Genomic DNA, 72,089 nt, shown 5'->3' with positions numbered 1-72,089 from the left:
TTACAAACTTTCCGGGGGAAATCACAATTGTTTGATTCCTCTCCGAAGAACTCCTACCGCCTAGGAGTCTCCAACCTCCAAGAGTAAATAGATCACCGGGACTGTTCAAATCACAAATAGCTTGGGTTGAGGGGAGGAGAGGGAGACAATCTATCTTTTGATTGGAACAACACTCAAAGGGGATCACAAATGCTCTCGGGATCTAGGATTTGGTGTAAGCAAATGGGAGTGAGAGAGAAAGATATTCTTAGAGTGTTTCAGCTGTGTTCGACCACCCCCACTCGAGGTGGGGAAGACTAAATGTAGTGGTGGTAGAAAACTAACCGTTGGAGACACTTATACTGTCCAGTTGTCGGACGACCGGCAGTTCACCGTCGTCCAGCCACCCACGAAGGGTCAAACATCCGACGGTGGTCGGTCGTCCGAAGATGCAGAGGGCATCTGATTACCATAGTATTTGGTGGAGAGGTAACCACCATATGGTCGTCCGGAGCTCGTCCGTCATCCAAAGACACAGAAGATATTAGGTTAGCATCAGGTTAAAAAGTAAACATCGCACGAACATCCGAAGGGCATCGGTGTCCGGGGCACGGTCGCCCAAATGGTCGGAAGTTCGACATTTTGGATTTGTTGGGTGGCAACGGAATTCCTACGGTACCCGGACGCCAGGTCCTCAGACGACCGGAGGGGTCCGGAAGTCCGACATTTTATGTTTGTTGGCTGGCTCAGGATTTCCGCATGGCGTCAGCCATTCCGGGGTCCGGACGTCCGAGAACCACCAAATGATCGGACGGGAGTAGATCAACCAGGAAGATAGAGAGAGGAATTTCTAATAGTTTTGAGCAAGTTTCTCACGAGACTCACTGATCCCCTCTTAATAGTGCGGGGTCCCTACACTCAAGAAAGACAAATAAAATGATAGACCACTTCGCCTTGTTTCTTCGTTCTTGAGCCTCCTGGACAAATTAGTCATGATCCATATAGAAACTCTCATGGGAACAAAACCTGAGATACACTCGATTAAGATGATTAGTTTCTTATATGTGTGTTGTCAGCAACATCAAAATATGATTAAGGGCATGATTGCACTTTCAATCTCCCCCTTTTTGGTAGTTGATGACAACATACATATGACTCTCAAAAAAGTAAAGTAGACATATGTAGCTTAGGATAGATTTGTTTTAGATCTCCCCCTGATTATATGCATGGTAAAATAATTATGGTCGGGAGCTCCCCCTCACTTGATAATGAGTGCATCGAAGATATCATATGGATCAATAAAATAGCATGACAACACATCATCATATGGATCAATGAAATAGCATGATAACACATCATAATAGTTCAACATAACATGATAACACATCATCCATAAGCAGCATTACATGATAACACATCATAATAGTTCAACATACTCTATCATCCATACATTAAGGTTAACAAGTCGAATGCTAAGATAATGTCCTCCCCCTTTGGCATCAAGTACCGAAAAAGGGAAGGACCAGGTCATGCCACCACACACTTAGATAACACTGTTATCATCATCATCACCATGGGTGCCACTACCACGTGCCTCATCAAGGAAATCAACCCACTCAGGGCCAGAGGGAAAACCGAAGTCGGAAGGAGGAGCAGGGGAAGATCCTCATCGTCATTCACATCAGTTGCTCCCGAGCCTCTCAGACGAGCCTTGATGGCATTCTTAGAGGAGATCATGCGAGTGATCATATCGTGGTTTCGCAAGCACTGAAAGGTGAAAGCCTTCATCATGGCAGAATGTGCTTTCCCAAGAAAACTAGCAAAGCGATCGAAGGAGATAGAGCTAGATGAGAGAGACATAGACCGAGCAGTAGCCCGTCGAGTAGGAGCGGATGAGGATTTCTTGGGAGCCCAATCATCCACCATGTGAGGGGGAATGACCCATTTTTTATGCACATGAGTGCGAGCAATAGAAAAAGGGGTCACGCGTTCAATGAGAGCCTGAATAAATGGGGCATTAGGAAAGGCTCGCTTGTATTGAAAACTAGCGAGGCAAATCTCATGCCATAAAAAGTGAGGGACATTGATCTTCCTTTTAGGATGTTCATTGAGATGGGTCATGATATCAATGCAATATCCGCTACAGGTTCCCCTATCACCCATCTTGGGATAGATGGTGCGGATGACGCACTGATAAATAATGAAGAAGGGAGATCTCCAAATAGAAACTTGATTGAGATCTTTGCCCTTTTCCTCTTCATCAAGCTCATCAAGGCTCTTTAAAAGATAGCCACATGCTTCAATGGCCCTAGGTGCATGATTTGGGTCACTCTTATGGATTTTAAAGCCGGTGTCTACAAAACCAAGAGCAGCAACATACTGAGCATAAGAGGCCGAGAGCTCGGTGTCGGACGTCATCCAAGTGACGGTGTTATCTGGACCAAAAAAGAAAGTTGCATAGAACTGATGAATGGCAGCATGGTTGAAGTCATGCTGAAAAAGCAAAGGGAACAACAAGACCAGATGACTCTATGAGATTAATGGCACCCAAATATTTCGTCGGGTGAGTGCGAATATGCTCTAAGTCAATGTAGTGATGAACCGACAGACCTTTCGGAACAATGACAGTGGAGAAAATGCCTGCCTGAACATTTGTGTGAAAACGTGAGTCCATGGAATCATGCACAACAGAGAATTGATCAGTGTCGTGACAAAACCTAAGATAGGCAGATTTAGGGACCTTGGCGATATCCTTAATTTCGCGACCTAGAGAAGGAGGGGGTTCAAGAGAGATGCGGCGAGCATCACCTTGAGGCTGATTCGGAAGCGGAGAAGGCATGTATGCGGTCTCCAAGTGCCGGGCTTTCGAAGATTTCTGCGAACACCAACAAATTCAGCCCGTTCTTCATACTCGAGCTCTTCTTCATAGTCAGAACCCTCCGAAGATGAGATGGTTCCACGAACCGGACGCTTGGTGACACGTTTGAAGGGACGAGCCCGTTCTTGAGAGTCGCCAGACCCCGCACCATGGGCGGCATGAGAGGACTAACCGACGGGGGTCTTGCATGCGGAGTGTTTGATCTTTGGCATGGCGAAAACTCCTACAACCATGTTTGAGAGAATCTAGGTCACGGACCAGATGCATTGGGATACCCACGGGAAGAGCTGTGGGGAAGGAATCGGTTGAAAGAGAGGAGGAGACTACCTTGGGGCCCAAGGAGAGAGAAGCTCCGGCCGGAGGGAGGCCTGGCGACGGCCTCGCGATGCAGGTCCGGAGGGAGGCCTGGAGGCGTCCCGGCGGCGACTTGGCGATGCAGAGGAGATGAACGAAGTGGAGGAGGCGGCGCGGAGAGTTAGGGCAAATGCCCAGACCCGCGGGCTTCCAGAATTTATATGGGGCCGAATCGTTAGACGACCGGCTGACATCGGACGTCCGGAGGATAGTAAATCATTGGATGACCGACTCTTGTTGGACGTGCGGACATCAGCAGGTCATCGGACGACCGAAACACGTCGGACGGCCGAGAGGGGCAGACAGGAGGCAGAGGCAAACATGAGAGTTTTTCCATTTTCTGTGTCACCCATGATAGTGAGATGATGAAGAGTATCCTAGCACATGTAACACCCAAGATTGTCTCAAATAGTGACCATACTTGCTAAATAGCTCTAATGATGGTGTGGGCGGTGGTTTTACCCACCATGTTTGAGTAACCGCGGGATGACACTGCGAAGATAACTTGATCCCATCACCACAACTCCATCATTTAAAGCATCAAGTCACCAAGGTGAGCAAAGTAACTTTGAGAGTGTTGGGCTGATTTATGCATCAAATAGGGTGAGAGAACTCATGAATTGAATGTCTCCCCCTAAATACATGCCTACACCTAGACAAAACATGAAGTAAGTGTATGTAGATGTACAAGATTTCACATAATGTTATCAAGCTCCAAGATACCAAGTTCACGCCTGAGTTGACAAAACCTTGCTTCATCCAATGGCTTGGTGAAGATGTCTCCTAGTTGCATATCTGTACCCACGTGAGCAATATCAATGTCACCCTTTTGCACATGATCTCTCAAGAAGTGATACCTAATATCAATGTGTTTTGTGTGAGGGTGATCAATGGGGTTCTCAGTAATCTTGATGGCACTTTCATTATCACATAAAAGAGGCACATGTCTATAGGTGATGATGGGGTTATAGCCCTAGGGTAGGGTCATAGGCCTGACCTATAAGTCCTACCCAAGGGCACCTCATTATTAGCTTAAAGGTCACAAGATACCTACCGACTGGATTAAGACATCCTCTTGTCCACTCGGTAGAAAAACACTCGGAGATCATCTTGTACTCGACGACTGGATTCCACTCGATGAAGACCAGAAGCCAGACGACATAGAAGACCAGAAGCCGCGAGGCTAACGGTCAGACGTTGGACTACATTAGTTATTGTCATTTATGGCATACATTACCTGTAACGTATGCATTCAATCCCACTTATTGCACCCTTGAAGGCTGGACACTTATGACGGGAAGCGCACTCTATATAAGACACCCCTCCCCTCTGGCACAAGGGTTCGCATTCTGTAACACCTGTATTCCACTCGATACAAAAGCTCCTGAGCACTGAGACGTAGGACTATTACCTGCACCGTAGAGGGACCTGAACTCATACAACCTTGCCATAGCTAGGACTCTGCCCTCTACTTTCGTACCCTACTCATCTACCGTCAGGATTATACCCATGACAGTTGGCACCCACCATGGGGCATGCGTCTAGGCAACTTCCGGCAGGTTTGTGTTTTTTCTCCTTCACCATGTCTTCCGGTGGTGATTTGTTCTTGGGTCACGAGATTGTTTTCGGCACACTCGTCTTCGTCGCCGACAATTCGGCATGGCTTCCGGAGGCGCCTCTCGACGTCGAGGCGCTTCCAGTTCGCAGAGCAACGTTCTTTCGCGCTAGTTCTTGCGGAGTTCTTCTTCGCCAACTGTCGACTCCGCCATCGACTGTGCTCCCCATCGCGTGTCACAACAAGCGACTCGGTTGCCCGCGGCTCCACGCTGGGTGAGTCATGCACTCGCGTGTCAAGCGTCTTTGCCGCAGGTGGTGGCCATCGAACCTGCTACAGCTCCGTGTGCTGCCTCCCGCTCGGTGTCAGATCCGTCTGGCTCTTCTTCCGAGTGCGAGAGCTGCTGCCCTGTGGCGGAGATATTCATGGCCGGCTCACACAAGAGCCCGCCAAGGACCAATCGGGACAAGCGGGAAACTGGAGAGACTATGGGTGCTCGTCATCATCCGCACCCCCGAGCGTCCGGTCGGTGTTCTCATCATGACAACATCGAGGTATTCCGCACGCCCATCCTCAACCTTGTTGCGGCCGCAAGGATTGTAGATTCCATCCAGCCATCAAATTCAGAAGCACGCAGAGGTGTGCAGTAGATCCGTGCCCTGTTACAGGCGGCGCAGCAATAGAATTCCGTTGTTTCCCAGTCTTACAACAGACTGCACAGCAATTCCGTCCGAGCAGACACAGTTTGGTCAGTTTACAGCCCAGGTTCTCCCCAGCATCGCAGAGGAGGAGATCATCGAGAAGATCGACACGGAGACCAAGGGCGGAATCTGCTTCACCCCGGTTCAATTGCGAGGATCGCCATCGCTCACGCTCTCCTCCGTGGAGTGGTTCGTCTGCGCCCGGGCACAACGACAAAAGGTGATCGGTGGGGATGACCGCGACTAAAGGTCTGATGTAAGGTACTATCTCACTCAGAAGAGAGTTGATAGAGGCCGAGCCCATCGTGACGGATATGATGGAGATCGTCCGAGTGGAAGTGGCTCTATCATCTCCGGCCCGGAGTGTTTCAGCCGAGCAATCCGCTCTGCTGAGATTCCCCCCAACTTCAGGTTGGCGGCCGGAATATGCAAGTTCACTCGAGAATCCAAGCCAGAAACATGGCTAGATGATTACTGAGTGGCAGTTCGGATCAGCGGAGGCAACGACAACGTCGCAATGAAGCACTTGCCCCTGATGTTGGATGGTTCGGCCCGTGCTTGGCTGAATCAACTAGCTGCATCAAGCATATAATGTTGGGCAGACTTGGCCCGAGTGTTCATCAAGACCTTCGAGGGTACCTGCAAGCGCCCTGCTGGTCTCTCCGAGCTACAGCATTGTATCCAGAAGCCGAGTGAGTCTTTGCACAATTTCATCCAGCGTTGGACCACTCTTCACCACATGATGGAGAACAGCACCGAGCATCAAGCAATCTGCGCTTTCAAAGCAGGCGCCAGGTACCGAGAGTTGTACTTGAAGTTCGGTCGGACATGAGGTATGTCTATGAGCAAGATGATGGAGATAGCAACCCGCTATGCCAATGGAGAAGAAGAAGACCGCCTCCGCAACGGCAAAGGCAAAGCAGTCAACGGAGATGCCAATTCCAACCGAAAGCAGAAGCAGAAGGTGGAGCGCGCACCACCGGCACAAGCAGTCGCTCTGGGAGCGGGAAAGTTCAAGGGAAAGGCCAAGAGCCAATTCCCCCCAAGAAATTCAAGAAGCAGTCGGGACCAGATATCCTTGATCAGCCGTGTGCAATCCACACGAAAATAGATGAAGAAGGCAACACCATAGTGCTTAAGCATACCACTCAACAGTGCAGGTTGTTGATCCAGAAATTCGGAGAGGATCAGTCGAGTGAGAAAGATCAAGAGAAGGGGGACGGAGAACAAGAAGACCCCTTTCCAAAGGTCCATGCCACTCTGATGATCTTTGCTGATGTCGAAAGCAAGAGTCGACAGAAAGTGGTCAACCGAGAGGTCAACATGGCAGCTCCTTCCGCCCCAAAGTATCTCAAGTGGTCACAGACTGCCATCACCTTCGACCGGTCAGATCACTCGACCCATGTCCCCACTCCAGGACGTCAGCCTCTTGTTGTTGACCCAGTGGTAGAAGGAGTTCGACTCCGCAAGGTGTTGATGGACGGAGGGAGTGGTTTGAACATCATGTATGCCGACACTCTCAAGGGGATGGGCATTCTGATGTCCAAACTCAGCGAGAGCAATATGCAGTTTCATGGAGTGATCCTAGGGAAGAAGGCCAAGTCACTCCGCCAGATCGCGTTAGACGTCATTTTCGGCTCTGACAAGAACTTCCGCAAGAAGAAACTCACGTTCGAGGTGGTGGACTTCCAGAGTGCCTACCACGCCATACTTGGTCGTCCAGCATATGTATGTTTCATGGCCCGGCCATGTTACGTTTATCTGAAGATGAAGATTCCATGGACGAAGGGAGTCATCACCATCACCGGCGATCGGCAAAGGGCAGAAGAATGTTTGCAGCAGGGCTCCAAGATCGCCGACCAGCAGATGGCAGCGGCGGAGCTCGATGAGTACAGGCAGACAGCAGACCCCGTCGAACTAATGCGCTCGAAGAAGCCAGCTTCCGAGTCTGCATTCCAGTCGGCACGCGAAATCAAGAAAGTTAGCATTCACCCGACGGATCCCACCGCTGCCCCGACCAACATCTCAACAATTCTTGACCCTAAATAGGAAGTCGGGCTCATCCATTTCCTCCGTGAGAACTGGGACATCTTCGCATGGAAGCCCGCTGACATGCCTGGTGTGCCCAGGGAACTGGTTGAGCACCGACTGAGGGTCGACCCCAAAGCTCGACCTATCACGGAACATCTACGTCGGTCCGCCACACAGAAAAGGAAAGCAATCAGTGAGGAAGTGGCTAAGCTCCTAGAGGCCAAGTTCATTCGCAAGGTTTACCACTCCGAGTGGCTCGCGAATGTTGTCATGGTGCCTAAGAAGGACAAGTCACTTCGAATGTGCATCGACTTCAAGCATATCAATCAGGTCTGCCCGAAAGACCACTTCCCACTTCCCCGCATAGATCAGATTGTCAACTCGACTGCGGGATGTGAGCGATTGTCTTTTTTAGATGCTTACTCTGGGTACCAACAGATGCGTCTGTATGGCCCAGATGAAATAAAAACAGCCTTCATCACCCCGTTTGGGTGCTTCTGCTACATCACTATGCCATTCGGTCTCAAAAATGCAGGAGCCACCTTTATGCGCATGATTCAGAAATGCCTCCTCAACCAGATCAGTCGGAACATGGAGGCATACATGGATGATATCGTAGTCAAGTCATGCAAAGGTTCCGACCTACTGATTAACTTGGCTGGAACGTTCGCCAACCTTTGAAGGTACGACATCAAGCTCAGCCCATCCAAGTGCACATTCGGAGTCCCTAGCGGCAAGTTACTCGGTTTTCTTGTTTCCGAATGAGGAATCGATGTTAACCCCGAAAAGATTGGGGAAATCGTCCGAATGAAAAGCCATGTGCGAGTACACGATGTCCAGAAGCTTACACGATGTTTGGCAGCATTAAGCAGATTCATATCTCGACTCGGAGAGAAAGCCTTACCATTATACCGACTCATGAAGAAGTCAGATACCTTCGAGTGGACTCCCGAAGTAGAAGTTGCATTCGTCGAGTTAAAGACTCTGATATCCACCCAGCCGGTTCTTGCTGCTATGTACAGCAAAGAGCCACTCCTCTTATACATCACGGCTACAAACCAAGTTGTCCACACAGTCCTGATAGTCCAGCGAGAGGAGGAAGGCAAGGCTTATAAGATTCAACACCGAGTGTACTATGTTTCTAAGGTATTGACTCCTTCCAACCAGAGATATCCCCACTATCAGAAGCTTCTCTATGGGATTTACATGACTGCAAAGAATGTAGCTCATTATTTTCAAGATCACTCAGTATCTGTTGTTAGCGATGCCCCATTTTCAGAAATCCTTCACAATCGGGGTGCATCGGGCCGAGTGGCAAAATGGGCAATGGAACTATTATATTGTGATATAAAGTTCGAAGCCAAGAAAGCCATCAAATCTCAAGCTCTGGCAGATTTTATGGCTGAATGGGTGGAACAACAACAACCAGCCCCTACTCACTCGGCACATTGGACTATGTTCTTTGACGGCTCAAAGATGCTGAGTGGTTCTGGTGCAGGCGTAGTTCGTATATCCCCGAAGGGTGACAAGCTTAGTTACGTATTGCAGATTCACTTTGGTTCCTCTAACAGTGAGGCAGAGTATGAAGCTCTCCTTTACGGGTTGCCTATGGCCATCTCACTCGGCGTCCGATGCTTGATGGTATACGGTGACTCAGATCTAGTGGTTAATCAAGTAATGAAAGAGTGGGATGTGAGAAACCCTGCCATGACTAGGGTACTGCAACGTAGTAAGAAAGCTTGAGAAAAGGTTTGAAGGTTTGGAACTTCATCACATTCCTCAATTGAAGAATCATGATGCTGACGAGTTGGCAAAAATCGGACCCACTCGGAAAATTGTGCCCAGTGATGTTTGTTTGGAGCACATACACACCCCTTTGGTCCAGGAAGATCCGTTCACTCAAGAACCCACTCAGCCTACAAGTGCATCTGATCCCAATGAAGTTGAAATCCCACCAGTTGTCATCTGATCATGGAGATTCGAGTGGTCACGCCCGAGTGAACAGTATCGTATATTGCATATATCCTAGGGCAAGAACTACCCGAAGATGAAGACGAAGCTAGACAGATCGTCCGCAAGTCAAAGGCCTTCACAGTCATGGGAGATCAGCTCTATAAGGAAAGTGTGATTGGCGTAGCTCAGCGGTGCATTTCCTCTGAGGAAGGCCGACTGATTTTTGAGGAAATTCACTCGGGAACCTGTGGTCATCCTGCATCCTCTAGAGCCATCGTTGCCAAAGCATTACGAGCTGGATTCTTCTGGCCACGCGCGAGTGAAATGACCAAGGAGCTTCTAGATCGCTGCGAAGGTTGTCAATTTTACTCCAACAAATCACACAAGCCGTCGTTGGCTCTAAATACAATCCCCCTCATATGGCCATTTGTCGTGTGGGGCTTGGACATGGTCGGACCCTTCCGCAGAGGGCAGGGCAATTCATTCATTTGCTAGTTGCAGTCGACAAATTCACCAAGTGGATAGAGGCCAAGCCAATCAAAAAGCTAGATGCACGTACTGCAATCAAGTTCATGAGGGAAATCACTTTCAGATTTGGGGTTCCACACGGCATCATCACGGATAATGGACCGAACTTCGACTCGGATGAATTCAAGAGTTTTTGCTCCAACCAAGGAACCCAAGTGGATTACGCATCCGTTGCTCACCCTTAAACAAACGGCCAGGCTCAACGGGCGAATGGACTTATACTTCAAGGATTAAAACCTCGTCTCTTGCGAGAGATTGGACACGCTGCACGCACTTGGATCACCGAGCTACCTTTTGTGCTCTAGGGACTCAGAACGACCCCGAACAGGTCGACTGGGCGGTCTCCATTCTTTCGAGTGTACGGAGCAGAAGTTGTCCTTCCGAGTGATTTGCTTCACAGTCCCCCCCCCCCGAGTTGAACTCTTCTCAGAAGCCGAAGTCGAACAAGCCCGACAAGACGGAGTCGATCTCTTGGAGGAGGAGCACGAGATGGCCCTGATTCGATCGATGATCTACGAACAAGACTTGCGGCGGTTCCATTCAAGACACGTCGGGAGTCGGACGTTCCAAGCATGCGATTTGGTGCTCCAAGTGCGTCAGCAGAGACCACACAAGCTGGGCCCCGTCTGGGAAGGACCCTTCATCATCTCCAAGGTGTTGAACAATGGAGCATACAAACTCTACAATTTGGAGAAGAGTATCGACGAGCCGCGAGCATGGAACGGAGATCTACTTAAGCGTTTTTATGCCTGATTAACGACTGTTTTGATGTAATGAACAAGATTCCCTAAAGAAATTTACTTGCCAGAAGTTTTGATTACTGAAATATATTTGTTGACTCCGGTCTAGAAAACTTCTCCGAGTGAAGAGCTACCCTCTCACTCGGGGGCTTAGCCGCGAACTAGATTCGCCTAAGTTAGAAAACTTCTCTGAGTGAAGAGATACCCTCTCACTCGGAGGCTTAGCCGCGAACCAGATTCGCGTAAGTTAAAAAACTTTTCCGAGTGAAGAGCTACCCTTTCACTCGAAGGCTTAGCCGCGAACCAGATTTGCCTAAGTTAAAAACCTTCTCCGAGTGAAGAGCTACCCTCTCACTCGGGGGCTTAGCCTCGAACCAGATTCGCCTATGTTAGAAACTTCTCCGAGTGAAGAGCTACCCTCTCACTCGGGGGCTTAGGCGCGAACCAGATTCGCCTAAGTTAAATAACTTCTCTGAGTGAAGAGCTACCCTCTCACTCGGGGGCTTAGCCGCGAACCAGATTCGCCTAAGTTAGAAAACTTCTCCAAGTGAAGAGCTACCCTCTCACTTGGGGGCTTAGCCGCGAACCAGATTCGCCTAAGTTAAAAAACTTTTCCGAGTGAAGAGCTACACTCTCACTCGAGGGCTTAGCCACAAACCAAATTCACCTAAGTTAGAAAACTTCTCCGAGTGAAGAGCTATCCTCTCACTCGAGGACTTAGCCGCGAACCAGATTCGTAAGTTAGAAAACTCCTCCGAGTGAAAAGTTGCCCTTTCACTCGGGGGCTTAGCCACGAACCAGATTCTCCTAAGTTAGAAAACTTCTCTGAGTGAAGAGTTATCCTCTCACTCGACGACTTAGTCGCGAACCAGATTCACCTAAGTTAGAAAACTTCTCCAAGTGAAAAGCTACCCTTTCACTCGGGGGCTTAGCCGCGAACCAGATTCGCCTAAGTTAAAAAACTTCTACGAGTGAAGAGCTACCCTCTCACTCGGGGACTTAGTCGCGAACTAGATTCGCCCAAGTGATGAAACCCCGCCCAAATGCCCAGAGCATCCCCAAAAAGAAAAGTTCATTCGACAAAGATAAACTCAAATTCAGTCGAAACGAGCACATCAATGATACCCCGCACAGATCAAGGTTATCCGTGCAGGACAAAAGCACTCGGGTTATTACCCGAACGAAGTTTTAAGTGTTTACAGAACCACTCGGCATACCGAGGCAAATAAATGTTTTTCTCACAAATGATCGACTTTCTCACGGCTCACCTGGACTGGTCGGCTCCACAAAGGTGTCGAGGTCGATGACGTCGGCGATATGGGTTGCAGTATCAATGAAGGTCTCCATGAAGTCTTCAAACCGAAGCTTCTTGGTGTTTGCAACCTGCAGCGCCTTCAGCTTCTCCTCCCGAGTCCCCTTGCAATGAACCCTGACGAGTGACAAAGCTACGTCAGCCCCACACCGAGCAGCAGACGTCTTCCACACGTGAACCCGCTGAGGAATCTGATCCATTCGAGTCATCATTAACTCCAGGTCATGCTGGAGATCATCCTCTGGCCAAGTTCCTTGTCGATCTTGCTCACAGCAGCCCTCAGTCCCGTGACGTACTTCTCCACCTTCGTCATTCAGGAGCTCATACGGAACAGATTTAGAGATGGACCGACACCGAGTGGAGTATTGATTGGGTCAAGCGAAGGCTCAACCTCCTCGGTCTCCATCCCCAAGTCTTGACAGAATTCTGTGGGAAAGAAATTTCAAGGTCATCAAAAAAACACCACACAATCAATTGCACGGTTCACTCGACAATACACTTACCAGTGAGTAACTCCAACATCTTGGTGGCAAAGTCTCCCACGTATTTCCCTTGAGCATTCGCCCTCTTGTTCATATCCCTCAGCTGGTTCATCCACTTCATTCGCTCTTTCTGCATTTTCTCCACCTACACCTGCAAACTCTTACTAGTTGCCTGAGCCTCCACCAATGCTTTGTCCTTCTCCTCCAGTGTTTTCTTCAAAGCAGCTACTTTATTTGTAGCCGTCTCCAGGTTCGCAGTTAGTTGAGTCTTTTCTGCAGCCAAGGTAGCATACGCAGAACCTACTTCACAAGCTTTCTGAAAGAGTCAGAAGACAAACATCAGTTGACATATATAGCACTTCTGAGTGATATATGGTCAAAGTAAAATCACTTCTGAGTGATAAAAACTTCATTCGATTGAAGGACAAGACATGTTTCCGATCAGACCCGTGCTGATGCAAGCACTCGACAGCTGTCTCGGGGACTACACCCAGTAGGTTCACTCGGCGTGACCCCACTTACTTATCACTCGATCAGGTCTGTCCTGACGAGCCAAAAAGTTACACACTCATGTACTTCCGACTATTATCATTCACTACCGACTAATAATAGTCTCGGGGACTACACCCAGTGGGTGCACTTAGCGTGCCCCCACTGGATTCAGAACTCAACTAGATCAGCTCTAGTTGATTGTGATCAACAAAAAAGAAAATTCTCTACTAATTAAGACACCTGCCAATGCAAGCACTCGACAGCGGTCTCGGAGAATACACCCAGTGAGTTCACTTGAAGTGACCCCACTAGAACGCAAATAAAACAAAGACATTTCTACAAAAACACCCACTGGGTGTGAGTCGGAATTCAAACTTATGGTCGAACTTACTCGGACGTTTTCTTGGAGCACCATGTTGTTGTTGTACACCGAGACGATGGCGTCATAGGCTCCTTTTGCTTGCTGCGTCATCAGCTCTGCCTGGATCATAGCCTCCTTGGCGGCACCAGTCTGGTCTTCAGGGACACGATGTGTGGTGTACATAGTCGTGGATGACATCAATCCTGAGGCTGCAGCAGAAACAACTGGAGCGCTCGACTGCAATCCAGTCGGAGTTGTGGTGACAACGACTGAACTGACAAGCGGAGCACTCACTATAGCCATTTCCGCCACGGGCACCTCGGACACAATGGGTTCCACCTCAACAGCTGGTTGCCTTTGATCGTCGTCGCCCAGTTGGATGACCTCTCTTGCAGCAAGCGCGGCTGGCAGACAGAAACATCAGAAGGTGCAGCTAGTAAATCATACACACGGAGGAATAACACAGAATAGGAAATCAGTAATACCTAGCTGCGAAGTGGCTGCGTTCGCGGTGTCAACCTCCATGGGATCTTTGTCCCCTCACGGCGGCGACATGACAGAGGTAGCAGCTCTGTCAAGGCAATCTCTTTCGGTCATCATCAACCAAAAAAGTTCACTCGGATAAGAATACAAGTTCACTCAGATAAGAGTAGAAGACCAAGTACTTACGCAGAGGTGACTGGCACGGCAATCCTCATCCTAGGTAGAGCCTTCCGAGGTTTAGGTCCGCTAGGCTTGGGAACCTTTGCACGATGTTCCACTAGTTCTCCACACGAGACCCTGGCGCGCTTTGCACTCCTACCACTCGACGCCAAAGGTTTTCTTGGAGTGCCCGCGGGATCATGACGCTGCTTGGTCCGAGGCTCATGGCAAGAAGGAGATGAATCTTCCTCCTCGCTTTCCTCTGACTCCTCCTCCTCGGTATCTTCGCTGTCATCGACATAGTCCTCGCTCTCTGCGCTATCCTCCATTATCCCCTCATCAAGATCGAGTGTGCTGCCATTCGAGACCGGAGAATGCAAGTTCGTCCACAGCTGCAAGATACAATCCACAAGCTCAGTCGACAAGGAAATTGCAAGCACTCGGTTCGAATGCAAAAATATACAACAGAGCAGAACTAACCTTGTTTGTCGGCGGGTTTTGAACTGAGAAGGGACGGACCCTTTTCGCCCCCATCATATTATCACAAGGACCAGCTATTCCGCGGATCCACTTCGCTACCGTGTCTTCATCCACTTCTTCGGGATGAGACTGAGTGGAGTCCTCAGGACCGGTGTAATGCCACATAGTGTGGTCCCGAGCCTGGAGAGGCTAGATGCGTCTGCCAAGGAAGGTCTCTAACAGATCCATTCATGTCACTCCGTTGTGGACCAGACCAATCAGCGCTTTGACCAAGGGATCCACCTGGGTTTTCTCCTCCTTCGTCAACACTAACGTCCTCGGAGCACTCGGTCGCTCTAGAGTAAAGGGATGGAGTCCACTCGACATATCTGGACAAGTGACATCATTACAGTAGAACCAAGTGGCTTGCCAGCTGTGAACCGACTCAGGAAAGGTCATGGCAGGATAACTACTTTTGGCTATCTTCTGTAGTCCTAAGCCCCCACACAGCTGGATGACATGAGTCTTGTCATCAGTCGGATTGACTTTCTTCACCGACTGAGAACGCACGGTGAAGATAGATTTAAAGAGTCCCCAGTGAGGAGGACACCCCAAGATACACTCACACAAGGTGATAAAGCAAGAAAGATGTGCAATGGCATTCGGAGGAAAGTGATGCAACTGCGCCCCAAAGAAGTTCAAGAACCCCCGGATGAAAGGATGGGGCGGCAGAGAGAAACCTCTTTCGACGTGGGCCAGGAGGAGAACTCGCTCTCCCTCCCGTGGCTCGGGCTCGATCTCATCTCCAGGAAGCCTCCAAGACTTGTCCGCCAACATGCCATGCTCGACGAGGTCGAGGAGATCCTCCTTCCGCACAGTGGATGGGAGGAAATCCCCCTGGATCCAGCCCGGCGGCAGAGCTTGCTTCTTCGACTTAGCGACGCCCTTCTTCTTCGCCTTCTCCAACTTGCCGGTCTGCCCTTTCGTCATAGTGGTAGCGGTGACATTGGTTGCTTCAGTTTGCGTTGGTGGCTAAGGAGAATAAGAACAGAGGAGAGGAAGAAGACGATGTTGTTCCAAACCCTAGCGTTGGAGGCTTTTATAACCAGTCGACTGAATCACTAGCAAGTGGGCCCTCAACTTATCCCTTCGCAGGCCACCGAGAGATACGTGGCGGAGGTAGAGGCACAGGAATCGAGGCGACGGGATCCACTTGATGGTGATGACGTCACCGCCGCGTAACGCGTGGCAACCGAAATTTTCAAATCCCAGAAAATCCGGAACTGACAGGGTGACTAGTCACATCAAAAGATCCAGTCAGACGCGCCGGTTCGCTTGCTCACTCAGATCTTCAAATCAACTCAGACATTTTGTACCAAGCAGAATTGATCAAGGCGAATGGCGAAGATTACAATCGACATCCAATTCGGCAAAAATTTGAAGAGCATTCAAACTCAGTCTGTTATATCAAGATTTACAAATACACCTTCACCACTCGAACCTCGATCCATTCGGGGGCTAATGATGGGGTTATAGCCCTAGGGTAGGGTCATAGGCCTGACCTATAAGTCCTACCCAAGGGCACCTCATTATTAGCTTAAAGGTCACAAGATACCTACCGACTGGATTAAGACATCCTCTTGTCCACTCGGTAGAAAAACACTCGGAGATCATCTTGTACTCGATGATTGGATTCCACTCGGTGAAGACCAGAAGCCAATCGACATAGAAGACCAGAAGCCACTGCAGCAAGGCTAACGATCATACGTTAGACTACTGTAGTTATTTTCATTTATGGCATACGTTACCTGCATTCAGTCTCACTTATTTCACCCTTGAAGGCTGGACACTTACGAGGGGCAGTGCACTCTATATAAGCCACCCCTCCCCTCCGGCACAAGGGTTCGCATTCTGTAACACATGTATTCCACTGGACACAAAAGCTCCTGAGCACTAAGACGTAGGGATGTTACCTCCACCGTAGAGGGGCCTGAACTCATACAACCTTGTCGTAGCTAGGACTCTGCCCTCTAATTTCGTACCCTACTCATCTACTGTCAGGCTTATACCCACGACAGGTGACACCATAATCCTTTAAAGTTTGTCTCATCCATAGCAATTGAGTTGCACAGCTTGCAGTTGCAATGTATTCAGCTTCGGCAATGGAGAGGGAAACACAATTCTGCTTCTTCGAGGACCAACTTACCAAGGAGCATCCAAGAAACTGACATGCACCGCAAGTGGATTTTCGTCCTAGTTTGTCACCATCCCAAACCGCATCTGTGTACCCAATGAGGTCAAACTTTGCATCCTTGGGGTACCATAGGCCCAACTTTGGGGTGTGAAAAAGGTATCTAAGGATATGCTTAACCGCCGTATGATGGCTTTCCCTAGGGGAAGCTTGAAAACTTGCACATATGCCTACACTTAAAATGATGTCTAGTCTAGATGCACAAAGATAAAGCAATGAACCAATCATAGAGCGGTAAATAGATGGGTCAAAAGGAATACCGTCGGTGTCTTCAGTAAGAACAAACTTTGTGGACATGGGTGTCTTACATGGTTTAGCATTTGTCACGTCAAACTTCTCTAGAATGTCCTTGAGGTATTTTGTTGAGACAAGAAAATTCCTTCTTGAAATTGTTGTATTTGAAAATCGAGAAAGAACTTCAAGTCCGTATTGAGTGACATTTCAAAGGTCTTGGTCATGGTGGCTGCAAACTTCTTGCACAAATGAATGTTAGCAGAACCAAAGACGATGTCATCCACATATATTTGGCATAAGATCAAATCACCATTATCCCTCTTAGTAAAAAGAGTGGGATCGATCACCCCTCTCACAAAGCCATCATCGAGTATAAACTTCTTGGGATGATCGTACCAAGCATGTGGTGCTTGTTTACAAAGCCTTGTGAAGTTTATTCACATGGTCTTTGTGATCGGGGTCAACAAATCCAGGTGGTTGTGATACATATACTTCTTCTTGTAGAGGAATGTTAAGGAAATCACTCTTCACATCCATTTGATGCAACATAAAACAATTGAAAGAAGCATAAGCCAGTAAAATGCGAATATACTCAAGACGAGCAACATGAGCAAAGGTCTCACCAAAGTCCAAACCTTCAACTTGGGAGTACCCTTGTGCCACTAACCTTGCCTTGTTGCATATGACTATGCCATTCTCATATTGTTTGTTCTTAAAAATCCATATTGTACCATTGATATTGTGTTCCTGAGTTGGTCTTTCGACTAATGACCATACTTTGTTGCGTGTAAAACTGTTCAACTCTTCTTGCATAGCAACGAGCCAATCATTGTCCCACAATGCATCTTTTACCTTGAGTGGCACAACACTAGAGACAAACGAAAAGTGAGCACAAAAGCTTGTTAATTGTTTATGAGTTACTCTACCTTCCGATATGTCGGTAAGAATTTTATAAACATCGACACGACCAGCCACTCGTGGCATGATGGAGGTCAGGGTTTCACGGGGTTCAACTTCATTTCCATTATCTATATCCTCAACATATGGATCATTAATGTGTGGTGGAAGATATTCTTATTCATGTTGCAATTGTTGAGGTTCATCATCAATGATAGCATTTTCTTGGTCTAGCTCTTGACGATGATCTTGTTCTTGAATGTGATCGTGGTGAAGGACGTGTTCTCCTTCTTGATCCTGAACAACTGGCATGGTTTGATCACTAGGATCTTGTGGAGGTATGGGTGTTGAGTCGACTTGAGGATGAGGGAAACTTCCATCTTCTTCATCATCATCATGAGGTTCTTGTTCCATTGGAAGAAGGGCACCAACACCCATGGTCAAAATATCTTGAGAGGGATCTTCTTCACACGCATCACTTAGATCAACTTGCTCCCCATGGGAGCCATTAAATTCATCAAACATCACGCCACAAGTTTCTACAACACATCCATTGGATTTTTTGTAGACTCTATAGGCGTGAGAGTTTGATCCATAACCAACAAATATCCCCTGAGTTGTCTTGGATTGAAATTTTCCTAACCGTTCCCATTTGTTGAGGATGAAACACTTGCACCCGAATACACGAAAGTACTTGACATTTGGCTTGTTCCCGGTTAGGAGCTCATATGGAGTCTTCTCCAATATTGGGTGGAGGAAGAGCCAGTTTGATGCATAGCATGTTGTGTTGACATCCTCAGCCCAAAAACTATGTGGTGACTTGTATTCGTCCAACATGGTCCTTGCCATTTCCACAAGTCTACGGTTCTTCCTCTCGGCAACACCATTTAGTTGAGGAGTGTAGGGTGCGGAATATTGATGTTGAATCCCCTCATCACTAAGAAATTCTTCCAAGGTGTAGTTCTTGAACTCGGAGCCATTGTCACTTCTTATTGCCAACATTGCTTTGTTAAACTTGCGTTGGGCTTGCTTGGCAAAATCAATGAAGGTGATCTTCATCTCGTCCTTGGACTTGAGGAAAAACACCCATGTATATCTTGAGTAATCATCAACAATGACAAGTCGATACTTTTTCCCACCAAGACTATCCCATGATGGAGGCCCAAAAAGATCCACATGAAGGAGCTCCAAAGACCTTGAAGTAGATACAATATTCTTGGGTGGGTGCTTTGATTGATGTTGCTTCCCAGCTATGCATGCACTACACACTACGATCTTTCTCAAAAGAGACATTGGTTAGTCCAAGGATGTGATTACCCTTTAAGAGATTTTGAAGATTTCTCATGCCGACATGGGCTAGCCGGCGATGCCATAGCCATCCCATATCGGCCTTGGCCATTAGACAAGTTGCATGGAATGTGCTCTCTTTCGATAAATCAACCGTGTAAAGGTTGACATCCAACTCTCCAACAAAAGCCACTTCGAGAGTATCTCTCTTAAAGACTTTCACATCCGTTAGTCCAAATAGTGTATCAAAACCAACGGAAGCCAATTGGCAAACAGAAAGCAAATGGTATTTAAGGGATTGGACAAGCATGACATTTTCAAGAGACATGTCATTTGTGATCGCCACCTTGCCCAACCCGAGTACCTATCCTTTTGATCCTCCACAATACTCATAAATGTTTGAATAGCTTCCATGAAATAAAAAAGCAATTTGCTATCTCTGGTCATATGGTTGGTGCATCCACTATCGATCACCCATTTGACTCCACCAGAGAAAGCAACCTACACACAATTTATGACTTGGTTAGAGGTGCCCATTTTACAATGGGACCTCTAAAGTTAGTCACAAGGGTCTTAGGGACTCAAATAGCATAGAACTGGAATGCATTACGAGGACCAGCAAATTTAGCACAAACCTCTCCATACTTTGTTTTATGAAGTACATAGGATGGAGGCGTGAACTCTTTTGGCTTGTTGAGAGTGGGCATGCCCCTACTGGCCTTCCCACTCACAACCTTACCTTTCTCCTTGTGCCCTTCTCGTACAAATGTTTCTTTGAGAGGGGTGGTGCACTTGATAGGAGACATATTTTTCTTGCTTGTGCTTGGGTTAAACCCGAGCCCTTCCTTGGCAAACACCTCATTGTGTTGGCTCAAAATCTCATTAAGATTATTTTGTCCTTGTGCACATGTCATGAGTCCTCTCTCTAGTTGCGCCTTTAGAAAACAGTTTTCCTCAAGAATGGATGATAGGTCACCTCTAGAGTTAGTAGTACAAGTATCAACATTGATAATAGGTGAGGAGTAAACCTTGGCTAGAGTTTCAAGATAAGTAATTATGAGTGTCTCAAAGCTCTTTGTAAGAAGAGTGATCTCCTCTTCCTTAGCCTTGAGGGACACAGATAAGAGCTCACAATCCTTAGAGAGAGAATCATGAGATTTCACAATCTTATTTTTATCATTCATTAACTCCTTACATGAGTTCTCAGCCTTTTCCAAGGAGGCAAGATTGTTAGCATGATTATCAAGGTTTGCACCAATTTTTAAGCATAGATCATCATTTTGTGCTTCCTCACATTGGACTTTCCGCTCAAGGATTTCGTTCTTTTCCTTTTCTTCGATGAAGAGGGTTTCAAGTTCCTTAATGGTATTGGTATGTTTACTCACCATTTCCATAATCATACAAAACATAGTGAGCTTCTTTCCTTTAAGGGAGCACATGAATTTATTTATTTTAGCAAGCATAGGATGATCTATACCGTCATCATCATAGTGATCCTCCGCATCAAGATACTCATCTAAAGGAGTAGATAATAGACAGGGGGAATTTGAGCGTGGAGTTACCTTAACTTGTCACTGGAGTTTTGGTCCTCCCCATCTTCTATGACAACCTTTGCCATCAAGAACTTGTGAGCGTTGCCCTTGTAGTCTTTCATATAGTTGTAGGCCACAACATCACCACTCTTTTTGACTAACCTCAAGGTGTTTTGTGAATCTTGAGCTACTCTGGCAACCCCACCAACATCTCCCGGATCTAATTCTTCATGTGCAACCATTGCTTTCCCATCTCTCCTATTGAGCTTGGAGTTCATAGGGTTTGGCAACTTCTTCTTTGAAAAGGTCTTGGGAAACCTTGGTTTATCTCCTCTCTTCGCATAGGGGAAATCGTTGGAGAAGTGGTTGGTTTCCTCACAGTTGTAGCATTTTCTCACCTTCTTCTTCTGGAATCTTCCCTTGAATTTTCCTACACTAAACTTCTTTACGAAGAGGACAATATCTTCATATGATGGGCTTGTTGGGGAACGTTGCATGGTAAACAAAAAAATTCCTACGCACAAGAAGACCTATCATTGTGATGTCCATCTACGAGAGGAGATTTGGATCTACGTACCCTTGTAGATCGCACAGCAGGAAGCGTTAAGAAACGAGGTTGATGTAGTGGAACGTCTTCACGTCCCTCGAACCGTCCCACAAACCGTCCCTCAATCCGTCCCACGATCCGTTCCGATCTAGTGCCGAACGAACGGCACCTCCGCGTTCAGCACACGTCAGCTCGACGATGATCTCGGGCTTCTTGATCCAGCAAGCAAGACGGAGAAGTAGATGAGTTCTCCGGCAGCGTGACGGCGCTCCGGTGGTGGTGATGATCTACTCCTCAGGGCTCTGCCCGAGCTCCGCAGAAATCCGATCTAGAGGTAGAACTATGTGGTCTAGGGTTGAGTTGCACGTGGCAAAAGTTGTCTCAAATCAGCCCTAAAACACCACTATATGTAGGAGGGAGGGGGCGCTAGGGAGGAGGAGGACTCCTCCTTCAATTCGGTTAGGGGAAGGAGGAGTCCTCCTCTTCCTTCCCACCTCCCTCTTTCCCTTTTCCTTTTTATTTTCTTTTGGTATTTCTTTATGTGGCGCCATGGGCCCCTTGGGCTAACTCCACCAGACCACTAAGGAATTGTGGCACCACCCTACTGCATTGGGCTCACTCCCGGGTGGGTGGGCCCCTCCCAGTGAACTCCCGTAACCCATTCGTCACTCCCGGTACACTATCGGAATTGCCCGAAACTTTCCGGTGACCAAATGAAACCATCCTATATATCAATCTTCATTTCTGAAACATTCCGGAAACCCTCGTGACGTCCGTGATCTAATCCGAGACTCCGAACAACATTCGGTAACCACACATATAACTCAACTATACTAAAACATCATTGAACCTTAAGTGTGCAGACCCTGCAGGTTCGAGAACTATCTAGACATGCCCCGAGGCACTCCTCGGTCAATATCCAATAGCGGGACCTGGATGCCCATATTGGATCCTATATATTCTCCAAAGATCTTATCGGTCGAACCTCAGTGTCAAAGATTCATATAATCACGTATGTTATTCCCTTTGTCCTTCGGTATGTTACTTGCCCGAGATTTGATCGTCGGTATCCGCTTACCTATTTCAATCTCGTTACCGGCAAGTCTCTTTACTCGTTCTGTAATACAAGATCTTGTGACTTACACTTAGTCACGTTGCTTGCAAGGCTTGTGTGTGATGTTGCATTACCGAGTGGGCCCCGAGATACCTCTCCGTCACACGGAGTGACAAATCCCATTCTTGATCCATACTAACTCAACGGACACCTTCGGACATACCTGTAGAGCACCTTTATAGTCACCCAGTTACATTGTGACGTTTGATGCACACAAGGTATTCCTCCGGTGCCAGTGAGTTATATGATCTCATGGTCATAGGAATAAGTACTTGACACGCAGAAAACAATAGCAATAAAACAACACGATAAATATGCTACGTTCATAGTTTGGGTCTAGTCCATCACATGATTCTCCTAATGATGTGGATCCACTTATCAAGTGACAACTCTTGCATATAGCCAGAAAACCTTGACTATCATTGATCAACTGGCTAGCCAACTAGAGGCTTGCTAGGGACATTGTTTTGTCTATGTATCCACACATGTATCTATGTTTTCATTCAATACAATTATAGCATAGATAATAAATGATTATCTTTAAACAGGAAATATAATAATAACTATTTATCATTGCCTCTAGGGCATATTTCCAACAGTCTCCCACTTGCACTACAGTCAATAATCTAGTCCTCACATCGCCATGCGATTTACATTGTAATAAATTGAACACCCATACAGTTCTGGTGTTGATCATGTTTTACCCGTGGAAGAGGTTTAGTCAGCGGGTCTGCTACATTCAGATCCGTGTGCACTTTGCAAATACTCACGTCCTCTCCTTAGACGTAGTCGTAGATGAGGTTGAAGCGTCGTTTGATGTGTCTAGTCTTCTTGTGAAACCTTGGTTCCTTTGCAAAGGCAATGGCACCAGTGTTGCCACATAACAGAGTTATTGGATTTACTGCGCTCGGCACAACTCCAAGATCTATCATGAACTGCTTCATCCAGACACCCTCCTTTGCTGCCTCCGAGGCAGCCATGTACTCCGCTTCACATGTAGAATCTACTACGAGCCTCTGCTTGGAACTGCATCAGCTTACTACACCCCCACTAAGAATAAATACGTATCCGGTTTGTGACTTAGAGTCATCCGGATCGGTGTCAAAACTTGCGTCGACGTAACCTTTTATGACGAGCTCTTTGTCACCTCCATAAACAAGAAACATTTCCTTAGTCCTTTTCAGGTACTTCATAATATTCTTGACAGCCGTCCAGTGATCCACTCCTGGATTACTCTGAAACCTGCCTGCCATACTAATGGCCAAGCTGACGTCTAGTCTAGTGCACAGCATTGCATACATGATAGAACCTACGGCTGAAGCGTAGGGAATGGAACTCATTTGTTCTCTATCTTCCGCAGTTCTGGGCACTGAGTCTTACTCAATTTTATACCTTGTAATACTGGCAAGAACCCTTTCTTGGACTGATCCATTTTGAACTTATTCAAAACTTTATCAAGGTATGTGCTTTGTGATAGTCCTATCAGGCGTCTCGATCTATCCCTATAGATCTTAATGCCTAGAATGTAAGCAGCTTCTCCTAGGTCCTTCGTAGAGAAACTTTTATTCAAGTAATCCTTTATGCTCTCCAAAAGCTTCACGTTGTTTCCAATCAGCAATATGTCATCCACATATAATATTAGAAATGCCACAGAGCTCCCACTCACTTTCTTGTAAATACAAGATTCTCCAACCACTTGTATAAACCCAAATTCTTTGATCACCTCATCAAAGCGCTTATTCCAACTCCGAGATGCTTGCACCAGTCCATAAATGGATCGCTGGAGCTTGCACACTTTGTTAGCATTCTTTGGATAGACAAAACCTTCGGGTTGCATCATATACAACTCTTCCTTAAGAAAACCGTTAAGGAACGCCATTTTGACATCCATCTGCCAGATTTCATAATCGAAAATTGCAGCTATTGCTAACATGATTTGGACGGACTTAAGCATCGCTACCGGTGAGAACGTATCATCGTAGTCAACTCCTTGAACTTGTGAAAAAACCTCTGCCACAAGTAGAGCTTTATAAATGGTCACATTACCATCTGCGTCTGTCTTCTTCTTAAAGATCCATTTGTTCTGAATAGCCTTGCGGCCTTCAGGTACTACTTCCAAAGTCCACACTTTGTTCTCGTACATGGATCCTACTTCGGACTTCATGGCCTCCAGCCATTTTTTGGAATTTGGGCCCACCATTTCTTCTTCATAATTCGCGGGTTCATTGTTGTATAACAACATAATTGATAAGATAGGATTACCTTACCACTCAGGAGCAGTACGTGATCTTGTCGACCTGCGAGGTCCGATAGGAACTTGATCCGAAGTTTCATGATCATCATCTTCAACTTCATCCTCAACCGGCGTCGCAACGACAGGGGTTTCCCCTTGCCCTGCGCCACCATCTAGAGGGATTAGAGGTTCGACAACCTCATCAAATTCTATCTTCCTCCCACTCAATTCCCCTTGCCCTGCCACTGTTGGGGAACGTTGCATGGGAAACAAAAAATTTCCTACGCACACGAAGACCTATCATGGTGATGTCCATCTACTAGAGGAGATTTGGATCTACGTACCCTTGTAGATCGCACAGCAGGAAGCGTTAAGAAACGCGGTTGATGTAGTGGAACGTCTTCACGTCCCTCGAACCGTCCCTCGATCCATCCCACGATCCGTTCCGATCTAGTGCCGAACGGATGGCACCTCCGCGTTCAGCACACGTACAGCTCGACGATGATCTCGGCCTTCTTGATCCAGCAAGCAAGACGGAGAAGTAGATGAGTTCTCCGGCAGCGTGACAATGCTCTGGTGGCGGTGATGATCTACTCCTGCAGGGCTCCGCCCGAGCTCCGCAAAAATCCGATCTAGAGGTAGAACTATGTGGTCTAGGGTTGAGTTGCGCGTGCCAAAAGTTGTCTCAAATCAGCCCTAAAACACCACTATATATAGGAGGGAGGGGGAGGGGCTTGCCTTGAGGTCCAAGGCCTCAAGGGATGCTTCGGCGCTAGGGAGGAGGAGGACTCCTCCTCCAATTCGGTTTGGGGAAGGAGGAGTCCTCCACTTCCTTCCCACCTCCCTCTTTCCCTTTTTCTTTTTCTTATCTTTTGGTATTTCTTTATGTGGCGCCATGGGCCCCTTGGGATGACTCCACCAGCCCACTAAGGACTTGTGGCGCCACCCTAGTGCCTTGGGCTCACTCCCGGGTGGGTGGGCCCCTCCCGCTGAACTCCTAGAACCCATTCGTCACTCCCGGTACATTGCCGGAATTGCCCAAAACTTTCTGGTGACCAAATGAAACCATCCTATATATCAATCTTTGTTTCTGGACCATTTCGGAAACCCTCATGACGTTCGTGATCTCATCAGGTACGCCGAACAACATTCGGTAGCCACACATATAACTCAACTATACTAAAACATCATCGAACCTTAAGTGTGCAGACCATGCGGGTTCGAGAACTATGTAGACATGCCCCGAGGCACTCCTCGGTCAATATCCAATAGCGGGACCTGGATGCCCATATTGGATCCTACATATTCTCCGAAGATCTTGTCGGTTGAACCTCACTGTCAAGGATTCATATAATCCCATATGTTATTCCCTTTGTCCTTCGGTATGTTACTTGCCCGAGATTTGATCGTCGGTATCCGCATACCTATTTCAATCTCGTTACCAGCAAGTCTCTTTAAATGTTCCGTAATACAAGATCCCGTGACTTACACTTAGTTACATTGCTTGCAAGGCTTCTGTGTGATGTTGCATTACCGAGTGGGCCCCGAGATACCTCTCCGTCACACGGAGTGACAAATCCCAGTCTTGAGCCATACTAACTCAACGGACACCTTCGAAGATATCTGTAGAGCACCTTTATAGTCACCTAGTTACGTTGTGACATTTGATGCACACAAGGTATTCCTCCGGTGCCAGTGAGTTATATGATCTCATGGTCATAGGAATAAATACTTGACACGCAGAAAACAATAGCAATAAAACGACACGATCAATATGCTACGTTCATAGTTTGGGTCTATTCCATCACATGATTCTCCTAATGATGTGATCCAGTTATCAAGTGACAACACTTGCATTTAGCGAGAAAACCTTGACTATCATTGATCAACTGGTTAGCCAACTAGAGCCTTTGACTCTTCGAATAGTTGGAAAGTGGATATGATGTCATCCGGAGTCATTTCCTTGAACCCATGATGTTGTCTTATATCCCACACCATTTGGTGATGGTATGGAGTAAGGGCATGAAGTAGCTTGTCCACGAGAAATCTCTTGGTCAGGTTGAATCCATCTTGTGTCTTGTCACAGTCACAGGACTCAATGTCGGCGGTGAGAGTCATGAGCCGTTCTGGAAGTTGCTTGGGGGATTCACCTTTTTCCATACAAAAGTTTTGTAATTGCCCCTTGGCAATTTCATACTGAGCAAGCCAGAGGGTGGAGGTACCGGTCTTGGTCCTTACAATGTTGTCCCATAATTCCTTGGCGCTTGTGATGTGTATGTAAGGTCTCCGTTGCTTATCATTCATTCCTTTTATTATGCACATGATTGCGGTGTCGTTGAGATGCTTGTCATAAGTTTCTCTTGGAGTGAGACCCCTTGGGTCGACAGGATGGTAGCCATGCCCCAGAATGTCCAACATTTCATCATTGGCGTACCTAAGATGATCATGCATACCAACTCTTCACAAAGCAAAATCGGAATTGTCATTAAGCAAAGGAGGTTTTCCTCCAGGATTGTACTTAGGTTTCTCAACTTGAGGTCTAGAATAAATCCATGGAACATTAGTTTGGTCATTGTCAGGAGGTTGTTGGCCAGGTGAAGAACTCGGCACATTTGGCCTCGAGGCCCCACCACTTGGAGGTGATGCCATCATCGTGGATAATGTGGCCAGTATCATTTGGACCAAGGCCTCAAGAGAAGCATCATTCTACTCCTTTTGCTTAGCAAGGGCCCGTTCCAGATCCTCAAAAGTGAAGGACTTGACTTCCGTGGAAGTCACGCTCTTCTCCATTTGATCTGCAACTAGGGGAGTCCCATCGGGATTCATCTCGCTCTAGGGCGGTTAAGCCACAAGAATAGAGCACGAGGCTCTCATACCAATTGAAAGGGATCGAGATGGACCTGGAGGGGGTGAATAGGTATAGTTACAATTTTTATCGGTTACTTAGCAATTTTAGGCAATAATGCAGAATATGAAAATGAGCCTAACAATTGCAGGGTGAAGGGTAAGCTTTGTGAACCAAGCACGGCAACAAGTAGGATATAATAAAGCACAAGTAAGTAATCAACAGACTAGCAACAAGTAGGAAGTTAAGGTTAGGGATAACCGCAACTCCGAGAGACAAGGATGTATCCCGATGTTCACTTCCTTAGAGGGAAGCTACGTCACCGTTTAGATAGGTGGGTGTTACCACGAAGGCACACCAACGCCACGAAGGCTCACCCTATTCTCTCCTTGAGACAACACCACGAAGGCGTTTCTCAACCACTAGTGGTAAGCCTTTGAGGTGGCTTCCAAACCCTCATAAACTTCCCGGGGAAAATCACAAAGGTTTGATTCCTCTCCGAAGAACTCCTACCGCCTAGGAGTCTCCAACCTCCAAGAGTAACAAGATCACCGGGACTGCTCAAAACTTGCTCAAATCACAAATAGCTTGAGTTGAGAGGGGGAGAGGGAGACGATCTACTTTTGATTCGAACAACACTCAAAGGGGCTCACAAATGCTCTTGGGATCTAGGATTTTGTGTAAGCAAATGGGATTGAGAAAGAAAGTTATTCTTAGAGTGTTTCAGCTGTGTTCGACCACCCCCACTCGAGGTGGGGGAAGACTATATATAGTGGTGGTACAAAACTGACCGTTGGAGCCCCTTATGTTGTCCAGTTGCCGGACGTCTAGCAGTTCACGATCGTCCGACCACCCACGAAGGGTCGGACGTCCGACGGTGGACGGTCGTCCGAAGATGTAGAGGGCATCTGATTACCACAATATTTAGTGGAGAGGTAACCAGCATACGGTCGTCCGGAGCTCGTCGGTCGTCCGAAGACATAAAAGATATTAAGTCAGCATCAGGTGAAAAAGTAAACAGCGCACGGACATCCGAAGGGCATTAGCTGTTCGGGGCATGGTTGCCCGGAATGGTCGGAAGTCTGACATTTTGGATCTGTTGGGTAGCAACGGAATTCTTACGGTACCCGGATGCCAGGTCCTCGGACGACCGGAGGGGGGCGGAAGTCTGACATTTTAGATCTGTTGGCTGGCTCAGGATTTCCGCACGGCATCGGCCATCCGGGGTCGTGAAGTCCGAGAACCACCAGACGACCGGACAGGAGCAGATCAACCAGGAAGATAGAAAGAGGAATTTCTAATAGTTTTAAGCAAGTTTCTCACGAGACTCAGTGATCCCCTCTTAATAGTGTGGGGTCCCTGCACTTAAGAAAGACAAAGAAAATGATAGACCACTTCATCTTGTTTCTTCATTCTTGGGCCTCCTGGACAAATTAGTCATGATCCATACAAAAACTCTCATGGGAACAAAACCTGAGATACACTCGATTAAGATGATTAGTTTCCTATAGTGTGTTGTCAACAACATCAATATATGATTAAGGGCATGATTGCACTTTCAGAGAAGTACTAGTCCGGTCGGTACAACCGCTCAAACAAGTGGTACAACCGCCTCAAGAAAACAGGTAAGACCATAACTATCATAACTTTTGCAGACACACAATTCACCAAACTCAAGCTTGTCGGATAGATGACAATAAATACTATTCAACAGCGAACCGGATTATATTAAGAACTAGAAATGGAGAATAAGTGCAATAGGATAAGGAAGATGACCTCCCAAGATATGAACCGGCATAATCTCCAACACCGAAAATGCAAGGATGATGCATACAAAATTCAGTTTTGATCAACTTGATCTAGAAATGATGAAGAAGATAAGCTCCATAACTCATATGGAGAAAAGCCACACAAGAACCAAGAAATATGATGATGCCAAGAATGCAATGGTTTTAGCTCTCAACGAATGATACGATCAAACTACTCACTCAAGAGCCCACATTGTGTTGGGAACGTTGCATGGGAAACAAAAAAATTCCTACGCTCACGAAGACCTATCAAGGTGATGTTCATCTACGAGAGGGAGATTTGATCCACATACCCTTGTAGATCTCTCAGCAGGAAGCGTTAAGAAACGCGGTTGATGTAGTGGTACAGCTTCGTGATTCAAATAACCGTCGTCCCATGATTCATCCCACGAACGGTTCCGATCTAGCGCCGAACGGAGGACACCTCCGCGTTCAGCAGACGTACATATCGATGACGATCTCGGCCTTCTTGATCTAGCAAGAGATATGGAGAAGTACATGAGTTCTCTGGCAGCATGACGGCACGCCGGTGTTGGTGATGATCTATTCCTGCAGGGCTCCGCCCGAGCTCCGTAGAAATCTAATCTAGAGGAAGAACTACGAGGTGTAGGTTAGAGTTGCACGTGGCAAAGTTGTGTCTCAAAAAGCCCTAAACCTCTAGTATATATAGGAGGAGGGGAGAGGCAGCCTTGGGCAGCCTTGGTTCACCAAGGAAACTCTCCTTGGGTCGGCCGAAGTAGGAGGGAGGAGTCCTTCTCCAATCCCACTTGGATTAGGACTCCTTCCTTATTTTCCCACCTCTTTTGGTTTTTCCACTTTTTCCTCATGGGCTTTCCTTGGATGACTTTGTCAGCCCATTATACCTTATTGTACATCCAATAAACCCACGTGGACCCTTGGGGCATGGTGGGCCCACCCAGTGGGCCCCCGGAACCCATTCGTTACTCCCGGTACACTACCGGCAATGCCCGTAAACTTTCCGGAATCCAAACACCAACTTCCTATATATCAATCTTCATTTGCGGACCATTCTGGAAACCCTCGTGACGTCCGTGATCTCATCCGGGACTCCGAACAACCTTCGGTCACCAACACATGTAACTCAACTATATTAAAACATCATCGAACCTTAAGTGTGCAGACCCTCCGGGTTCGAGAACTATGCAGACATGACCCGAGACACTTCTCGGTCAATATCCAATAGCGGGACCTGGATGCCCATATTGGATCCTACATATTATACGAAGATCTTATCGGTTGAACCTCTGTGCCAAGGATTCATATAATCCCGTATAACATTCCCTTTGTCCTTCGGTATGTTACTTGCCCGAGATTTGATCGTCGGTATCCCTATACCTATTTCAATCTCGTTACCGGCAAGTATCTTTACTCGTTCTATAATACAAGATCTCGTGACACACACTTGAGTCACATTGCTTTCAAAGCTTGTGTGTGATGTTGTATTGCCGAGTGGGCCCCGAGATACCTCTCCGTCACACGGAGTGACAAATCCTAGTCTTGATCCATGCTAACTCAAGGACACCTTCGGAGATACCTGTAGAGCACCTTTATAGTCACCCAGTTATGTTGTGACGTTTGATACACACAAGTTATTCCTCCGGTGTTAGTGAGTTACATGATCTCATGGTCATAGGAATTAATACTTGACACGCAGAAAACAATAGCAATAAAATGACATGATCACATGCTACGTTCATAGTTTGGGTCTTGTCAATCACATGATTCTCCTAATGATGTGATCCCGTTATCAAGTGACAACACTTGTCTATGGTCAGGAAACCTTGACCATCTTTGATCAACGAGCTAGTCAACTAGAGGCTTACGAGGGACAGTGTTTTGTCTATGTATCCACACATGTATTTGTGTTTCCAATCAATACAATTATAGCATGGATAATAAACGATTATCATGAACAAAGAAATATAATAATAACTAATTTATTATTGCCTCTAGGGCATATTTCCAACAGTCTCCCACTTGCACTAGAGTCAATAATCTAGTTCACATCACTATGTGATTTTAACGAATCCAACACCCATACAATTCTGGGGTTTGATCATGTCTTGCTCGTGAGAGAGGTTTTAGTCAACGGTTCTGAATCTTTCAGATCCGTGTGTGCTCTACAAATCTTTATGTCATCTTATAGATGATGCTACTGCGTGCTATTCGGAAGTACTCCAAATATCTACTCTACTATACGAATCTGTCTTACTACTCAGAGTTATTAGAATTAGTGTCAAAGCTTGCATCAACGTAACCCTTTATGACGAACTCTTTAATCACCTCCATAATTGAGAAAAATCCCTTAGTCCACTAGTTACTAAGGATAACTGACCGTTGTTTTAGTGATTCAATCCTGAATCACCTTTTGTACCCCTTGACGAACTCATGGTAAGGCACACATCAGGTGCGGTACATAGCTTGGCATACTTTAGAGCCTACGGCTAAGGCATAGGGGACGACCTTCGTCCTTTCTCTTTCTTCTGCCGTGGTCGGGCTTTGAGTCTTACTCAAATTCACACCTGACAACACAGTCAGGAACTCCTTCTTTGCTGATCTATTTTGAACTCCTTCAAAAACTTGTCAAGGCACGCATTTCATTGAAAGTTTTATCAAGCGTTTTGATCTATCTCTATAGATCTTGATGCTCAATGTTCAAGTAGCTCTATCCAGGTTTTCCTTTAAAAAACTCCTTTTAAACAACCCTTTATGCTTCACAGAAATTCTACATTACTTCCGATCTACAATATGTCAACCACATATACTTATCAGAAATTCTATAGTGCTCCCACTCACTTCTTTGGAAATACAAGTTTCTCATAAACCTTGTACAAACCCAAAAGCTTTGATCATCTCATCAAAGCGTATATTCCAACTCCGAGATGCTTGCACCAGTCCATAGAAGGATCACTGGAGCTTGCATACTTGTTAGCATCCTTAGGATCGACAAAATCTTCTGGTTTGTATCACATACAATCTTTCCTCAAGGAAACCGTCGAGGAAACAATGTTTTGACATCATATGTGCAATATTTCATAAATAATGCAACAACTGCTAACATAATTCCAACAGACTTTCAGCATCGCTACGAGTGAGAAAGTCTCATCATAGTCAACTTCTTGAACTTGTCGAAACATCTTTGCGACAAGTCGAGCTTTTCTTAATGGTGACTTTTCACCATCATCGTCTGTCTTTCCTTTAAAAATACATTTTTACTTAATAGTCTTACGACCATCAAGTAGTTCTGCCGAAGTCTACACTATGTTTTCATACATGGATCCTCTCTCGGATTTCATGGCCTCCAGCCATTTGCCGGAATCCGGGCCCACCATCGCTTCTCCATAGCTCGTAGGTTCATTGTTGTTCAACAACATGACCTCCAAGACAGGGTTACCGTACCACTCTGTTAGTAGTACGCGACCTTGTCGACCTACGAGGTTTGTAGTAACTTGATCCGATGCTTAATGATCACCATCATCAGTTTCCACTTCAATTGGTGTAGGCGCCACAGAACAACTTCCTGTGCCCTGCTACACACGGGTTGAAGTGACGGTTCAATAACCTCATCAAGTTCTACCACTCTCCCACTCAATTCTTTCGAGAGAAACTTTTCCTCGAGAAATGACCCATTTCTAGAAACAAACACTTCGCTTCCAGATCTGAGATAGGAGATGTACCCAACTGTTTTGAATATCCTATGAAGATGCATTTATCCGCTTTGGGTTCGAGCTTATCAGACTGAAACATTTTCACATAAGCATCGCAGCCCCAAACTTTTAAGAAATGACAGCTTAGGTTTCTCCAAACCATAATCTATACTGGGTCATCTCAACGGAAATACGCGGTGCCCTATTTAAAGTGAATGTGGTTGTCTCTAATGCATAACCCATAAACGATAGTGGTAATTCGATAAGATACATCATAGTATGCACCATAACAAATAGGGCGCGGCTATGACGTTCGGACACACCATCACACTATGGTGTTCTAGGTGGCATGAACTGTGAAACAATTTCCACATTGTCTTAACTGTGTACCAAAACTCACAACTCAGATATTCATCTCTATGATCATATCATAGACAGTTTATCCTCTTGTCACGATGATCTTTACTCTGAAATAGTTTTGAACTTTTCAATATTTCAGACTTGTGATTCATCAAGTAAATACTCATGTATCTACTCAAATCATGAGTGAAGTAAGAACATAACGATATCCACTACGTGCCTCAGCACTCATTGGACTGCATACATCAAAAATGTATTGCATCCAATAAGTTACTTTCTTGTTCCATGTAGTATGATTTTGCATGTCTCAAGTGATTCAAAATCAAGTGAGTCCAAACGATCCATCTGCATGGAGTTTTTCATGCATTTATACCAACAGGTATGGTTTGCATGTCTCAAACATTACAAAAATGAGTGAGTACAAAGATCCATCAGCATGGAGCTTCTTCATGCATTTTACACCAACATGACTCAAGCGGCAGTGCCACAAGTAAGTGGTACTATCATTATTACTTTGTATCTTTTGGCACCAATATTATGAACATGTGTAACACTACGATCGAGACTCAATAAACCATTGAAGGTAATTATTCAAGAAAATAGAATAATCATTATTCTCTTTAAATGAATAATCGTATTGCAATAAACACGATCCAATCATGTTCATGCTCAATGCAAACCCAAATAACAATTATTTAGGTTTAACACCAATCCCCATGGTAGAGGGAGCGTGCGATGTTTGATCACATCAACCTTGGAAACACTTCCAACACTTATCATCACCTTGCCTTTAGCCAGTCTCCGTTTATTCCGTAGCTTTTATTTCGAGTTACTAATCACTTAGCAATCAAACCGGTATCTAATACCCTCGTGCTACTAGGAGTACTAGTAAAGTACACATCAATATCATGTATATCAAATATACCTCTGTTGACTTCGCCAGCCTTCTCATCTACCAAGTATCTAGGATAGCTCTGCCTCAGTGAATGTCCCCCTCATACAGAAGCACTTAGTCTCGGGTTTGGGTTCAATCTTGGGTTTCTTCATTAGAGCAGCAACTGGATTGTTGTTTCATGAAGTATCCTTTCTAGCCCTTGCCCTTCTTGAAACTAGTGGTTTTACTAACCATCAACAATTGATGCTCCTTATTGATTTCTACTTTCGCAGTGTCAAATATTGTGAATCGCTCAAGGATCATCATATCTATCCTTGATATGTTATAGTTCATCACGAAGCTCTAGCAGCTTAGTGGCAGTGACTTTGGAGAACCATCACTATCTCATCTGGAAGATTAACTCCCACTTGATTCAAGCGATTGTTGTACTCAGAAAATCCAAGAACATGCTCAGCGATTGAGCTTTTCTCCTTTACTTTGTAGACAAAGAGTCTTGTCGGAGGTCTCATACCTCTCAACAAGGGCACGAGCATGAAATCTCAATTTCATCTCTTAGAACATCTCTTATGTTCCGTGCTGTTTCAAAACATCTTCGGCGCCTTGCTTCTAAGCCATTAAGTATTACGCACTGAACTATCACGTAGTCATCAAAAACGTGTATGTCAGATGTTCGCAACATCCACACACTACGCTCGAGGTGCGGCACACCGAGTGGTGCATTAAGGACATAAGCCTTCTGCGCAGCAATGAGGACAATCCTGAGTTTTACGGACTCAGTCCGCAAAGTTGCTACTATCATCTTTCAACTAAATTTTCTCTAGGAACATATAAAAAACAGTAGAGCTATGGCGCAAGCTACATCATAATTCACAAAGACCTTTTGACTATGTTCATGATAATTAGAGTTTAACTAATCAAATTATTTAATAAACTCCCACTCAAAAAGTACATCCCTCTAGTAATTTGAGTGGTACATGATCCAAATCCACTAACTCAAGTCCGATCATCACGTGAGTTGAGTATAGCTTCAGTGGTAAGCATCTCTATGCTAATCATATCAAATATACGATTCATGCTCGACCTTTCGGTCTCTTGTCTTCTCAGGCCATGTCTGCACATGCTAGGCTCGTCAAGTTTAACCCGAGTGTTCCGCGTGTGTAACTGTTTTGCACCCGTTGTATGTGAACGTTGAGTCTATCACACCCGGTCATCACGTGGTGTCTTGAAACGACGAAGTGTCGCAACGGTGCAGAGTCGGGGAGAACACAATTTCTTCTTGAAATTTTAGTGAGAGATCACCTTATAATGCTACCATCGTTCTAAGCAAAATAAGGTGCATAAAAGGATTAAAATCACATGCAATTCATAAGTGACATGATATGGCCATCATCTTGTGCTTCTTGATCTCCATCACCAAAGCACCGGCATGATATTCTTGTCACCGGCGCCACATCATGATCTCCATCATCGTGCCACCATCGAGGTTGTCGTGCTATCTATGCTATTACTACTAAAGCTACGACCTAGCAATATAGTAAACGCATCTGCAAACACAAACGTTAGTTCAAAGACAACCCTATGGCTCCTGGCGGTTGGTGTAGCATCGACGTGCAAGTCGATATTAACTATTACAACATGATCATCTCATACATCCAGTATATCACATCACGTCATTGGCCATATCATATCACAAGCATACCCTGCAAAAATAAGTTAGACGTCCTCTAATTTATAGTTGCATGTTTTACGTGGCTGCTATGGGTATCTAGTATGATCGCATCTTACTTACGCAAAAACCACAACGGAGATGTGCAAATTGCTATTTAACCTGTCTCCAAGGACCGCCTCGGTCAAAACCAATTCAACTAAAGTTGAAGAAACAGGCACCCGCCAGTCATCTTTATGCAATGAGTTGCATGTTAGTCGATGAAACCAGTCTCTCGTAAGCGTACGAGTAATGTCGGTCCGGGCCGCTTCAATCCAACAATACCGCCGAGTCGAGAAAAGACTAAGGAGGAAAGCAAATCGAACATCAGCGCCCACAAAACCTTTTGTGTTCTACTCGAGATAACATCTACGCATGAACCTAGCTCATGATGCCACTGTTGGGAACGTTGCATGGGAAACCAAAAAATTCCTACGCACACGAAGACCTATCAAGGTGATGTTCATCTACGAGAGGGAGATTTGATCCACATACCCTTGTAGATCGCTCGGCGGGAAGCGTTAAGAAACACGGTTGATGTAGTGGTACAACTTCGTGATTCAAATAACCGTCGTTCCACGATCTGTCCCACGAACGGTTCCGATCTAGTGCCGAACGGACGGCACCTCCGCGTTCAGCACACGTACAGCTCGATGACGATCTCGGCCTTCTTGATCCAGCAAGAGAGACGGAGAAGTAGATGATTTCTCCGGAGTGTGACGGCGCGCCGGTGTTGGTGATGATCTATTCCTGCAGGGCTCCGCCCGAGCTCCGCAGAAATCTAATCTAGAGGAAGAACTGCGAGGTGTAGGTTAGAGTTGCACGTGGCAAAGTTGTGTCTCAAAAAGCCCTAAACCTCTAGTATATATAGGAGGAGGGGAGAGGCAGCCTTGGGCAGCCTTGGTGCACCAAGGAAACCCTCCTTTGGTCGGCCGAAGTGGGAGGGAGGAGTCCTTCTCCAATCCCACTTGGATTAGGACTCCTTCCTTATTTTCCCACCTCTTTTGGTTTTTCCACTTTTTCCTCATGGGCTTTCCTTGGATGACTTTGTCAGCCCATTATACCTTATTGTACAGCCAATAAACCCACGTGGATCCCTTGGGGCGTTGTGGATCCACCTAGTGGGCCCCCGGAACCCATTCGTTACTCCAGGTACACTGTCGGCAATGCCCGAAAACTTTCCGGAATCCAAACACCAACTTCCTATATATCAGTCTTCGTTTCCGGACCATTCCGGAAACCCTCTTGACGTCCGTGATCTCATCCGGGACTCAGAACAACCTTCAGTCACCAACACATGTAACTCAACTATACTAAAACATCATCGAACCTTAAGTGTGCAGATCCTGCGGGTTCGAGAACAATGCAGACATGACGCGAGACACTTCTCGGTCAATATCCAATAGCGGGACCTGGATGCCCATATTGGATCCTAGATATTCTACGAAGATCTTATCGGTTGAACCTCTGTGCCAAGGATTCATATAATCCCGTATAACATTCCCTTTGTCCTTTTGTATGTTACTTGCCCGAGATTTGATCGTCGGTATCCCTATACCTATTTCAATCTCGTTACCGGCAAGTCTCTTTACTCGTTCTGTAATACAAGATCTTGTGACTCACACTTGAGTCACATTGCTTGCAAGGCTTGTGTGTGATGTTGTATTACCGAGTGGGCCCCGAGATACCTCTCCGTCACACGGAGTGACAAATCCCAGTCTTGATCCATGCTAACTCAACGGACACCTTCGGAGATACGTGTAGACCACCTTTATAGTCACCCAGTTACGTTATGACGTTTGATACACACAAGGTATTCCTCCGGTGTCAGTGAGATACATGATCTCATGGTCATAGGAATGAATACTTGACACGCAGAAAACAATAGCAATAAAATGACACGATCACATGCTACGTTCATAGTTTGGGTCTTGTCCATCACATGATTCTCCTAATGATGTGATCCCGTTATCAAGTGACAACACTAGTCTATGGTCAGGAATCCTTGACCATCTTTGATCAACGAGCTAGTCAACTAGAGGCTTGCCAGGGACAGTGTTTTGTCATGTATCCACACATGTATTTGTGTTTCCAATCAATACAATTATAGCATGGATAATAAGCGATTATCATGAACAAAGAAATATAATAATAACTAATTTATTATTGCCTCTAGGGCATATTTCCAACACATTGATGGTACGGCTATAGATCCTACAACCCGGTCTCTCAACTAACACCATGAGACCGGTAAAATATAAAACCTATCAAGGACAAAGCTTTGCCGTGCGAATAGTCCACTTTGAGTTAGATGATGACGATCTTGACCTCCTCAAGTTGAGCCACCTTTCTTTATTGAGTTAGCTCGATGAGGACTAGCATATTGCTCCCCCATACTCCACTATGGGTGAGCCTCTCTTCGCCACATCTTCACATTTCCATTGTTACCACAATAAACGAGAAGCTTCACGCATGTGACCTCTTCGTGATGCTCCACTTGAACTTGCACACCGCAACCTTGATGACGATCACCATTTGATGTCATCCTCCATGGATCATATGAGATCTTCCTTTTGATACACGCCCATGGACACATACCTAACCACACAAATAACTCTGACGTAGACCATGAGTTAGTACACAAAGTGTAATCGATAATACTTACCATACCATGGGATCACTTGATCCTAGTTGGTACATCTTCTACACTTTGTGTGTTGATTACCTTCAATAACTCTTTGTACTTAGTCTTGATCAACAAAGCATCATATCTTCTCTATGACCAATCATTGGATAACTCCTTGAATAGCATCCTGGTCAACACATAATCTTCTTTTAATAACTTTGAAACCAACAAATGGCTTCAAGCATGGTCTACAGACAAACCCTTCAAATATATCTCAAGAAGACCGTTAATCCATAGGGACTGTCATCAATTACCAAAATCGAACATGTGGGCACCATGCTCTTTCACCATCACTTACATTAGAGCCTCTTTCCCTTCATAGGACAAAGTTCTTTCTTTCCAACCATTGACGAGCTTTTGTATACTTTCTATAAGATGTTTGAAGCAGTCAACTTGATCAACACCGATCATAGAATGCAGTCCCAAATATTTATCAGAAATAGATTCAGTCATAATGTCCAGAATTTGGCACACATCCACCTTATCATCCACACTTGTATTAGGACTAAAATAAATTTGGCAGGTCTAACCATCTATCCTGAAGCATAACAATAATCATCTACAAATCTCTTCAAGGCAATAGAATTCATAGCATGTGCCGTCATTAGGATCAATGAATCATCGACAAATAATAAGTGGAAAATATAGGGTAATCATGACACACCTGAACCCCTTTAAGCTACCCATTTTCCTCCTCATGAGCGGCGGCCAGCCTAGTAAATTAGGTTATCATGCAATGAATTATGATAATTCTGCTTAGTGAACTAAGTAGTAGTACCAAGTGTGAGAAAAGATGTGAACTGGACGCATATGATTAGATTTCTTGTAGTGAAACCAAATAACCAACCCACTAAGGTTCTAAGTCTTAGGCACTATTTGCTTGGCCTTTTGCTTCTGCTTTTTCAGTTTTTCACTTTGGCAAAAAAAATCACAAAAAACCTAAATATGTGCCTTTCGCTTCGGCTTTAAGTTTTTTGACTTATTTGGTAATATGAAAAAACTACAAAAGTAGAAGAAAAAACCCAAACAAACATGGCCTAGACTTGGCACTCGTGCTTATATTTTTTTTGCATTTATTTCAAGCTTTTCAATGATGTTTATTGTTGACTACGATGCAACTATGATAACTTCGTCAATCTCAGGATGCTATGTCGGCTCAGTATCCTAGAGATGCTCATAAGGATATGGCGGATGCTACAAATCAGCCGGATGATTTCCACGAGAAATCAACCGCCTCGCCAGCCGTCTGATCTGGCGCTGGTGGTCGTCGGATCCGCACCAATGCAACCGTGTCTTCCTCCCCCTCCCGTCTCGCATCAACCCCTCCCTAGCATGTGCACCTGCGTGACGACAGATACGCTCCGCGGCACGATGAGCTTGCGAACTGTGTGGCTACACCACCGACGCCCTGTCGTTGCACCACCGCCGACGAACTCGTGCAACGACGATGTTGAGACACCCTGACGAGCGTAGCGTTGGTGATGCGTGACGCCATCAGCAGGATCAATTGCTGCAAAAAAAGATAGAGGACGACGTCGCGACCACCACCATAGTTGGTACCTCCATGGATGCTGCTTTGGAACTTCGTCGTTGTTGCATTGAAGCATGTGTTGCCGGCGACGTCTTTGGGTTGCAGCGCCGTGCTTGTTGTTTTGCAGCGCCCGCCACCGGCGAGATCTGGTTGGGGCGCAACGCTGTGTTGCACCATCTACTGCCGTCGGGGAGGTCTTCAGGTTGCAACACCATAATAACCACCCCGAGCGATGCTGCGTTGCAGCGCCGACCACCGGTTGGATCCTGCTATTGCAGCACTGGCTGTCGGGCGACGCTACGTTGCAGCATCTGCCCGCCGCCGACGAGAACTGCAGGTTTGCAGCATCACGGCCACCACCATGAGCGAAGCTACACTACATCGTCGATGGCTTGTGTGATCCTACGGTTGCAGCGACGGCTCTTAAACGATGCTTCGTTGTAGTATCTGTTGCCGCCGGTGATGTGCGTGCTTGCAGCAGCATGTGGCAGCAACGCGTGCGAGTGGCAGCTTCAGTGGAAGGGAACTCTCGGTGGGAGCAACCGAGCAAGGTAAAAGACGGAGGGAGATAGAAACGAGTGGAGGAAAAATGAGTGGATGGGATAAGGTGGGAGGAAAAAGCGGTTAGATGACCAAGGAGGCACGTTGCGTGGAGAGGAGACGGTTTACGGGAGAAGAAATCATCCGTTGATTCTGAGTGTTTTCTGAGTGTTTTCCTAAGGATATTGGATGTATTCATAGGGATGAGTTTAGATGCGTGTATGCGGTCATCTATTATTATACTGTGTTTAAAAAATGTGAGGAAAGATCTCTCACAACGTAGGGAAAACAAATACAATTGCAAGTTGACGAACACACTTTCTTTGGAAGAAAAAAATGTACACATGGATGTGCAGCTAACACGGAACACCTCTAGCCGACTTAGGAAAAAACTTGACAATTTATTAAAAAAAATCCTGGAACCATTATTTGAAAGCTCTCGCCTCCGTCCATGGTTCTTCTTGCAAGCATGAACTTTTGGCTGACTCTTCTTGCATGTAGGCAAACGGACAGTATAGTGGACAGTATAACTTAATGTTAACCATAAGCATCAGATTGTTCCTAAATCGAAGTTTTCCTAAAAATTCGCTAAAAACTACTCCATCTGTCCCAAAATAAGTGTCGTTGATCTAGTATAAAATTTATACTAGTTTAGTACTAAATCCGCGACACTTATTTTGAGACGAAGGGAGTACATAAGAAACAAAATGAATAAATCTACACTCTAAATTATGTCTATATACATCTATATATAGTCCGTCAATGAAAACTCTAAAAAAAGTTATATTTAAGAACGGAAGTTCAAACGGCACCATAATTTAGTTGCAAGGAGCTTGAATTCTAGCCAAGGTTACTGCTCAGTACAAGAACAAATGGGAGCGTCCACGTTGAAAATAAACTGTTAACTAAGTCTTACAAGATCAATCGTAAACTCAACTATGAATAGAATACTGCTGTCAAATGGAGAAATATATACAGCTAAGCAAAATAAAGCCAGAATCGATAACCAATACCACACAAGAAAAAGGTGAAAGGCAGCTCACTACACACCACACCCAGTATCATGACTATGTATCTGAACCTGTGATTTTAATTGTCCAATGCGCAAATCAAATAACTGCCAATGTTGTGATGTGAAACAGTCCAAACTCCGAACCCTCTTATTTGACGGTATATCTAATTCGCTAGCCTGTAGCAAAACCAGCAGGCCGGCAACTCAATTATGTGTGTTACATGACTGGAACACTCATCACTCAGCGAGTCCTGCGGCTGTTGGCTGGTTTAGATGGAGAAGACGGATTCTTCTTGGCAAAATCAACAAGATCCTTAAAAAGGGCATCCTCATGTTTGGGCTGGCGGGATGCAGTCGACACCGATGCACTCTTCCCATTCTCAGTGTTCCTTTGATTAAGAGAAAGGCTTCCTGTCTGCGTCAGTATTTCATCATAGCCACCTTCATTGTTCCCACCAGGAAAGCCATGCTGTTGCTCAAAGAACTGTTGTCTTTGGCCATGCCTTGCAGGAGGCGGTGGTAGGGAAACTGGAGCTTGCGCTTCCCATGGAGCTTTTGGAAGATCTTCACTAGTTGAAGACGAAGAAAAGCCAGGAAGTGCAGTGGGGTTTATGAAGTCATCATCAGGAAGGCTCTCAAGCTTATTCACAGATGAATTATTCGGCTCACTCGTAGGGCGAGAGGGCATGGAAAAACTGGGTGCTGCAGTTGGGTTTATGAAGTCATCAGGCACATATTCTGACCTGCTATCATATTTTGGCTCGTGATCCGTCTCTGTTTTTGAATAAGATGGTGCAGATATATTTGCGGGGGCTGTTGGGTTGACAAAATCATCTGGTACTTTTTCCGATTTGTAGGAGTCTCCACTTAGATAGTCGACACTGCTTGCCTCTGTGTAAACAGGCCTTTTTGTCGATGGTGGTGGGGGAAGAAGTGGGCTCGGGTATGGCCTTTCATTTCTCGGAACAGAAGACATGTTGCCCTGTGCTGCTGCGGCGTCCCGTGCAGACCTACAATTTTAGTCATGAGGAGCGCAATTTGAGAAAACGATAATACGAATTGAGGTTGCAGAAACTATCCAAAGCATGGAACACCAATAAGCATGAAAAGATGAGAGTCAAATGTAATGGGAAAAAACAAATATAGCTTACCTGCGAGAAAGCACAGAGAACTCATCTTCTGGTTCATCGTCCTCATGGTGTACATTAAGAAGAGGGGAAAATGACACCCCGGCAGGCCGAGGAGGGGCTGCCCCTTGGTTTACATTACCAGCAACAGGCACTGGTATGTTTGGAGGAACTCCTTTTGCTATGTCATCATGACGCTGAAGAACACGCTGCAACTCATCATTTAGTCCTAGAGCCTGAAACAGAAGGCTCTCATCACTGCAGAGGGAATACATGAAGTCCTGTCACATGACAATGCAAAAAGCACAGAACCGAAAGGCAGAGTGAAAAGATGCATACCCAGTATCGCTAACAAGATCCATCACACGAGCATGGTAAGATCGACACTGCCCAACAAGGTCAACAATGACCTCCTCTCTCACACCCTATAGCATGAAGCACAATCAAATTAATATTTACAGTAAACAGCACCATCACATGAATGACATCAGTTAAACGGAGAAGCAAAAGGGCATACACCAATATAAGTTCTACTACTTTTCTAAGAATATCAGTTTGTTGTCTTTAAAAAACAACAAGGCCAAAACGTCAAGTACAAGTGATTCAAGGCAAGCATAATGTAAATAGAATAACTCAATTTCCAGAAGATTATTATGTCACTATGGTTCTCCTTTCTATCATCAAACTTTGTAACACTTTAAGGGAGGCACCATTACAATCACGAAATAATTCCATTAATGCAAGTCAAATCCTGGTGGGTGAATTAACGCTCATGTGCCTTCATGTGTCTTGGAGATGGTATGATGTTAAGAATGTTTCAATTCCGTCAAAATGGGATACTTTAAATCATCTAAACTTGCAGGAAACAACTGAGTTAGGCTGATCATAGTGGGGAGTAACATATAGTAGCATCATGCATATGATACTATTGTATGATACTACCTTTATAGTGCATAGTATCATAAACTAGTATCATAGGTGATCTCATTTATTGACATGCATGACACATAATAGCATAGCATTTAACATGATACGGTATCTACCTATGTTACTCTAAGGGCATCTCCAATGGTTGTATGATCATCGTTGGTAAAACTGCCACATAGATGATTTTGATGACATGGCACATAATAAAAGAAGAGAGAGAATGAAATCGTATGAACTTGAAGCAACGGTTCACGCACAAGCTCCGAGGCAAGCATGGTTATTTCTTCCATGTTTAGTGGACCCGCTTAGTTATTTTACATACGATTAACATACACTACATTAAAGAGCTTGTATGATGTGCTGTTGGTTGTTGATGTGGACACTTATACCAACGATTGAAGATACGGACTGTTGAAGATGCTCTAACCTCTCTCTCTTCTTTAATTACTTGCCACATCAGCATGTTTGCTAGTCCCAAGACTATGATACTAGCTATGATACCCCCACTATGACCAGCCCTAGCAATCAAAGTTTCCATAATACAATTAAGGATATTTATGTTACAGGCCAATTAAGTTTGAACAGCACGAATAAGCTTCAAATGGATGGAATGTACTCCAGACATGACACGTAAGTTAGGGAGTTGGGTAAACAAGTATTTTATTATCCATTACAGACGAATAGGCCTGATTAACAATGGCACAGTCACAAGATTGACATCTGCCTCTAAGAAATACATGAGAATACATCCTGAAACAGCTCAACTCACTACATGTGGATTTCGTATCCCTCGAATGAGTATTAAGATGTCAAACAACAAATAAATCATATCTCTCGAATGTGGTACTCCCTCCGATCCATATTACTTGTCGCTCAAACAGATGTATCTAGACATATTTCAGTGCTAAATACATCAGTTTGAGTGACAAGTAATATGGATCGGAGGGAGTATTAGGATGTCAAACAACAAACAAATCATATGTTTATGCCTAATTTTTTTAGTGAATCAAGAAAAAAATTAAGTCTGGAAGAGATACCTATCATAATAGAAGAAACCAATGAATGCAAAAAGGAAAATAAAAGGCAAGATCCTGCAATTATAGTACATTAAAACACAAACACAATGCTTTTGTGAAGGTCACCTCGGGGTGTCTGTGGTCAAGTGCATTTAACATCTCATCCAGCACATCCACAATTCCACGAGCGCTCTGAATCTCACTTAGACTGTAATTCACATTGGACAAGAAAAATGAGGGTAGGTCAAAGCTAAAAATGTTCTGCGGGGATGAAAAAATGAACACAATTACAAGAATAGTGTTCGATATGATTATGGAAATGAGACCTTCGAAAGTAAATAATATCTTGCGTGTGCCATAAACTATAAAACCTTGTCTTCTGCCACCAGAAATACCTATCCAATTACCAGAGCCTTTTAAACTTTACATGACCCTAGTTGCATGGCTATGAGCCTTGTTGCACAGGGAGCCAGAAACAAATTAATAGCCGGTGCCATGCTTCATTGCTAGTGCTTGTGTGTTTTTTGAGTTTACCGTGAGAACCAACGAGGATAGTGCAAACCATAAGGAGTGGAGGTCCAGGTATAAGAACAATATGCTTTAACTGCTAAGAAATGTCCAAGTTACGTAATGTAGCTATGGGAGGTGTACTGTGTTTGATGGATCCTATTGGTTTGATGTTCTGTTTTGCAACTTTTTTGGTTATGCTTGTTTCAATGAAAATAATCAAAATAAGGACTACTCTGTTTTTCTTTTATTGGTGCATATGAACTCAAATAAACAAGACATCAAGCTAATCACAAACAAATTTGTGCTCACTAGAAAGGAGGGGGTGTAACTGAGGGAAGCAAAACAAACAGACAAAAGGCACACAAGACAAAAACCAAACACAAAATGGGGTTAAGAGAAGATGAAGGATGCCAGTACTGCATGCAACGCTAATAAGAGATACAAACAAGTGAACAAATAGAAGGAACCAAATCATAATTTATACCTCAGGGGAGGTGCAGCAGGGGTACTAGATTGGAGAGAAGCTTGTATAGCTACATCTTCATAACTTTGACCTGGAGGATATAAATGTGGCTGCCTCAAAGGTTGAGTCTGAGGAGGTGTAAAAAGTGGAACTGTATTCTCCTCACGAGGTGGAAAATCAACACCAGCCGCCTGCAGAAACAAAAGGAGAGGCATCCTGATCATGGTCTGTACTGAAGGAATTGCTGTAACTCAGCATATTATTGTATATCTAAGTTTACAGTGAAAATATGAAATGGAGCAGATCAAAGTCCATGGGAAAAAACTGTTAAGCAAAAAAACTGAGAATAATTTGGTACAACATAAATAACAATGAAAGAGACATAAGTGGAAGGTACCCTGAGTTCTTGGTACGCAGTGTGATACTGGGGATATCTCCCGGAAGGACCTCCAAAAGCTACTTGCCATGTGTCAATCAGACTCAATATTTTCTCCCGCACATTTAAGTCTGGCTGTAAAGACAAATATAGGATCAAAATGGAGGCACTTGAATCTAGGAAAACAACAGTTAGCCATTGAATTAGTATCGCCACCTTTTTCTTTACTATCTTGACCATTTCGCTTAGTATATCACGCTCAATGATCTGTTGGTAAACAATATCCCCGCAATTTTTGCTTAGAGTCTCTAGCACCTGAGATAGAAGGCAAGATAATTAAATCAGCGACCAAAAGAGACATGCACGTAAGCAAAAATATATGCACTGTTTTTCAAAACAAATGGATGCACTAGGAAACATAGAACTAGACGAGACAACATATTTAAACTAAGTGGCAAACAGATAGAAGGCAAGAAATTTCGTAGTACTCACATAAAGGGCCAGAATTTGCACTTTTGAATTCTTATTCCCAAGGCGCTTCTTTAGGAGCTTAAGTGCATCCTTTGCTTGTCTGCATTTTCAGGTCAGCGAACATTTATCAATACGATTTGGAAAAGTAAAACACGTGAAAATGGCAAGTTAAATTGGAGAGTACTGCCAAAAGTACTGCAACGTAAGTCATAACACTATATAAGACTAAACAACAATGACAGCAATCCAATATATTAAACCAAGCAATATGCATCACTCCACCATGAACCGAATTATAAAGTAATGACCATTAATACAAAGCAGAGTGGCTTCCATTAGCCACAGTAACTACTCAGATCTCAATTATATATATTAAAGTTCACAAGTTCGAAATCACCCTTTCATAGACATATTGACCTTCTTGAGAGCCTCAGGTAATTCCAGCTGTCCATAAAACTACGGAAGTTACAACTCACCCCCAGGATGGGGAAGAGTAACAAAGAAGTTCTATTCCATGTGATTTTAAATCCCATTGTAAATACTTCATCGCCAAATATCATGGGACATCAAAACCGCAAGTTAACAACAGATGCCACTGATTCATCACAAATTATCCTCCATGGGACTGGTGATTGGCACAACTAATTATCAACAAACTATTCATCAACTAACAGACACCTTACCTTACAAGCCTTTTTAGAGATTCCAATACGGACTGCATACGGAGCAAAATGAGTGAATCTACACTATAGAATACCATGTGTAGTCCGAAGTGAAATCTCTAAAGAGGCTTCTATTTAGAAACGGGGGAAGTACCATACAAACCTAAGATTCCATATTCCTAACAAATTGCAAAAAATGGCTAGAAATCTAGACAAGCTGAAGATACACCGCAGCAACAAATCGTCAATGACATATTGTAGAGAACGCATAGTTACACGATGTTTCTCTAATAACATAAGTCGGACAGGGTGGAATGCAAGAAATAACGCCATCAAAACTAAAAGAAAATAAGCATCGGAACCATATTTAATCTCTGTTCTAAAAAGAATTAGCAGATAAGCAATATTTGTTGGCCCAAGAGAAGATTAATCCAAACAAATCATGCTCATGGTGAAAGATAGACATAGAGGATTAGAGGGGCAGTCTGTTCATACCCGGGATCCATGTTGATGATGTCGCAGAGCTCGATGTTGACGGCCCAGTCGGGGCCGATCAGCATGTCGCTCGTCGCCCGCTCTGCGCACGCCACGGCCGCCGACATTTCCAAACCGGCCGCGCAAGCCCACGACCACCACCGACCACGTCCAAAAACCCTAAATCCTGCACGAAACGAAATCCCCTGATCGACCAGCCCTAAGATCCACCACGCCGCGAAGCCCCAACCCCAGCCCGATCCCTCCCCTCGACCTAGCTCGTGGCTCCCAAACCCAGAGAGCAAGAGAAAATTACCGAATCTGAAGGGAGATTCAGCGCCGGAGCCGCCTCTGCTCCGATCCGGGGCGATGGGGCCGACGCGCTCGTGCCAGGACGAGAGGGGGGGGCGGGGGAGTTCGTTCGTGGGATTGGTGGGGGCGGATCGGGATTTAGAGCGGACTGGTGTGGGATTGGATGTGTTCTTGGTAGGAAGGGCTGGTCAGAGTCAGACTGGTTTGGGATTGGGGTTGGCGAGGTGGGGGAGAAGGGAAAACGCGGGCGGACGTGTGGACTTTTTCCGGCGTGAATGTGAGGGCCTGCAATTCTAGAGTAGTAAGCGTTTTGTGTTTTTATTATTTCTTTCGTGTTTGACAGAGGCTTTATCCGGTGGTTTGGAGCTGTGGAATATGGATGGATGGTGAAGGGTTTCCGTTTGGTTTGGTTTTTGTTGCTTGGATCGGGGTCAAATTTGCTTTGGGGGTGGTTATTTTAAGGTTGGCGTGCGCATCGAGGGTGAGATCGCAGTTCAGATGTCCACATACCACGTTGTTGCAAAGAGTCATGCGTGACAAAAAAAAATTGTTCCAGATAAATGAAGTCGCTAAGGGCAACTCCAACGGTGTGACCCAGACCGACGCGCGTTTTGTCCGTTTCTCGTCCGTTCGGATCATCTGTCAGTCTGTCCGTATTTTAAAATGGATTGGCACATGCGCCCGTGGACATCAACATTGTAATATTACTAGCAAAAGGGCCCGTGCGTTGCAACGGAAGAAAAAAATACCACACGCTTTTAATCTTTTTATAATCATTTTGATTTATTAAAATAATAAGCTAACTAACTAATGTAGCCAGTCCTATCTTATTTTATTAAGAAATCAACCCGTTCATTGTTAATTCCACCATGATGAGAAATTAAACGGGACAAGCAAAGCAAAACAAAGAGGCTGCGTGAATTGATCAATGAACTGTTATCTTATTTCATCCATGGGGTAGAGAATGTGGGATCAGATGACAAACTGAAGATGGTGTTTCATTCTCTGTCTCTACAACAATAAAATCTTACATTCAATACATTCATTCATCAGCAAACAAATCCCCACAAAACAAAATTTCTTGCCGGTGCTTGGCACACGGTTGGAGGAATGGGGAGGGGATCTCATCAGATGATGAGTTCCTGCCGGAGGAGGGGATACGGTGAGGGGAGCAAGGGTTAGGCGCCTCTATCTGGCCATAAGGAGTCGTCGTTGCCGCGCCATAACCTCGGAGTTCCCCGTGTGAGCCATGGAGGCCCGCCTCCACCAGCAAGTACTTCGCTCCGCCGCCGTTCTGCATCGAGCAGACGCATCATCCCCAGTCACTGTAGCTGCCGCGTTGATTTGATCCAGAAGCTGTGCTCGAGCGCCGCAACGGGGGCAGTGAGCGGGGAGAGGTACGACCGCGGAGGCGGGTGGGTTGAGATCGACAACAGTGGTGGTTGAGGTCGGCCGCGATGGCGAGTGGTGTGGCAGCGGCCTGGGCACAGGCTAGGGTGGACCAGGGTCGACGCGATGCTCTCGAGCGCCGCAACGGGGGCAGTGAGCGGGGAGAGGTACGGCCGCGGAGGCGGGTGGGTTGAGATCGGCAGCGGTGGCGGTTGAGGTCGGTCGCGGCGGCGAGTGGTGTGGCGACGGCCTGGGCACATGCCAGGGTGGCCCAGGGTCGACGGGAGGAGGCGATGCGTACGGGTATAATTTTTGCAGTGAATCGTTTTTTTCCTTTTGCGTTGCAGATAAATGATGTAGCGCGGGTTGAATAACAAAAATTACAGGGTTTTTTTTATAAAAATACCGCGGTGGGTTTTCCGACGGAAGCAATAGCCGCTTTATTATTAGGTATAGATTATTTCTTTCGTGTTTGACAAAGGCTTTATCCGGTGGTTTGGAGCTCTGGAATATGGATGGATGGTGAAGGGTTTCCGTTTGGTTTGGTTATTGTTGCTTGGATCGGGGTCAAATTTGCTTTTTTCGAGTATCAATGTCGCTGCTTTATTCAACCATCAAATCCTGAAATTTCATCAAGAACAAAGTCTGGGGTACTCCAAGCCAAACCTTACACAATTCATCACCTACTCCTACTTTAGATAGCTTATGCGCAACGGCATTGGCCGAACGACAAACCCACGAAACTTTAAAATCATCAAACGACAACAATAGGGTCTTGATCTCTTGCACCCACGGTCCCACTGCCGCTAGGCACTGAGAGGACTGCTCTAAACATGTACCATGTCGAGCGAATCTAGCTCCACATGCACCCTTCTTGCATTGATCCCCCTTGCCACCTTGAGTCCACGCTTACATGTTAGAATCTGTGTAGCCTCCAGATCAATAATAGAGGGGAAAATGATGGTTGACCGCAGCCCTAAAGGCACCATTGTGATGTGTGAGCACCGCTCCACCCCCTCCCTTATCTCCATGTTTGGACACTGCACCATCGGAGCTGACCTTGATCCACCCAATGTATCTCATGTGTTTATGATCTAGCGGATGTGTGATCGGAAATCATTCTTGAGAGTCTGTGTTTTCTCTTTGGTTTCTCCCCTATCCCCTCCAAGTGTGAAAAGATCGACATCTTCGGATTTCCCCCATATCATATAGGTATCATGTGCCACGTTGATTCACATCTTCGAGTCTCACCCCCCACTTTCTAGCCAATTTCTTTTATGATTTGACCTAATTCTGAATTTTTTCACAAAAAAAAACATACCAAAATTTCTTGGCTTCCTTGGACCTGAGGATATTTTGTTGATTTGGATCCATGGATTTTGTTGTGGACAAGTGCATCTAGCTTTGCCCCCATCGCCCCCATCAATTACCTCCGCCAAATCGCCAAAAAGTTGCAGAAATTTTTCGTATCCATACTTTTTGCCTCGATTTCATCCACCACCAGAGGTCAACCCGCAAGGTCCGCAGGCTTCGAACGATCGGACCTTGGATGTCCGAGCGAGTCCATACATCCCGACAAGTGTGACGAGACTGCATTTTTCAGCATTGACAATTTTGGTTCTCCACCATTTTCTTCCGCATTTGCCACCATCATTTATTCCGCAAACCCTTTGCATTTGAGATTTTGTGTTGCGAGCTTGCCACTTCCTAAGGTGTTTATGCTAATTAGGAGTGGCTCTACACAAACATCGCCGCTCATCATCGCCCTGGATCGTCGCCAACCGACTCTTCGTTGACACTTCACCGTAAGCAAGGACAGGAACCGCGACGACACTCTTGTCATATACCCTTTCCATTGCATTGTTACCACATGCCTATTTGCGTAACTTGCCTATTGAGACTAGCCAATGAGTGTTGTCGGGCTACGCTACTTGTGCACTTTAGTGATACATACTCCGCATAGCTTCAATTGTGTGCATACATCATAGTGCTGGAACTTTATCTACTTTTGGGCCAGCCCAATATATAATTTCAGAAATTCCTAATAAATCCTAGAGGCCATGCAGCCCATTTGTGCAAGGCAAGAGGTGGAAAAGTTTAGTCCCACATTGCTAGTTTAGTGGGAGTTGGACCTCCTTATAAGGGAGGATGTTTCCACACATGTATGAGCTTGAGAACAAGAGAGACATACACGCGCGCTCCTCCTCCGCCGCCCGCCTCACCACGTCATGACGCACCGCGGGTTGCAGGAAATGAGCCGAGCCGAACTAATTTTTTGCCACACATGACTAGTATACGAAAGGTCACTCAGACTATAGTGGATATTGAACACGAACGTTGCACCCTTCGGCTGATGTCTGTTCGTTTCGTCCATCGCTGGCCTCTCGCTTCCTTCTCTTGCGCCTATAAAAGAGAGGTCGCTCATCTCCAGAGATACGCATCACAACTTCCTCTTGCCGCCGGTTCCAAACTTTGTGTTGTTGCCACGTTCTTCCCCATCCTGGCTTGCGGCATGCACCGTAGGTCAGGACAGTAGGCCTCCAAAACTCCGTCCCTTTGGGTTCTGTATGGGAGAAGGGCGATAAGGTTTTTGGGGAGCGCTCTGCGCGACTACTGGCTTTCATCACGGACACCAATGACCTCTTCCCGGACGACGACTTCTTCCCTGACGTCGACCACCTCTTCGACAACATGTCCACCGTCAACACCAACATCACTGCTGCTGCAGCTGCAACTCAGTACGTTCTTGTATTCTTCTTGTTTGAGTTCATGCCTCAACTTCTTGTTGTAGTTTCCTTTCTAGATATGTTCCGTTCATGTTCATCTTTTCATATCCAACTTCCATATTTTATTTATAATTGCATGGACTATCATATGTTTGCTATGGTAGTCGTGGTTTATCTATTATTTATGCTAGTAAAATCACTTGGTAAATCGCTCATATTTCCAACAATCCAAAAACCTTATTATAGGCAATTTACCCCGAGTGATTTTGTTGCTTCCATGAGACCTCATATGTTTGAGGGTATCCACTATAAGAGGTGGCGTGTGTGAGCTGTTCTATGGTTCCAAACCATGAGCTGCTATGACGCCACTCTTGGCAAACCTGAAGGAGATCATGATGCTCAACAAGAACTAGCTTTGCAGAAAATGGATACCTTGTTTAAGGCTTCTCTCTTGAGTGTTCTTGGTGAGAACATAGTTGATGCTTATGCATCAATTGATAATGGAAAAGATACATGGGATGCACTCGAGGCCAAGTTTGGGGTATCGGATGTTGGCACTGAGTTGTACATCATGGAACAATTCTATGACTACAGAATGACTGAAGAGCACTCTGTGGTTGAGCAAGCTCACGAGATACAGTCATTTGCTAGAGAACTTGAGCACTTCAATTGTATGCTACCGGACAAGTTTGTTGTCGGAGGCACCATCACTAAGATTCCTCCGTCATGGAGGAACTTTGCTACCTTATTGAAGCATAAGAGCAGGAGTTTTCCGTTCTGGATCTCATTGGTACTCTTGATGCAAAAGAAAAGGCGAGAGCAAAAGACACACGTGCTCGAGGTATTGAGGAAGGATCTAGTGCCAATCTGGTACAGAAGAAAAACTTCCAGCCCCACAATTTCAAGAACAAGGGCAAGTTTGATGGTAAAGCAAAGTTTGATGGGAAGAACAAGGTTGTTTAGCACACCAACTTCAAGAAGAAGAATGACAAGAAAAAGGTGTTTGTCATGTGTGCGGAGATCCTGATCATTGGGCACCTAGCTGCCCTAACTGTTATGACAAGCGTCAACATGGGAAAGGCGTCAAGACCGCTAATGTTGTCATTGGTGACACTGACGTGGAGGATGTTGGGTATGGTATATTTCCCACTATCCTTTCAGTATGTCAGTTCCTCGATTGGTTGATTGACACGGGTGCTAATTTGCATGTATGCGGCGATATTTCCATGTTTTCGTCTTATCAGACCGCAGGGACTTCCACCGTGTTGATGGGCAACGGCCCAAGTGCTTCTATTCATGGTGTTGGCATGGTCGATCTGAAGTTTACTTCGGGGAAGGTCGTGCGGCTGAAGAACATGCACTATGTCCCCTCCATCAATAAATATCTTGTTAGCGGGTCTCTTTTGTGTAGAGATGGCTACAAGCTTGTCTTTGAGTCGAATAAATTTGTAATATCCAAGTATGGAACTTTTGTTGGTAAAGTCTATGAGTCAGGAGGCCTGTTCCATTTATCCTTGGCAGATGTTTGCAATAAAGTTGTTAATCATGTTTGCAACAATAGTGAATCAAATGTGTGGCATTCGCGTCTCTGTCTTGTTAATTTTGGTTGCATGTCACGACTAGCCAAATTGAACTTAATCCCTAGTTTCACCACCGTCAAGGGATCTAAGTGTCAAGTTTGAGTGCAAGCCAAGCAACCTCATAAGTCTCACACGACTGTCGAAACAAAAAATCTTGCACAACTAGAGCTCATACATTCAGATCTATGTGAAATGAATGGTATTTTGACAAAAGGTGGAAAGAAATATTTCGTGATGTTAATTGATGACTCCACTAGATACTGCCAAGTGTATCTTCTGAAATCCAAGGATGAGGCTTTGAACTATTTCAAGATCTATAAAGCTGAAGCAGAAAACCAACTTGATCGAAAGATCAAGAGGCTTAGGTCCGATCGTGGTGGAGAGTATTTCTCAAATGAATTTTATTCCTTCTGTGCGGAACATGGTATAATCCATGAGAGGACGCCTCCCTATTCACCTCAATCAAATGGGGTAGCCGAAAGAAAGAACCGTACTCTAACTAATTTGGTTAATACCATGTTAGACACATCGGGTCTCTCCAAGGCATGGTGGGGGAGGCGATATTGACTGCATGTCATGTCCTAATCCGAGTTCCCACAAAGAACAAAGAGATAACTCCATTTGAGGAATGGGAAAATAAAAGGTTAAAACTCTCTTATCTACGAACCTGGGGTTGTTTGGCGAAAGTCAATATGCCAATCCCAAAGAAGCGCAAGCTAGGACCAAAAACTAGGATATGCTTTTCATAGCATTGGATATAGATTCTTGGTTGTAAAATATGAGGTATCTGACATGCATGTCGGTACAATCATGGAGTTGAATGATGCGACTTTCTTCGAAGATATCTTTCTCATGAAGGATATGGCTACCTCATCTAATTAGGAGATGCCTAATTCATCGAATCATGAATTAGTTACAATTATTGAACCTACCATTTCGATGGAACACTTTGAAAATAATGTGGAGGAGAACAATGAAGTTCCTACCAGGAGCAAGAGACAGAGGACTGCAAAGTCCTTTGGTGGTGATTTTCTTGTGTATCTCATAGGTGACACTCCCAGTTCTATTTCAAAGGCCTATGCGTGTGAAGATGTTGACTATTGGAAGGAAGCAGTCCGTAGTGATATGGATTCATATTGGCAAATGAAACTTGGGATATCACTGATCGTCCTTATGGGTGCAAAGCTATAAGATGCAAATGGGTATTCAAGAAGAAGCTTAGGCCTGATGGTACTATCGAGAAGTACAAGGCGCAGCTCGTGGCTCGACTGACCACTATTCGAGTAATACTTTCACTAGCTGCCTCACATGGTCTTCTCGTTCATCAAATGGATGTTAAGACTGCTTTCCTAAATGGAGAGTTGGATGAGGAAATTTACAGGGAACAACGAGATGGGCTTGTAGTAGATGGTCGGGAAGGAAAAGTGTTCAAGTTGCTGAAGTCTTTGTATGGACTTAAGCAAGCACCCAAGCGGTGGCATGAGAAGTTTGAAAGAACTTTAACAACTGCAGGCTTTGTTGTAAACGAAGCTGATAAATGTGTGTACTATCGCCATGGTGGGGGGAGGGAGTTATCCGTTGCTTGTATGTTGATGACATACTGATTTTCAGAACAAATCTGAATGTTATTAAAGAGGTCAAGGATTCCCTATCTCACTTTTTTGAGATGAAGGATTTAGGAGTGGTTGATGTCATTCTGAACATCAAGTTGTTGAGAGACCATGATGGTGGGATTACGTTGCTTCAATCTCACTATGTGGAAAAGATCTTGGGTCGCTTTGGATATAGTTGTTGCAAATATGCCCAAGAGGCAATGATAAAATAGTTATTATTATATTTCCTGTTTCAAGATAATCGTTTATTATCCATGCTATAATTGTATTGAATGAAAACATAGATACATGTGTGGATACATAGACAAAACAATGTCCCTAGCAAGCCTGTAGTTGGCTAGCCAGTTGATCAAGGATAGTCAAGGTTTTCTGACTATATGCAAGTGTTGTCACTTGATAACTGGATCACATCATTAGGAGAATCATGTGATGGACTAGACCCAAACTATGAACGTAGCATGTGATCGTGTCATTTTGTTGCTATTGTTTTCTGCGTGTGAGGTATTTATTTCTATGACCACGAGATCATATAACTCACTAGCACCGGAGGAATACCTTGTGTGTATCAAACGTCGCAACGTAACTGGGTGACTATAAAGGTGCTCTATAGGTATCTCCGAAGGTGTCAGTTGAGTTAGTATGGATCAAGACTAGGATTTGTCACTCCGTGTGACGGAGAGGTATCTCGGGGCCCACTCGGTAATACAACATCACACACAAGCCTTGCAAGCAATGTGACTAAGTGTAAGTCACGAGATCTTGTATTACAAAACGAGTAAAGAAACTTGCCGGTAACGAGATTGAAATAGGTATGTGGATACCGACGATCGAATCTCGGGCAAGTAACATACCGAAGGACAAAGGGAATGACATACGGGATTATATGAATCCTTGGCACTTAGGTTCAACCGATAAGATCTTTGAAGAATATGTAGGATCCAATATGGGCATCCAGGTCCCGCTATTGGATATTGACCGAGGAGTGTCTCAGGTCATGTCTACATAGTTCTCGAACCCGCAGGGTCTGCACACTTAAGGTTCAATGATGTTTTAGTATAGTTGAGTTATATGTGTGGTTACCGAATGTTGTTCGGAGTCCTGGATGAGACCACGAACGTCACGAGGGTTTCCAGATTGGTCCGAAAACGAAGATTGATATATAGGATGGTTTCATTTGGTCAACGGAAAGTTTCAGGCATTACCGGCAGTGTACCGGGAGTGACGAATGGGTTCCGGGTATTCACCGGGAGGGGCCCACCCACCCGGGAGTGAGCCAAGTGACCCTAGGGTGGCGCACTAGCCCTTAGTGGGCTGGTGAGGCCAGCCCAATACGGCCATGGCACCACAAGTGGAAAAACACCGAAGGAAAAAAAGGAAAGAGGGAGGTGGGAAGGAAGGAGTGGACTCCTTCCCCCAAACCAAATTGGGGTGGGAGTCCACCTCCTCCCTTCGGCCGGCGCACCTTGGGGCTCCTTGAGCCCCAAGGCTAGCCCCTCCCCTCCTCCTATATATATTGGTGGTTTAGGGTTTTTTGAGACACAACTTTGCCACGTGCAACTCAAACCTATACCACGTAGTTTTACCTCTAGATAGGATTTCTACGGAGCTCGGGCGGAGCCGTGCAGGAGTAGATCATCACCACCACCGGAGTGTTGTCACGCTGCTGGAGAACTCATCTACTTCTCTATCTCTCTTGCTAGATCAAGAAGGCCGAGATCGTCATCGAGTTGTACGTGTGCTGAACACGGAGGTGTCGTCCGTTCGGCGCTAGATCGGAACGGATCATGGGACGGATCGTGGGATGACGGTGATTTGAATCACGAAGCTGTACCACTACATCAACCGCGTTTATTAATGCTTCCCGCTTAGTGATCTACAAGGGTATGTAGATCTAATCTCCTCTCGTAGATGGGCATCACCATGATAGGTCTTCGTGTGTGTAGGAATTTTTTTGTTTCCCATGCAACGTTCCCCAATAATAGTGACTGCAAGCACTCTCCCACGCCATATGATGCCAGCATGCTGCTTTGAAAGAATCGAAGAATTGCTAGAGACCAATTGAAATATTTTCAGATTATTGGCTCGCTTGTGTACTTAGCCAGTGCTACAAGACCTAACATCTCTTTTGCTGTTAGCAAACTGAGTCGGTTTGTCTCAAAACCAGGAGATGTGCGTCAGAAAGCTCTAGATAGAGTTTTGCGTTATTTGAAAGGCACTGCAAATTATGGAATTCACTATACTGGACACCCAAAGGTGCTTGAAGGGTATGGTGATTCAAACTGGATCTCTGATGCTGATGAGATAAAGGCCACGAGTGGATATGTATTCACTCATGGAGGTGGCGCTATTTCTTGGAAGTCTTACAAGCAAACGATCTTAACAAGGTCAACAATGGAAGCAGAACTCACATCACTAGATACAGCTACGGTCGAAGCAGATTGGCTTCGCCGGCTCTTGAGTGACTTGTCGGTTGTTGAGAAACCTGTACCGGATATCCTTATGAACTGCGACAATCAAACTGTGATCACTTAAGTGAGCAGCTCAAAGGATAACATGAAGTCATCAAGACACATTCAGAGAAGGTTAAAATCTGTCAGGAAAATGAGAAACTCCGGAGTTATTGCATTGGATTATATCCAAACATCTAAAAATCTGGCAGATCCTTTTACTAAGGGTCTATCACGTAGTGTGATAGATAATGCATCGAGGGAGATGGGTATGAGACCCACGGTATGAGTTGTTCACAGTGGTAACCTATTCTTTGTGATCGGAGATCCCGTGAATTAGATGTGGAAGACAAGTTGTTGGTCAACTGAGAGGAAAGTATCCTAATCACTGATAATACCACTCCATGAAGATGCAATACTTTCCTAAACTGCATGGCATGTTGATATACATCTTAATATGTTCTAAGTGGCTTATTGAAGCAGAGATGTTGTCCTGCAGAACATATTTTGAAGAACATACCTCTATGAGTCTGATTGTTAACGTCGCAATCTATGAGAGTAGGGTGCTCTCTAGTAAACTCATGAAAGGTCTGGGAGTATGACGTATAAGCTCCACCCGCGGGGAAGTCCCACGATAGCCTAGTATCGGTCAAGGCTCTGTGTGAAGCTAGATTCGCAGAAAACTTGCAGTTCAAGGCCTAGTCCACTGTTCAAGTTGCTTACTAGTGTAGCATAGAGTTCTAGGTGGAAGTTCAACTTAACAGTCTCGAGTGCAGTATCAGTATATAAAAGAGTGTTTTGGAACCAAATGCAAATTATGTGTGCCTCTGGGATCTGGTGGGGGATTGCTGGAATTTTATCTACTTTTGGGCCAGCCCAATATATAATTTCACAAATTCCTAATAAATCCTAGAGGCCCACGCACCCCATTTGTACAAGGCAAGAGGTGGAAAAGTTTAGTCCCACATTGCTAGTTTAGTGGGAGTTGGACCTTCTTATAATGGAGGATGTTTCCACACATGTATGAGCTTGAGAACAACAGAGACATACACGCGTGCTCCTCCTCCTCCGTCACCCGCCCCGCCTCGCCACACCCCGATGCGCCACGAGTTGCGAGAATGAGCTGATTCGAACTAAATTTTGCCACACACGACTGGTATACGAAAGGTCACTCGGAAGCTGAACGTTTTGTTGTAGTGGATATTGTACACGAACACTGCACCCTTCGGCTGTTGTCTGTTCGTTTCGTCTCCCTCGTTCTCTTTAGCTCCCGTCGCTGGCCTCTCGTCTCCTTCTCTTGTGCCTATAAAAGAGAGGTCGCTCCTCTCCAGAGATACACATCAGAACTTGCTCTCGCCACCGGTTCCAAACTTTATGCTGCTGCTACGTTCTTCCCCATCCCAGCTTGCGGCGTGCACCGTAGGTCGGGATAGTAGGCCTCCAAAACTCTGTCCCTTTGGGTTCTGTACGGGAGAAGGGCGATAAGGTTTTTGGGGAGCGCTCTGTGCGACTACTGGCTTTCATCACGGACACCGACGACCTCTTCTCGGACGACGACTTCTTCTGTGGCATCGACCACCTCTTCGATAACATGTCCACCGACAACACCAACACCACTGCTGTTGCAGCTGCAACTCGGTACATTCTCGTATTCTTCTTGTTTGAGTTCATGCCTCAACTTCTTCTTGTAGTTTCCTTTGTAGATATGTTCTGTTCATGTTCATCTTTTCATATTCAACTTCCATATTTTCTTTATAATTGGATGGCCTAACATATGTTTGCTATGGTAGTTGTGGTTTATCTATTATTTATGCTAGTAAAATCACTTGGTAAATCGCTCATATTTCCAACACATAGTATCATCTTTTGTGTTACAATAATACCCGCATACATAATTGCTATCTTGGTGTGCATATCCCGCATAGTGACCATACAAAATATAATCGCCAAAACAAAGAGAATCAAAGCTTTTAAACAAGAGCAAAATCAGTAGCATCGCCAAATTGCATATCATACTTGATCATCTTGGATCACTTGAGTGAGTGACATCGTGCCTCATACATACATAGAAAGTTGGGAATAGGAAGACGATGCATTTTGTTTCTTATAGGTTATTGACAAGTTTGTATTACGACCATTTGAACAATCGTGCTAGCGTGTCTCTAGTGTTGTGCCAAGCATTTTCCATGGATACCACATTTTGTGTTCATTCTTTGGTTGCACAACCCTACTTTTCTATCTCTGTGTGTGTTTCCGTGTATACTAATTGCTATTGATCTAGCTTGTATTACTTGCGAATTTGCAAATTTCTTTCAACATTATTGAATATTATCTTTAGATTTCTTGAATTTTGTGCCACGATCCTAACCAAGCTACTCCATAAGCCTTATTTGTGTAGGTGTGAGAAGGATGATCTCCGGTACCAATTCTGCTATTTCCATATTTGCACATTGAGTTATCTTTGACCCATTTTCAACTTTTAAAACGGTAATTTGTATTGTCTTTTTATTCTTCCACTTATATCCACTTGAGTGTTATGGATAGGACGACCATGTCGAATGTGACGTTTGAGGAGCAAGATGACGACGGGAACAACCAGGTCACCTAACTACAATCTTTCGTCTCCCAAAAAGTAATGTGCCAAGCACAAGATGCCTTGAATGACCACATTGAGCAACTCGCCACCGACTTGCACGAATACGAGGTACTCACGAGGGACTACCTCGACGAAAATCTATCAAGCCAAAATGGACGAGATCCGTGCCTTGATGGTGACCCGTGCATCCTCAACCTCTACTTTGTCAAGAAGGCGCCACTCAAGTCGCCAATCCTCCGAGTACTCTTCTGGCGCAAGTCCACCTCGAGCTCGACATCACCAATGTGACGACCGTTTCCATCACCAAGAATCAGACAATCTTTTCCATGGCAATGGATTGCAAGATCGACTTCGTGAGCGTGACCGAGGTCACCAACAAGAAAGAGAAGCTTTGGAGCAAGAACGCCTACAACAATGACATGAAGATGAACTTCGATATGAGTAACAAGCACTTGAAGCACAACATGCCCTCCGAAGCAACACATGCTTTGCAAGAACACATCCGCCAAGCGCGTGAAGAACAATAAGCACTCCAGTGTGAACGTCAAGAGGAAAGCCGAACGCCACCGGGTGCGAGGACGTCACCAACGTCCTCAAGAACATCACGTTGAGCACAATGACAACGAATCCCCAAGACAAAACAACAACAACAACAACAACAACAAAAACAACAAGAACAAGAACAACAACAACAACAACAACAACAACAAAGTCAACTCGACAACAACAATAATGCACTTCCTCCAAGACAAGGGCATCACCAAAACAATCACAATGAAGAACACCGCTTCGGCAAGTTCAAGTTCACCATGCCTAAGTTTTCCGAAAGCAATGACCCCAAAGGCTATCTCTCATGGGTACTCAAGGTTGACAAGATCTTTCGTATACATAACTTTGAAGAAGAAAAGAAGATGGCCATGGCTTCCCTTGAGTTCCAGTACTATGTTCTCATTTTTTGGGAACAAGTGATGAGCAAAGAAGAGAAAAGGGTGAACCTCCCATCACCACTTGGCCCCAAATGAAGGACCTCATGCAAGGTCGCTTCATGCCAACCTACTACAACCGTGATCTCTTCAAGAAGCTACAACTACTCAAGAAAGGCACCAAGTCGGTAGAAGAATACTACCAAGAAATGAAATTTCCATGATCCAAGCCAATGTCAAGGAATATGATGAGAAAACAATGGTGCACTTCTTGAATGGTCTTAGTTACCAAGTCAAGAAGATTGCGGATTTATGATAACCCACAAGTGTAGGGGATTGTTTGTAGCCTTTTTTATAAGTAAGAGTGTCGAACCCAACGTGAAGCTAAAGGTAGAATTAATATTCTCTCAAGTTGTATCGACCACCAATGCAACTCTACACACGCTAACACTTACTTTACCTAGAACAAGTATGAAACTACTTTGCGAGAAGGAAACTAGAAGTACTTAGTAGGTGTAATAGATAGTTTTGCAAGGTAATAAAGAATAGGTAAATAAAAGTTAGGGTTTGTTTATATAAAGATTAATTTAGTTATTTGTTTAGTAGAAAGCTTTTTTTGTAACGCACGAGAAAGATTGTCCATAGGCAATTGAATATAACATGATAGATACTAGTCATATGCAATGAGGGAGAGGCATACGGTAACACACTTTACATACTTGGATCATATGCACTTATGATTGGACCTTTAGCAAGCATCTGCAACCACTGGAAATCATTAAGGTAAACCCAACCATAGCATTAAACATCAAGTCCTCTTTTCTCCCATACGCAAACAATCCCCTTACTCGGGTGTAAGCTTCTGTCACTCTAGCCACCCACTAGAAGCGAATCATGAACATATTGCAAACCCTCCAATGGGATTCCCTCACGTGTGCACGGAACGTAGGGCACCTTAGGAGAACACCATATCAACATACAACTCATATAAATAACATAATACCACAATTAACCCATACGGCGAAAGAAATCTATTTAAACATCATAGGATAGCCACACATCATTGGATAATAATATATAGCATTAAGCACCATGTTGCAGTGGAGATTACAATAGGGAAGAGAGGTTTTACGATGCTGCATAGAGGAGGAGAGAGTTGGTGGTGACAACGGCGAAGTTGTTCATGTAGATTGTCATCGTGATAGCTGTCGCGGCGGCGCTCCGGCACCACCGGGAGAGAGGGGGGGAGAGCCCCCCTCCTTATTCTTATTCCTTGGTCTCCCCTTTAGATGGTAGGAGAGTTTCTCCTCTGGTTCACGGCTGCCATGGCTCCCGGAGGGCAAGAGACCCTTAGAGATTGGATCTCTCCCTCTATGTTTCTCTCCTGTTTTTGCGTTTGTTTTCTAGCCCTTCACCGTTTCTTAAATATCTGGAGATCTATAACTCTGATCGAGCTAAAAATTTGACGGGCTTTTTATCGGAAAATTATATTTATGCGGCGAAAGTAGAGCTCCAGTCGACTTAAGAGGGAGGCACGAGCTAACAGGGTGCGGCCACCCCCCTAGTCATGCCATGTTGCCCCGTGGGGCCCTCGTGCATCGTATTTGCGTTGATTCTTCTTCCTAAAATTCACATATATTCCAAAAAAACATAAATTTTTATAGAGTTTGGATTTGTTTGATATGGAATTTTTGTGAAAAAAACACACACAAAAAAGAGGAACTCGCATTGGGCACTGGATAAGTAAGTTAGTCCCAAAAATAATATAAAATGTTGCCAAAAGTATATGAAAGTTGAAGAATATTGGCATGAAACAATAAAAAAAATATAGATACGACGCAAACGTATCAGCATCGTCAAGCTTAATTCCTGCTTTTCCTCAAGTAGGTAAATGATAAAAAGATAATTTGTGATGTGGAATGCTACCTAACATAGTCTTGAACAAAAGTGTAATCATGGCATGAATATTAAGATACAAGTGATTCAAGGTAATATTCTATCATTTGACATAAAGACATTAATACTCAGATTTACTAGCAAACAATCATGTCCTTCCAAAATAACAATTCTAAAGAATGCCATCCCTACAAAATCATATAGCCTCGCATGCTTGGTCTTCCTAGCATAAAGTATAAATCATGAGCACCTCGGTGTCAAACCAAGCAATTGGGTCATACTTATTAACGCACTTCGACTTTTTATTGCTCACTCAATACATGATCGTAAACCATGGACGTAGCATATAGGTGGAATAGAATGTGGTGGTAGGTTTCAAATGGGTAAAAGTGGAGAAGAAAGTCTCGCATCAACTCAGCGTATCAACGGGCTATGGAGATGCCCATCAATAGATATCAATTCGAGGAGTAGGGATTGCCATGCAACACATGCACTAGAGCTATAAGTGTATGAAAGCTCGACTGAAACTAAGTGGGTGTGCGTCCAACTTGCTTGCTCAGGAAGACCTCGGGCATTTGAGGAAGCCCGGCATCGGAATATACAAGCCAAGTTCTATAATAAAAATTCCCACTAGCATATGAAAGTAACAAAACAAGAGACTCTCTATGTTGGGGAACGTCGCATGGGAAACAAAAATTTTCCTACACGCACGAAGACCTATCATGGTGATGTCCATCTACGAGAGGGGATGAGTGATCTACGTACCCTTGTAGACCGTACAACAGAAGCGTTAGTGAACGCGGTTGATGTAGTGGAACGTCCTCACGTCCCTTGATCCGCCCCGCGAACTATCTCGCGATCAGTCCCACGATCTAGTGCCGAACGGACGGCACCTCCGCGTTCAGCACACGTACAGCTCGACGATGATCTCGGCCTTCTTGATCCAGCAAGAGAGACGGAGAGGTAGAAGAGTTCTCCGGCAGCGTGACGATGCTCCGGAGGTTGGTGATGATCTCGTCTCAGCAGGGCTCCGCCCGAGCTCCGCAGAAACGCGATCTAGAGGAAAAACCGTGGAGGTATGTGGTCGGGCTGCCGTGGAAAAGTCGTCTCAAATCAGCCCTAAAACCTCCGTATATATAGGTGGGAGAGGGGGGACCTTGCCTTGGGGCTCAAGGAGCCCCAAGGGGGTCGGCCGAGCCAAAGGGGGGAAGGACTCCCCCCCAAACCGAGTCCTACTTGGTTTGGTGGGTGGAGTCCTTCTTTCCTTTCCCACCTCCTCCTTTTTTTTCTTGTTTTCTCTTTGATTTTTCTTCCAATGCGCATAGGGCCCTTTTGGGCTGTCCCACCAGTCCACTAAGGGCTGATGCGCCACCCTCAAGGCCTATGGGCTTCCCCGGGGTGGGTTGCCCCCCCCGGTGAATTCCCGGAACCCATTCGTCATTCCCGGTACATTCCCGGTAACTCCGAAAACCTTCCGGTAATCAAATGAGGTCATCCTATATATCAATTTTCGTTTCCGGACCATTCCGGAAACCCTCGTGATGTCCGTGATCTCATCCGGGACTCCAAACAACATTCGGTAACCAACCATATAACTCAAATACGCATAAAACAACGTCGAACCTTAAGTGTGCAGACCCTGCGGGTTCGAGAACTATGTAGACATGACCCGAGAGACTCCTCGGTCAATATCCAATAGCGGGACCTGGATGCCCATATTGGATCCTACATATTCTACGAAGATCTTATCGTTTGAACCTCAGTGCCAAGGATTCATATAATCCCGTATGCCATTCCCTTTGTCCTTCGGTATGTTACTTGCCCGAGATTCGATCGTGAGTATCCGCATACCTATTTCAATCTCGTTTACCGGCAAGTCTCTTTACACGTTCCGTAACCCAAGATCCCGCAACTTACACTAAGTTACATTGCTTGCAAGGCTTGTGTGTGATGTTGTATTACCGAGTGGGCCCCGAGATACCTCTCCGTCACACGGAGTGACAAATCCTAGTCTTGATCCATACTAACTCAACGAACACCTTCGGAGATACCTGTAGAGCATCTTTATAGTCACCCAGTTATGTTGCGACGTTTGATACACACAAAGTATTCCTCCGGTGTTAGTGAGTTATATGATCTCATGGTCATAGGAACAAATACTTGACACGCAGAAAACAGTAGCAACAAAATGACACGATCAACATGCTACGTCTATTAGTTTGGGTCTAGTCCATCACGTGATTCTCCTAATGACGTGATCCAGTTATCAAGCAACAACACCTTGTTCATAATCAGAAGACACTGACTATCTTTGATCAACTGGCTAGCCAACTAGAGGCTTGCTAGGGACAGTGTTTTGTCTATGTATCCACACATGTAAATGAGTCTTCATTCAATACAATTATAGCATGGATAATAAATGATTATCTTGATACAGGAATTATAATAATAACTATATTTATTATTGCCTCTAGGGCATAATTCCAACACTCTATATGAAAAACATGGTGCCACTTTGAGGCACAAGTGTGGAAAAGGAGGTACTAGCATTGTGCCTTCTCTATTTTATCTCTTTTTTCCTTTTCTCCCCCTTTTCCCTTCTTTTTTCCTCTTTTTTCCTTTTTTCTTTCTTTCCTATTCTCTTTTTATGCTTCTTTTGTGTGGAGTTTCATCCCGACTTGTGGAGGAATCATTGTCTCCATCATCCTTTCCTCACTGAGATAGTGCCCTAAATAATGAATAGCATCATGTCGGTGTCAAAACCGGCGGATCTTGGGTAGGTGTCCCGAATTGTGGGCCTCAGATTGATGGATAACATGAGACAAGGATGACGATATTTACCCAGGTTCGGGCTCTTTGAAGGAGGTAAAACCCTACATCCTGCTCTTGTTTATATTGATGATGGAGTACCAAATACATAGTTGATCTACCTTGAGGTCGTATGTTGGGGTCTAAAACCCTAGAAGTAATGATTTTAATCTTCCCTCCGGACTAAAAACCTCTAGTTTATATAGATACACGGAATGTTAGGTTTACACAATGTCACTTATACCACGGAGTAAACATGTCGATATTATAATCTTGCCTTGGAGCATACACCAAATCTTCGGAAGAGTGTGCTCTGGATATGGTGTCGTCTTGTAATTCGGGCTACAATGATAATCATAGGGCGACCCATGAGTTCGGCCTACAAAAATAGGTCAGCGGCCCGAGGACCCCTTAGCCCCGAACTCTCTTAGTGGCCCTTGAACTGGCCTCCAACGCTGTAGTATTGATTTTTTCCATACCAAAACCCTTCATATAGCAAAAGAGGGGGGCTAGTGGGCCTTCAGGCAGCCCACAAGCCTGCCCTGCGCCACCAGGGGGGCGGTGGCGGTGGGCAATCTTGTGGGGCCCTGGTGGCCCCCCTCCGGTAGTTCTTTCGCCCAGTATTTTTAATATATTCCAGAAAAAATCCATGTAAATTTTCAGGGCATTTGGAGATGTGCAGAATAGTGGACTAGGATTTGCTCCTTTTCCAATCCAGAATTCCAGCTGCCTGAATTCTCCCTCTTCAAATAATCCTTGCAAAATAAGAGAGAAAAGGCATAAATATGGTACCACAAGTAATATAACAGCCCAAGAAGCAATAAATATCAACATGAAAGCATGATGCAAAATGGACGTATGAACTCATTGTGACAGCCCGATATGGTTTATGATTTGGGCTATCCCACACACGCATAACTGCATGTTTTATCGGGAAGTGACGAGGTTCACGACGCAGCTGAGGGGCTCTTGGTATTACAATAGCTTATAAAAAGGAGACCATCACCACACCTGCCATACGCTTCTTGGATCTCACATCGCCATAGCCTTCCCCAATCCTCAGATCTCCAAGCTGCCAAGATTCACCCTCTTCCCAATATCCTTGAACCCTTTCTCCAATTTGGCCATGGCCGGCTCGGGTTTGAAAGGCAAGTGGTAGGTCTCCCGTGTCACCAACAATGACATTTTGGAGTTGAAGTGCGTCAGCTACTTGTCGGCGAATGATACGTCTCCGTCGTATCTATAATTTTTTATTGTTTCATGCCAATATTCTACAACTTTCATATACTTTTGGCAATTTTTTATACTATTTTTGGGACTAACATATTGATCCAGTGCACAGTGTCAGTTCCTGTTTGTTGCATGTTTTTGTTTCGCAGAATATCCATACCAAACGAAGTCCAAACGTAATAAAAACTTACGAGGATTTTTTTGGAATATTTATGATTTTTGGGAAGAAGAGTCAACGCGAGGCGATGCACGAAGTGCCCACAAGCCCTGTCGTCGCGCCCAGGGGGTGGGCCCGTGGCAGGCAGTCTTGTGGCCACTCCTTAAGGAGGTTGGTCCCCTTCTTTCGTCGCAATAAAGATAATATCCGGAAGAAAATCATGTTAAAATTTCAGCACAATCGGAGTTACGGATCTCCGGGAATTTAAGAAACGGTGAAACGTAGAATCCGGGAGCGCAGAAACAGAAGGACACACGGAGAGAGATCCAATCTCGGAGGGGCTCTCGCCCCTCCGCCGCCATGGAGACCATGGACCAGAGGGGAAACCCTTCTAACATCAAGGGAGGAGGTCAAGGAAGAAGAAGAAGGAGGGGGCTCTCTCCCCCTCTCTCCCGGCGGCGCCGGAACGCCGCCCGGGACATCATCGTGTGACGGCGATCTACACCAACACCTCTGTCATCTTCACCAACATCTCCATCATCTTCCCCCATCTATATTCAGCAGTTCACTCTCCCGCAACCCGCTGTACCCTCTACTTGAACATGGTGCTTTATGCTACATATTATTATCCAATGGTGTCTTGCTATCCTATGATGTCTGAGTAGATTATCGTTGTCCTATAGGTGATTGATGAATTGCTATAATTTGCTTGTGGTTATGTTGCTGTCCTTTGGTGCCCATCATATGATCGCGCGCGTGGATCACACCATAGGGTTAGTTGTATGTTGATAGCACTATGTATTGGCAGGCTAGAGTGACAGAAGCTTCAAACCTAGCATATAAATTGATGCATATGGGATTGAAGGGGACCAATACATCTTATTGCTATGGTTGGGTTTTAGCTTAATGAACGTTATTAGTTGCGGACGCTTGCTAATAGTTCCAATCATAAGTGCATAGAATTCCAAGTAAGGGATGACATGCTAGTAGAGGCCTCTCCCACATGATACTTGCTATCGATCTAGTAACGTAGTCAATTGCTTAGGGACAATTCCGCAACTCCTACCACCACTTTTCCACACTCGTTAGACACTCGCAGTTGTTTCTTTATCTAACCAACCCCTAGTTTTATTTACGTGTTCTTTAATTTCTTGCAAGCCTATCCTATCACTCCTACAAAGTACTTCTAGATTCATACTTGTTCTAGGTAAAGCGAACGTAAAGTGTGCGTAGAGTTGTATCGGTGGTCGATAGAACTTGAGGGAATATTTGTCCTACCTTTAGCTCCTCGTTGGGTTCGACACTCTTACTTATCGAGAAAGGCTACAATTGATCCCCTATACTTGTGGGTTATCAAGACCTTTTTCTGGCGCCGTTGCGGGGGAGCAATAGCGTGGGGTGAATATCCTCGTGTGTGCTTGTTTGCTTTATCACTAAGTAGATTTATTTGCTGTTCTAAGTTGTTCTCTATCTTTAGTTATGGATATGGAACACGAAATACCAAAAAAATTAGGTGTACTTGCTACTCATGGAGATGGGGAACCTCTTAAAACCCTCGAGGCTCGTTATGTGGAAAATATTATGCACTTCTTTAATAATCTTGAGAAAGCCCCATTCAATTATATAATGGGATACACGTTGGATCAACGTGAATACTTTAGGGGTTATTGCTTGACTCAAAAAGGGAAACTTTTATGGGATCAAATCCATTTGTTGAAATGGTATGCTTGGGAACTATGCAAGAGACATGGTGTTACTTGTTGCTCTAGGATGAAGGCTCCACACCTTCCCTTTTCATGTGAGTTTAATGATCATAGAACCTTGGCTTCTTATGCTAATGGTATATATGATTACTATGATGTGGATCAAATATAAGAGTTTGTTGCTTTTATGGGTGCTTATGAAATTGAGGCTCTGTTTAAAAGGTGTGATGATAATGATGATGCTCCTTACCGATCTGAAATTTTGGCTATGCTTCGTTATTGTTATACTAATTATGAATATAATGCCCATATTGAAAGATTTAAGGAGAAATCCTATGCTGCCCAAGAAGAGACTATTATTTTGCAGGAAACTATGGAAGAAGAAAATGCTGAAATTGTGAGCTCATTAGATGAAAAAGATGAAGAGGAGAGCGAAGAACAAAAGGAGGAAGAGCGGACTAGCTACCTGTGTCCACCTTCTAATGAGAGTAACTCTTCTACTCATACATTATTTAATTTCCCTTCGTTCTTACCGAAGGATGAATGCTATGATCCCTTCGATTCGTTTGAAATATCCCTTTTTGATGAACTTGATGCTTGCTATGCTTGTGGCCATGATGTCAATATGAATAATGCTTATGAAGATGAGCTAGCTATAGTTCCTTATGTTACACATGATGATTTTGATGAATATAATATGCATGTGCTTGCTGCTCCTACTTGCAATTATTATCAGAGAGGAACTTGAAATGATCGATATGGTTGACTAGAGGGGGGGGGTGAATAGGCAATGACCACTTTTTAAATAATCTTAGCAAGTTAGGGTAAACAACATACGGGTTCACAAATATAACAACAATGGGGTGAACCGTAATGAAGCTAACAACGAGAGCTACTAAGACAAGCGAAATTACTTAGCAATTTTAGGCAAAAGTGCGGAATATGGGTGTAAGCCTAATAATTGCTATGACAAGGAGTAAGCTATTTAGAGTGAGGTAATACAAGCGGTAAACAATAATCAAATACAAGTACGTAATAAGGATTACCACAAGTAGAGAGTTAGGGTTAGGAATAACCTAAACTCCAAGAGAGACAAGGATGTATCCCGATGTTCACTTCCTTGGAGGGAAGCTACGTCACCGTTAGAGGGGCGGATGTTACCACGAAGGCACACCAACGCCACGAAGGCTCACCCTATTCTCCCTTTGAGATAACTCCACGAAGGCATTTCTCAACCACTAGTGGTAAGCCTTGAGGTGGCTTCCAAACCTTCAAAAACTTTGCGGGGGATATCACAATGGTTTGATTCCTCTCCGAAGACTCCTACCGCCTAGGAGTCTCCAACCTCCAAGAGTAACAAGATCACGGGGATTGCTCAAAACTTGCTCAAATCACAAATCACTTTGGTGGGAAGGAGGAGAGGGAGACGATCTATCTTTTGATTGGAACAACACTCAAAGGGACTCACAAATGCTCTTGGGATCTAGGATTTGGTGTAGACAAGAGTGAGTGAGAGGAAAGGTGTTCTTGGGTGCATTCTAGCTGTGTTGAACACCCTTTCCCGAGGTGGGAGAAGAGTATATATAGTGGGGAGTGAAATCCAGCCGTTGGGGGCACTTTAAGTCACACAGGGTCCCGACGTCCGACAGTTGCTGGACGTCCGGGCGTCCGCGAGGGGTCGGACGTCCGACAGGGTTCGGTCGTCCGAGGCGTGTAGATATGATTGAAAATACTATGTATTGAATAGTGATCGGACGTCCGGAGAGGACCGGAATTCCGGGTTATTCGACTCAACTGCTGCTGGTGGGTGGTTCCGGATTTCCGAAGAGGAACGGATGTCCGGCCCTCGGACATCCGGAGGGAGCCGGAAATCCGAGTTATAGAGCTCATGTTCTACTGGTGAAGGGCTCCGGATTTCCGGGGCTGGTCGGACGTCTGGACCTCGGATGTCCGGAGGGAGCCGGATTTGCGAGTTATATGAACCACAAACTTCTGGTGAAGGGCTCCGGATTTCCGAAGCCTGCCGGTCGTCCGGCCCTCGGACGTCCGGAGGAAGCCGGATTTCCGAGTTATACGACTCACAAACTTCTGGTGAAGGGCTCCGGATTTCCGAAGCCTGCCGGACGTCCGGCCCTCGGACGTCCGGAGGGAGCCGGATGTCTGAGGCAATAAACCTGTTTTGAGATAAGAACAGAGTGGAGAATATGTGGCATTGGGTATGACAATGAAGATGTGGTATGAGTAGGTTCATCGCAAAACCTGTGATCCCCTCTTAATAGTGCGGGATCCCTATACTCAATATCAGTAAACTCAAAAGGCTAGTCTACATCATCTTTTCTTAATCACGAGCCTTCTCAAAATATAAATCCCAATCTTCTCAGACAACCTTTGGCACATAATTCTCAATTTACTAAAGTACTTGCCATCCTGAGATACACTCAACAAATAGGATTAGTTTCCTATGTATGTGTTGTCATTAACACCAAAAGTCGATTAGGGGCATAGCATGCACTTTCAATCTCCCCCTTTTTGGTAGTTGATGACAACATATACATAGGTCTCAAAAAGATTTAACGTACATTATAGCCTAGGAGATATTTAGTACGGAGCTCCCCCTTAGTATATGCATGATAAAATATTGAAGAACCAATGGATCAACATGTAAAGATAATAGATCGTCATAGAAAGACAATAGATCATCATAGAAGTAGTGGAGAAAAACATAATAGTCGATGATGATATCATAGCAATCCATAGCAAATCACAATCATTCATAAGTAGCCATACATGAGTTTATCCATTACATTAAATCTCCAAAGACTAAAAACTACGATACATTACTCCCCCTTTGGCACCAAGTACCAAAAAGGGAGATACCAACAGCAACAACCACGCTCAGAGCTCATCAGCATCATCATCATCATCATTAGGCAAGCCACTGCCACCAGCCTCGTCAAGGAAATCAGCCCACTCAGGACCAGATGGGAAGCCAAAATCAGTAGGAGGAGCAGCAGGAGTGGCCTCATCATCACTCACATCAAGAGCGCCCCGAGGCTCTCAGACGAGCCTTG

General features: G+C 45.0%; 1 protein-coding gene across 4 annotated transcripts; it reads right to left on the bottom strand.

Moving 5' to 3' along the window:
- Positions 1-41,465: 41,465 nt before the first annotated feature.
- Positions 41,466-48,248, bottom strand: LOC123447909 (TOM1-like protein 3). Of its 4 annotated transcripts, none has more exons than XM_045124629.1 (10): positions 47,955-48,245; positions 47,660-47,825; positions 46,524-46,602; positions 46,248-46,346; positions 46,053-46,166; positions 45,677-45,846; positions 44,809-44,890; positions 43,079-43,164; positions 42,764-42,997; positions 41,466-42,622 (listed from the first exon to the last, which is right to left on the bottom strand). In XM_045124629.1, exons 2-10 carry the CDS (start codon positions 47,764-47,766, stop codon positions 41,854-41,856), a joined length of 1,740 nt encoding a protein of 579 aa, XP_044980564.1. In that variant the 5' UTR covers positions 47,767-47,825; positions 47,955-48,245; the 3' UTR covers positions 41,466-41,853. The 4 variants fall into 4 exon arrangements, with proteins under 4 accessions (XP_044980564.1, XP_044980565.1, XP_044980562.1 ...); XM_045124630.1 differs by having other exon boundaries at positions 47,660-47,818; XM_045124627.1 differs by having other exon boundaries at positions 46,053-46,346; positions 47,955-48,248.
- Positions 48,249-72,089: the final 23,841 nt, after the last annotated feature.

The sequence above is a fragment of the Hordeum vulgare genome, chromosome 4H (assembly GCF_904849725.1).
Source record: "Hordeum vulgare subsp. vulgare chromosome 4H, MorexV3_pseudomolecules_assembly, whole genome shotgun sequence".
In the NCBI taxonomy this organism is placed as follows: Eukaryota; Viridiplantae; Streptophyta; class Magnoliopsida; order Poales; family Poaceae; genus Hordeum; species Hordeum vulgare.
This window is presented reverse-complemented; position numbering and strand designations above follow the sequence as displayed.

Coding starts and splice junctions, on each gene's coding strand:
- LOC123447909 (XM_045124627.1), bottom strand. CDS start 47,766: ATGTCGGCGGCCGTGGCGTGCGCAGAGCGGGCGACGAGCGACATGCTG. Junction 46,603..47,659: donor ATCATCAACATGGATCCCGG/GTATGAACAGAC, acceptor CTGAAAATGCAG/ACAAGCAAAGGATGCACTTA. Junction 42,623..42,763: donor TTCTCTGTGCTTTCTCGCAG/GTAAGCTATATT, acceptor CTAAAATTGTAG/GTCTGCACGGGACGCCGCAG.